General features: G+C 40.1%; 2 protein-coding genes and 2 long non-coding RNA genes across 9 annotated transcripts in view; 2 read left to right on the top strand and 2 right to left on the bottom strand.

The window, feature by feature from the left end:
* Window positions 1–16,244, bottom strand: part of ZNF286A (zinc finger protein 286A) — an 18,471-nt gene extending 2,227 nt beyond the window's left edge. Inside the window, exons 1-7 of one of the 2 annotated variants that reach the window (XM_070563519.1) lie at window positions 16,150–16,244; window positions 15,512–15,734; window positions 14,472–14,560; window positions 10,589–10,703; window positions 9,422–9,514; window positions 1,071–2,325; window positions 1–216 (exon numbers count right to left, since the gene is read on the bottom strand). The exon at window positions 1–216 is cut by the window's left edge and continues 2,227 nt beyond it. In XM_070563519.1, the coding sequence (XP_070419620.1) occupies window positions 1,094–2,325; window positions 9,422–9,514; window positions 10,589–10,703; window positions 14,472–14,560; window positions 15,512–15,548 (1,566 nt within the window). In that variant the 5' untranslated portion in view covers window positions 15,549–15,734; window positions 16,150–16,244 and the 3' untranslated portion in view covers window positions 1–216; window positions 1,071–1,093. Of the gene's footprint in view, window positions 2,326–9,421; window positions 9,515–10,588; window positions 10,704–14,471; window positions 14,561–15,511; window positions 15,735–16,149 lie in introns of both variants that reach the window. The other variant, XM_070563518.1, reaches the window with a different exon arrangement.
* Window positions 16,245–16,387: 143 nt separating this feature from the next.
* Window positions 16,388–19,739, top strand: LOC139074163 (uncharacterized). The gene is made up of 3 exons (XR_011523685.1): window positions 16,388–16,519; window positions 17,402–17,522; window positions 18,594–19,739. It is a non-coding gene; the product is annotated as an uncharacterized lncRNA (long non-coding RNA).
* A 16,312-nt stretch (window positions 19,740–36,051) lies between these two features.
* LOC103544867 (zinc finger protein 184-like) lies at window positions 36,052–43,200 on the top strand. Of its 5 annotated transcripts, XM_070563457.1 has the most exons (6): window positions 36,052–36,163; window positions 36,311–36,338; window positions 37,961–38,002; window positions 38,477–38,584; window positions 38,889–38,984; window positions 41,353–43,200. In XM_070563457.1, the coding sequence occupies exons 4-6, from the start codon at window positions 38,551–38,553 to the stop codon at window positions 42,981–42,983; spliced, it is 1,761 nt and encodes a 586-aa protein (XP_070419558.1). In that variant the 5' UTR covers window positions 36,052–36,163; window positions 36,311–36,338; window positions 37,961–38,002; window positions 38,477–38,550; the 3' UTR covers window positions 42,984–43,200. The 5 variants fall into 5 exon arrangements, with proteins under 5 accessions (XP_070419558.1, XP_070419555.1, XP_070419554.1 ...); XM_070563454.1 differs by lacking the exon at window positions 36,052–36,163 and having other exon boundaries at window positions 36,307–36,338; window positions 37,961–38,121; XM_070563453.1 differs by lacking the exon at window positions 36,052–36,163 and having other exon boundaries at window positions 36,307–36,338; window positions 37,961–38,121; window positions 38,446–38,584.
* LOC139074160 (uncharacterized) lies at window positions 43,052–57,404 on the bottom strand. Its single transcript, XR_011523680.1, has 2 exons — window positions 47,859–57,404; window positions 43,052–44,721 (listed from the first exon to the last, which is right to left on the bottom strand). It is a non-coding gene; the product is annotated as an uncharacterized lncRNA (long non-coding RNA).
* Window positions 57,405–58,588: the final 1,184 nt, after the last annotated feature.

Below are 58,588 nucleotides of genomic sequence, written 5' to 3'. Positions count from 1 at the left end.
GATATAGCAAAGACCGGCCAACATATAGGGAGAACAAGAACAACAACAAAAAAACGTAGGTAAACATGAAGGCCAGAGAAAGGGCAACTTCTTCTTCATGGAGGAAAGCTGCTTATCCTCAAGTGATCACTGTCCTGTGAGCTATTTTCCATATCTGACAGGAAGGTATGTCCTTGTGTCTCACAGTTGCTTCAGTTCTTCTTCTTGACTGGGACCCTAAATATAACAACATATTCAACCCATCAACTTTTCAGACCCTCAACATCCCAGGAGATGAAGCACAGTTTACAGAAAGAAGAATGATGTAAAGAAATGAAATTTCCCTAACACTGATTATAGAAAACCAAGGATTCATTCAATGCCAAGGATAAGAGGGACTTGATCAAAAACTACAGTTAAGATTTTGACCCATTCTCTACTTCAGGGTAACTTCCAGAGAGGTAGCAATTATCTAAATCTATGACCAGCATAATCTATGTGAACGCAACTTAGAACCTGCTGTAAATACATTCTATTTACGTTCATCAAATTAGACAGTAGCTTCTGGGAGGAGGGAGAGAATCTGAAGCATATTTTAACTCAACTTTTAAGTTTTTATAGCTAATGTAAAAGAAATGACACTCTCTGGAGAAATGTCACTATCTGTATACCTGGATCTCTACTTTGGGTTAAAAAAGAAATGACTGTCTTCCCGATGATAAGGATATGAACCCTCTGCCTACCGTACCAAATAAGAACTTCCCTACAAAGTGAGAAGCTGTAACAGGGTTTTGATGAGACAGAGACGGAGGAACTGGATTTCACAATGATTATATTGCTACCCATGCTCAAGAATTTCTTGAATTTCCATAAAACGGTATTAGCGGGGGTTACAGATCAAAATTTGAGATCTCTGGCCAGAAGCTTTCATAATGATCAACACAAGAGATATAAGGAATATTCCTCTACAGCTCAAAACTATGTTATTATGCCAGTAAAATCAGAACCATACAGAATTGGTCCTCAAGCACCATTTTATGGGTTTTCCACCTAAATACTCAGGTATTTAACAGTGATAAAAACCAACTTACATTTCTTCACATTCAGTAATTTTTCAGGGTTGCTCTTCAGTATGAATTCTTTGATGTCTGATGAGGGATGAGCTGCATTTAAAGCTTTTCCCACAGTCATTACATCTATAAGGTTTCTCTCCAGTATGAGTTCTCTGGTGTTGAATAAGAGCTGATGAATGAATGAAGGCTTTTCCACATTCATTACATTTGTATGGTTTCTTTCCAATGTGAATTCTTTGATGTTTAGCAAAATTTGAGCTCCGGCTGAAGGTTTTCCCACATTCATTACACTCATAGGGCTTCTCTCCAGTATGAATTCTCTGATGCTGAACAAGATGTGTGCTCTGGCTAAAGGTTTTTCCACATTCACTACATTCATATGGCTTTTCTCCAGTATGAACTCTCTGATGTTTAGTAAGGGATGAGCAATGGCTAAAGGCTTTCCCACATTCCTGACACTTATAGGGTTTCTCTCCAGTATGAGTTCTTTGATGTTTAATAAGTGCTGATGAATGAATGAAAGCTTTATCACATTCATTACATTCATAAGGCTTCACTCCAGTATGAATCAACTGATGCTGCACAAGATGCGTACTTCGATTAAAACCTTTCCCACATTCACCGCATTCATAAGGTCTCTCTCCAATGTGAATTCTCTGATGTATTGCGAGGGATGAGCTTTCTGTGAAGGCTTTCTTGCATTCACTGCACTCAAAGAGAATTCTAGTATGAGTTCTCTGATGTTTAGTTAAATTAGCTCTGTGGCTAAAAGACTTCCCACATTCACTGCAGCTATAGGGTTTCTCTCCAGTATGGACCCTCTGGTGTCGAATAAGCACTGAATGGTACGTAAAGAGCTCACCACAATCATTACATTTATGAGGCTTTTTCTCTTTATAGGTTCTCTGCTTTTTCATTAAGTTTGATTTCTGTTTCAATCTTTTTTCAAGTGTATGAAAGGCATAGGAGCCTTTGGGAACTCTGTCCTGAGTGAGAAGGACAGATTTCTGACTACAGTTTTTCCAATATACATCATGCTCATGAGCTCTTTCTTCAGAGAGTGAATTCATGTGAGTGAACATTTCTCTCAAGTGTCTTTCCTGATTTCCTTGCTGATCCTCTAACCAATTTTCACATTCAAGAGTTGTTTCCAAGTTGGAGTCATAGACACTATTTCTTGTCAGTCTGTCTATAATTGCAACCTGGCATGATTCCTCTTTAGAAAAATCTTGCACTGAAGTTGCATCTTTGCTCTCGGGGCTAGTCTCCAAGTCTGAAAGAAATCGGAAATGCAAATTTCCTTTGTTTTCTGAAAGTGCTCAACAAAAGGCAGTTCTGTAATAGGTTAGAAGTTAATGAAGGTGAAAAGCATGCCTTCAACAAGGAAGTGGATTTGAGTCTTATAAGATGATTTGCAAAGAGAAGTAAATGGAGGGAAATAAATGAACAGTATATGCAGAGAAAATGAGTAGATCCTATCCAGGAGAGTCAGAATGGGGGAAAGATGACCAGAAATACAGGAGAAGAAGAAGGGATGCAGATGAAGCAATATATCACAGAATAAGCTGGAAATCAGCATACTAGATCAGGATGAGGGAGAAACAACTTCGTACAGAACACCTACTCCAGGCAGTAATCACCTTAGTGCAGAGTACAGTTATGACTTCTAAGTTTCCAGTCACCCAATCCGATTCACATCCAAATAAGCATTCCATTTCCAGTTTAATCTTCCATATCAATGATTTTATAATATATCCCTGATACAAAATCTCCTTTGATCTCCCAGAGATATAATAGTAAACATATGAAATTATATTCACACAAGGCTATTCATTACAACACTAACTGAGGTAGCAAAAGACTGGTAACATCTCAAATATCCTACTATAGAGAATTGATTAAATGAACTATGGTGTATACATACAATGGAGGATTATGTGACTTTTTAAAAAATGAGAACTATCTCTACATATTGCTATAAAGTGATCTTCAGGATATATTAAATAAATTTAAAAACGCAGCAAGCTGTAAATGAGTGTGTATAGTTTGCTACCTTTTGTGTAGAAAAAAAAGGGAAGATACACATATATAGACATATTTGGTAATATTTTCCAAAACCCAGGAGAGATAAATGAAACACTAACAGAAGTGGTTATCTGTAGGGAAAGTATCAGAACAGAGAGAGGGCAGGGATGGAAGCTAGACCTCTTTAAGTATATCTGATACAAATATATTAGAATTTTTATATCCAATACAAAACTACTTTATAAAGCTAAAATAATTTAAATAGTGTGGTCCAAAGGAATAAATAGACAGATCAATAAAACAGAAGAGCAAGTTCAGAAATAAAGTCAAGTATAAACAGGAATTAAGGACAATACAAAGGTGATATTTCAATCAATGAACTAAAGATAATTTGTTTTTCCAATAAATGGTGCTATGACTAATTAAACATAGATCTGTCCCTCATTCCACACAACCAAATGACTTACTCATTCTTCTATCTACTCTACCATACACTAAGCTCTGGTCTAGGCACTAGGGAAAAACACACAAAGTCCCTATGCACGTGAAGGGAGAGAGAACTTAGTCTAACATTCACAAATACATATAAAAATGCATCTGTAGTAGGTACTAAGAAATAAAAGTCCAATGATGCTCTGAAAGAATATAAGAGGGGAAATCTAGGGAGATGAGGGGAGGCTTCACTGAGGAAGTAAATCACTGAGCTGAAGTGAAAGTGGGGTTGGGGTTGGGGTGAGTGTTTCAGGTAATAGGTACAAAAGCGCTGAGATGAGCACTCCAGGTAGAGGGAATGACAGTACAAAAGCCCCGTGGTGACAGGGACATCCAAGAAAAGCACGGTGGTAGAGAGCATGAACTCCGGAATCAGAAGGAGTGACTTTAATCCCAGCTCTGCCACTTACTAGCTGTGTGACCTGGGGCACGTTACTTAACCTCTCTACTTCCACCTCGTTGTCTGTAAAATGGGGCAATAACTAACTACTTTATGGAATAAAGGAATAATAACAATTACTACCTTAAGGAGCACTAAATGAGAATATTTATAAAGCACTTGAAACTCTGACACAGCATAAGTGTATATAAGTGTTTGTTAAATAAATAAAACATAAATTGATATAAGGCTAGGATAGGTAGAGATCTCAAAGTGGACCCCAGGTGGACCCCTGGGAGTCTGTAAGTTCAAAACTATTTTCAAAATAATGCTTAGATGTTATTTGCCTTTTTTATTGTCTTGACATTTGCACTGATGTTGCAAATATGATGGTGGTAAAACTGCTCATGACTTAGCATGAATCAGGACAATGACGCCACACACTGGTAGTTATAACATTCTTCCCCATCATGTACTCTCAGTTAAAAAAAAGAGAGCCAGTTTCACTTAAAAATGTCTGAGGAAACAGTAAACATACTTAATTCTATTAAACTTCAAACCTTGAACACATGCTTTTTAAATATTCTGGATTGCTGAAACGGGAAATATTCATGAAGCAATTCTGTTCATACCAAAGTCTGATGGTTGTCTTAAAGAAAACCACCTACGAGACAGTCTGAGTTGTGATTTGAACTAGCCACTTTATGCATGGACCACCATTTTTACTTGAAAGAATGACTGACAGACAAACTATGTTACCCATGTTGGGTGTTCGGCAAATATTTTCTCAAAAATGAACAAAGTGAGCCTGTCACTTTAAGGAAAACAACTGAAGTATTTGATAAAACTGAAGCTTTCAGGCAGAAATTAGAATTTTGGAAAACTTTTATCTACCACTGATAGCTTGATAGTTTCCTAATACTTAAAAGACTTTTCTGAGGAGGTCAGTGGTGATTTTAAAAATTGTGATTTTTAAAACATTGCATAATGTAATGTGTCAATATTTGGAAGATCTACATAACTCAGTGAACTGGTATTTTCCAAAAGATTAATAGATTTTAATGTAAGAGTATGAAAAATTCACGGGGGTGGTTTCAGATGCCATATTGTATATAATCTTTAAGAAACTACTGCTTGCCCAGTTTTGGTGTAGTATCAGAATAGCCACAATGATTTGAAAAAGCTATAAGATACTCCTCCCTTTTCCAACTATATATTGGTGTGAGGCTGGGTTTTCTTAATACAGGTCAACCCAAACAACACATCCACAACAAAAGGCATTCAGAAGAAGGTGCAAGAATACAGCTGTCTTCTGTTAAGCCATACATCAAACAGATCTGCCAAATATAAAACAATGCCATTCTTTTCAAGAATATTTTTTGTTGCAGAAGAGTTGTTTTCACAAAAATTGTTATTTGTGTTAACATGTAATGGGTTTATAATTGTTATTTTTAAATGAATTATCTAATAGTTGAAAATCTTTCTCAGTTTTTAAACTCTAATACACTAAGTATTGGTAGATGTAACCCACACAAACAAAAGCTCTTAAGGGTCCTCAATGACTTTTGCAGTTAAGTTAGGTTTTATGAGGCCAAAACATTTAAGAGCTGCTAAGACAGAGTACAGAAATGGAGGGAGAGTAATTGTAAGATAAGACTGGAATAATGAGTAAAAGACAGATTTTGCAAGACTTTCTTGGCCTCAAGGATTCTGGTTGTAATCCTAACAGCAATGGAAAGCCATTGAAATGTTTTAAGCAAAAGGGTGGCACCATCAGATCTGTATTTTGAAAACATCACTCTCACTAAGAATGTAAAGAATGGAGCATATGAGGACAAAGGTGGAATCAGGTGGAACAGATTATCACAGTAGTCCAGGCAAACAAAATGGAGATGGAGGGATATTAACAATGAAGAAATAATCAGAATATAATTAGATAAACACAATGATCAACTGGATAAAGGAGAGAGAGGGGAAGTATAAAGACTGTTCATAGATTTCTGTTCAATTTGCTAAGACACTGAGTGTCAGTAAGACAATTATTGGAAAAGGATCCTATCGGGGGGGAGGGATGGAGAATTTGGGGATATATCAGGCATTCGGTTTTAAACACGTTGTATTGAGGTGAGTCTGACGTAAGCAAATGGCAACACCAAATAGTTACACAAACATTCAGACCAGCAGCTCCAAGGAGAGGTCTAGGATGGAAACACAGATTTGGGATTAGTCTAGAAGGAGACGATAATTTGCTTGTGGGAATGGATGAGACTGCCAAAGGAGAAGGCAGAGGCTGCAAACAGGTGACCAGCTGGACAAACCTGACCCTCAGACAAGTTTTGTTTGGCCCAAATTGTTTCTATAAATTTTTGAGATTAGTTACCAACATTTAAAAATAGGAAGATTTCACAGAGAAATTCAAATTTTAAGTTTCTCTCAGAAAAAACTGGAAGCACAATGAATGACAACCACCAATTAGAGCAAAGTTGGCAACTACAGCCCACTGCCTGCTTTTCTAAATAAAGCTTTACTGGAACGCAACCATGTCCATTCTTTCACAGATTGCCTATGGCTGCTTTCAGACTACCACGCCAGACTGAGTAGTTGCAGCAGGGACTATATGTCCCACAACGCCTGATTTACTCATTATCTGACCCTTGACATAAGTTTGTCAGCCCTTGAGCTAGAGCTAACGGACTAATGGCTACTCCCTTTTGGTCGAGGCACGTGCTCTTCCAGTTCACCAGGCCCCACCCTGTTTGCTTCACTCAGTTATATCATCCTGGCCCAGGCAGGCACTCACATTTATGATTGCAGGTACACAGAGGGAAGGGAGATTCAAAGCAAACCTTGAGCAACTCAAACACTTAGTTGTTCAGAAAAGAAAGCTAAGAAGATACAACCAGAGAGGTAGGAGGCAATTCCAAATGGATTAAGGATTTAAAGGGAAAATGAAAGGACAAATATATCAGAAGAGAACAGAAGCAAATAGTTCTGTAATCTTGGGGTAAGAAAGGACTTTCTCTACGCTAACCAAAAGACAGAAAATAAAAGATTGTAATTCATTAAATTTGTATAATAAAAAGAATAGCAAAACCGAAAGGCAAAAAACTATAAAAAAGTCTATAATATAGTAAAGAATAAATAGCTCATATACGAAGAGTTCTAATAGATCACTATGAAAATGGCAATATTTCCCACAAAAAAGGGAGAAGGATGGTGAACAGGCATGTCACAAAAACAGACAGGCCTACGAGGGGAAAAAGACATAGCCACAAACACAAAGGACAATTTTAAAACTCTCTCAGTATTCAAAAGAATAAAAAGATAAAAAAAAATAGAATATTAAGGGAAAATTTTCTTTATGAGATATACACACTGTCACATATAGTCATTAAAACAGTAAGTTATTGGAGCACAGATAGACAAGTAAACCAGAGAGCCTAGAAACAGACCCAAGTATATATGGGACCTGGTTTACCACAGAGTTGGCATTACAAATCAGGGACAAAAGATAGATTTTTCAATAAATGATGCTGGACTATTGACTTTAAGTATGGGCAAAGATAGAATTAGTTCCCTATTTCACACCATATATTAAAAAAAGCTACTTGTAAAACAAAACTTGAATATTTTAGAATAAAGTACAGATTATCTTCCTGACATTGGAATAAGGAAGACGAGTCACAAAAAGCACAAACCAAAAAAAAATTGATAAATATAACATTAAAATTTTAAAATTCTGTATGCATAAGATACCATAAAATAAAATAAACCACAAACTAAAAGAATCAATTTTTTTCTTACTGATTTGTGATGGTACCTCTGTCATACATACTAATGTATCTAAAATCTATAAAGAACTCCAACAATCCAAACAAAGATGTGAATGGTCCAATTTTTAAAAATAGGCAAAGGATATCAACAGGTAATTTACAAAAGAGGAAACCTGTAATAGCTAATAAACATAAGAAATACTCAAACTTACCTATAACCAGAGAAATGTAAATTAAAAAACATGAAATATTATTTCATATCCACCAGACTGACAAAAATTACTAAATCTAATAGCATCAACTGCTGGCCAGGGTGGTGGTGGGACATGGGCAATTCCTAATAAAGCTAACCATGTGATACCTTGAGACTCAGTAATTCTTATTCTGCTTATCTACCCTAAACCAACTTTTACGATGAACATAAGGAGTCAATAAAAGGATGGTCATTGCGATTTTCTTTCTAATAGCAAAGAAATAAAAATAAACTGTTCAGTTTATTCACACAATGGACTTACTCCACAGTAGTTAAAATGAATAAACATAATCCATATGTATTAACACAGATTAATATCAAAATACAAAGTGAAGTTTAAAAAAGTCGGATTACAAAGAAAAAGTATAATTGTTCATACTATATACACATATTGTTTTTTGTACATATGTAGAAACACTAGAATGATTCACATTGACTGTACCAACTTATTTCTAGCGAGAGAATGAAAGGCCTTTAAATCTGTGATATCTTTTATTTCTTAAAAAGTAAAAGATAGCACACACCTGTAAGAATGGCTAAAATGAAGACAGTCAATATTAAGTGTTGATGAGGATGCAGAGCAACCAGAACTCACATAGTCTGTTGGGAGGAATGTAACTAGTACAACGACTTTGGAAACCTTTTGGCAGTATCTACCAAAAGCGAACATGCACCTACCCTCTGACCCAACAATTCTACTTATATGTATATATCCAACAGAAATGCATCTATGTGTTCACCAAAAGACACATAAAAGAATGTACATAGCAGCACTATTCACATAGCCCCAAACTAGAAACTACCCAAATGCCCGTCTCAGGAAAAGGGATAAACTGGTACAACAACATGATGAAAGACTGTACAACAAAGAGAATGAATGAACTACAACTACATATAACAGCTTGACGTACCTCACAGGAATCCTCAGTGAAGGACGCCAGACACTAGAGTACATACAGTATGATTCTCTTTACATAAGATTCAAGAACAGTCAAAACTGATCTGTGGTGTTAGAAGTCAGGATAAGGTTACCCTTACAAGGAAGGCGGTGACTCAAAGAGGGCACAGGGGTGCTTCTGGGATGCTGGTAAGGCTGTTTCTTGATCCGGGTACTAGTTACATGAATGTGTTCAATTTGTGAAAATTCACAGAACTGTATGATTTATATTTTTATCTATTTTATATCACAAATAAAGAAAGGAAGAAAAAGAAAGAAAAGAGGCAAATGAAGCAAAATATTAGCATGTGTTTGATTTTGGTAGTGGATACATGTGTTACTTTATTTTCTCAACTTTTGTATGTATTTAAAATGCTATGTAATTTAAAGTATTTTAAAAATCAAAGTATATAGGCACTTCTAATATTCTTTCTTAAGCACCGAAAAGTGCCACTAATCCACTGTCCTGCGGGGCCATTATTTCTGAAGACTCCTGTCTAGCTGACTCACCTGAATAGCCACTTTTAGGGGCTTTTCTCTCAAGCATCAATGGTTCTTTTGCATTCTCCAAATAGTAGTTCTCAGGCTTGGAAACTGGAAGCCCTGCTCATTAAAAAAAAGAAAGAAAGAAAGAAATGGGACTCAGTTATTTGTGATGGGCACAAAGATCTATCCTAGAGCAGAGTCCTAACTCCTTGATCTACAAAGAAGACAGGATATGACAGGGGGATCTGGAGTAAGGGAAGATGCAACTCTAACTGAAGCTGAAAATATCTGTAGCAAGAGTCTGGGCCTGGTAAGAGCTTATACGCATTTGAAACACAAATGTTTTTGCCTGTCAAAAAAGAAGACAATTTCTCTTTCTTTACTGAGGAAGTCCCAGAGAGATGCTGCAGATAAAAATTCTTAGCTCAGGGAAGAGGGGGAAGAAGCTGGAGAAAGCTGGACCTCAGGGGCAGCAGCACAAGGTTGTGACTGTGGCAACTAGAGTTTTTGTCTTCTAATGTTTTTCTTTTCTTCCTTCTTCAGTTACTAGAACCTGCTTTCTTAAGGAATTTATTACATGAGGTCTGGGAGGGGCTAACATAGTTCCTTCCACCCCTCATGAACACATACACACACACACACACACACACAGGCAGGCACAGGATCCAAACTGGCCAGAGTACCCTATCTCCCTGGCTCTAGTAATTATTCCACTGATGGACATGTGACCCCATTTGCTCAAACTCCCAGGATAGAATCATTATGTTTTTTTGCCAACTCTCTAACTGGAAGAATAATGTAATGCTAAAGCTGCCAATGGTCATTTTTGCTACATGGAGAGATCCTAAGAATAAAACCAATACAAGGCAAAGCAAGCCATGTGATAAAAATAAATAAATAAAAGAAATTCCTGACAATATATTTGATCCCTAATCAAGATTTTTTTCCCCTTTAAACTAGTGTGAATTAAGTTTCTGTCACTTGAATTCAAAGAATCCTGATAAAAAAACAAGCATAGACATTTCACCAAGAACCTAGAGCAGAAACAGATTTTTCTCGGGGCCCAAAGGGGTCAACATTTTATGATTCCTCAATGGAAAAGTGAAGGCTTCCTTACGCTATTTCACTTTCAATAAAGTAATGATATCCCCACAAGCAGATTCCAGAGTCACAATGAGAACCCATCCTTACAAAGCGAGACCAGGTTCCTATAGTTCTCCAGCATCACATCCCTTTGTGCAGGATCCAGTTTCCCCCACTCCTCTGGGGTAAAGTCCATGGCCACATCCTTGAATGTCACTGATGCCTAAGACACAAAACATACTTTTGTTCACCATCTTTCACTCGACAGTCTCCCTTTCACCATCTAGTTTCTGTTGGCCCTGAGGTAGGCACGTGAGATATATTCAACAGGGGAAATGACTAATAAATGACAAGCATTCTAATGTATTCACATTCTGAATATTCTATGTAAAGTCACAGGGTATCAATTATGTGCCAGGCACACTGTCCTAGATTCAAAATGAGAACCAAAAGAAATAAGACCATAGTTTCTCCACTGAGAGACTCTAATTCTTCTGGGGAATAAAGAGTTAAAATACGCACCAATGAGTCAACAACGTAGCTCAGCAAAGTAAACAAAATACAGGCAGAGAATAAAAGGCAAGTCTGCATAACTCTCCTTGTGAGTCCTCAATAAAAACTTGAATCAATCTAGCCAATCAGAAGATGAACTGAAATACAGAATTTGTGAATAGAGAACTCACAGGCAGTGAGCACCAAATCCAGTTAATCATGGAATTAAGTCAACGCAAAAAGCATTAAATTAGAAAATGACAGCAACAAATTAAGAGTACTGATAAAACGGATAAATGTTTATGGGTAAATATCATAGGATTAAGTTAATATAAGACCAAAAATACAAAAACTATATGGAGATAAATGCATTATCAGTATCGAACATTTCTCTTTAAGTAAAGCCATAAAGAATGGAAATAATATCCCAAGGTTGTTGAAATAAACATATAGTAAATGCTACAACTGGATAGAAAAATTTCTATTTAAACATTCATACAGCATTTGTAAAAAGTAGCAAAGTAAATCTTAATAAATTCCAAAACAGAAAGAAGAGAGCAATACCAGATGATAACTTAAAAAAAATTCAAAATAATAACAAAATAAAACGCAAAAAGCAATGCCAAATGGCTAAAAATGTCCTCACAGGAAATTTCATGGCTTGAAACACTTCCATTTCATTAAAAACATAACGGAAATAAATGGACAAAGCATACAAGTCAAATTAGAGAAAGAACAGCAACAAACTAAGGAAAACAGAAAGAATTACAGGACAAAAGCAGAAATTAAGGGGGAAAAAATGGGAAAAATAGGACAGCTGGGGAAGCTGAAAAGTTAGTAGGTTACAGTATTATACCAATGTTAACTTTCTGATTTTGGAAAAAGAATAATAAAGCAAGGTAAATGTTAACATTCGGAGAATCTGAATGGAGAGTATATGAGATATCTTTCTACTATTTGCAACATTTCTTTAAATCTAAAATTATTTCAAACTAAAGTTTCCAAAAACGGAAATAATCTGAGACTTAAAAAATACAAGAATCCATCTTTGGAAAATAAAATAAAATGTAAAAATCATTAAGTAGCCACTATACAGACGAAATATTACAAGGAAAAATGATCTTGATCTTACAATCTGACTATCTATGGCTAAACTGACAGTAGTGGGAATTAACTAACAAACCTTTAAAAGGAAAACATCAGAACAATGAAAATGCAAACTGTTGCCTAAAAGACAGAAAAAATACAAAAGAAACAAAGAAAGCATAGTAAACAGAATTATACAAATCACGTGGCAAGAAAAATTTGAAACATACAAGTAATGGTATTAATGGGAATGAGTTAATTTCCCTTATAAAAAGGTTTTTCAAAAAAGTCACATCCTGTTTACAGAAAGGACACCAAACAAAAACCCAAAAGTTGGGCGTGGGGGGTAAAGGGAAGGAAATATGTATACGACATGTCCCAAGACAGTAGTTCAAGCTCAACTAAAACATATGGAAAAATATACATCAAACTGTTATCCTCAGTAGGGAGAGATGGGGGACTGCATTTGGGGAGGTAAGTAATATTATCTTTATATATATCTAAACACATCTCTGTCGTTCATCTGGTAACAATGAGCAAGAATTAAAACTTCAATGTTTTTAAAAATCTACTAAGTAAAGGATAAAAAAAATAGCCCAGACAAATTATAGTAAGAAAGACAGTTGCAATACTGGCACCAAACAGAATCTAACGTAATGCAAAAAGGACAAAGAGAGTCTCTAAAATTTCCATGAAAGGTTTAACTCACTCTAATGCTGTCAAAGTCTTGAATCTAATATCAAAGTGTTAAAATATATAAAGCATTCACCCTTCTTCTGGTAGCTGTATCCTGATGTTTCTCTGGCTACTACACCTGGCCACTTTTAGTCCGTGTAGTTTAGGTAGTACTAATTCCATCTCTGACCCATGGGTGGGATGTGTTTGTACGTGCGCATGCAGGTATATTCTCTAGGTGGGACCAACTAGACAATCACACTTAGATCTGGCCAATAATGGTGCAAGAACGGGCCTAATACCTGTTAAAGAGTTAACCCCAGGACTTCTGTGGGAATGACTAGGAGAGAAGATGCCCTTTCTCTCTGATCTTCAACATGGGAAGATGTAAGCCTAAATTTCTCAGGGGCCGGCACTAGGAAAAAAGCCTGCTTGAGAGCAAAACCCACAGAAAAGAAAAGGTCACTGAAATGGAGAGAATAGGTTCTAACACTCCTGCTTGAGCTCTATTTCTAGCCAGACCTGGAGTTTTCAGTTATGTTGGTCAATACAAACCTGTTTTTGCTTAAGCCAGTTCGAGCTGACTTTTCATCAACTGCAACTTAAAGCTTCTTGACTAATAAAGTCTTCCACACTAATGTAAGGAAGTTGAGAAATCAATGGAGACAAGCAAGTATATAAGGATCCTGAGAAGTCACTTTTACAAATAGCACCAAGGTGCAACATCTACTTTTTACACTTTGGACTACAGTAGCAAAGAGAAAGGCTAACCGAGGAATCTTTGGGTTGTGGCATGCCACACACATCATGGAGAGCTCCTTTCTCCTATCGAACTTCTTGTAATAAAAATTTTCAAACATACAAAAAGTTGAAAGACTAATACACTAATTACTCGTGTAGTATGACCACCACTTAATTCAACAATTCTTAATATTTGCCCTTGCAGTGGGGACTGGAATAAGTTACACACCTGATAACACTTCACCTCTAAAACGCCTCAGCATCCATCATCCATCCTTCCATAGGCCTTCTCCTCCCAGCATGCCTTTGAACTATTTGAGTACTTATTGTTCATAGTTCATTCCGGCACTTTAGGTGCCTTCTTAAATTTCTACTTAGCAGTCCCATGTATGTTGTTTCCACTAGAGAACCATCAATGTTAAGAGGTATGCACCACATTTGTCTTTTAAAATGGTTTCCTAAGTTACCATGCACATAAATTAGCATAAGAGGCTAAAGAAAAGTAATGTTCCTTACACAGCCTGTTGAGTGACAACCAATTACGGGATGGAGAAGATACCATGGGTAAGTAGAAAACATCTTCTGAGTCTATTAGTCACCCCAGTGGTCTCTTAGAATTAGAACTCAGCTCTCCAGATGGGCTCTAGTGGACAAACTCCACATCAAAAAGAAGGGAGTGGGGCTGGCCTGGTGGCACAGCGGTTAAGTGCGTACTTTCCGCTTCGGTGGCCCGGGGTTCGCCGGTTTGAATCCCGGGTGCAGACATGGCACCACTTGGCAAGTCATGCTGTGGTGGGCACCCCACATATAAAGTAGAGGAATATGGGCACGGATGTTAGCTCAGGGCCAGTCTTCCTCAGCAAAAAGAGGAGGACTGGCAGCAGATGTTAGCTTAGGGCTAATCTTCCTCAAAAAAAAAAAAGAAAAAAGAAGGGAGTGCAGCTGTACTTTGAGAAATAAGACGAGCTTTCAATAATTGGTGGACACTCACACTCACCTGGGATCTGGCTGTGAGGCGCAGTGCTGCCACTTCTCCCTCTTCTGTGCTCTTCTCTTGGGAAAAGGACGAATCCTGGGAAGACAGAACTAAGGGCAAGAAGGCAGTAATGATGAGGCCTAGATCTATCTTGTGGCTCAGATTTACAAGTCTAAAAAATCCCTCCACCATACTAATGATGCTCCCTGCAAACACGGGAACTGAAGGGAGCCCCAAACAACCCAGGATCCCAAGGTCACGAAGAATGTCCAGGAATGTTGCTACTTGGGGCTTAAATTCATTCAGTCGCTATAATCACAACACATACCGGAAGACGGCACTCTCTGATCTAGAAATTAGAATAAGTCAGTTTATTTCCAAGCTTAAGCTACATTAAATTAATATCAGAAAAATAGGCTCAATGGTTCCCACAAATCACTCCACAAGCTTAAAACGTAGATTGCTGGATCCCACCTCCAAATAATTATCATTAGCTGAGTCTGGGGTACAATTATAAATCTAACAAGTACCCCGGGGGTAATACTGATTATAGAAGATCATAGACCAAACTTTAAGAAAGACCAGCCTAGTGGAACTGGAAGACAGTCAACTTCTTTGCCTGTTTTCTACTATGTAAAACAAAAGAATTTGCTCTACTGAAATCAGAGGATATTGTGAAAAGAGGGATAACAGGTGTGGGAAAATATTTTTGCCAACCAAAAAGCTAAATTTTCAGACTCACTAATCGAGGCTAGGATGGCATAACCATTTGGGAGGAAGAACGTGTCAGAAAAAGTAATTGAGGCTGTGCTCACGCCGTAGAAGCTAACATTTCGCTCACATTTTGGGGGTGGCTTTGAAGGGTTCATTGTTCACCCAGCTGAAAGAGGGGTGATCCCATACCAAGCCCTCCATTCTTAAAGAGCCCATCCATCTCCCAGACAAAGGAGACGGACAGCGCGCTCTGCCAAGAGCCACTTCCCCTGACGCCACTTACTTCCCATCAGGAGGAAGAATTTCGCCCTTCCACAATACAAGTTCAACACTTCAGCAATTCTCACCTCTCTTCTCGGGCATTTCGGCCAAATCTGTGTCCATGATCACCACTTCCTTCTGGTTCTGAAGATTCTGACCTTCCCCCCAGTTCAGACCTCTGGACAGAAAAGTGAGAAGCCCCCGAGGCCTCGCGGTCCTCCTTCCTGCCTTTCCTCTAGGAGCTCTGCTGAAAGGCTTCGGTCAGGTAGGGTCACTCTCGAGCCTGGCTCGATCCTACGAGCCTGGAACCTGGAAAGCCGGGAACAGCATCCCTGAGGCTGGGTCCTCAGATGCCTGTGCCCGCTGCTCGGAGCTGTCCCTGGGGGGAACTGAGCGGCTGGAAGAGGTGGCGCCGGGGCTGCCGCCGAGGTACAAGGCGCGGAGATACCTCCCGCCGCGCTGGGGGCTCTTCCCCAAGCCCCACGACAGTCCTGCACCCCGCCCGTCGCGCACCCGCCGGCACCGCGCTCGCACCCGCGTCCCCAGGAGGCGGCAGCCGCGGGAGAGATTCAGGCCACAGCGTGAGGGGATGGGAGCTCATGGTCTGCCCTCTAGGCCCCTTTCACAAACGCGCCCTCTAGCCCTGACTCGGCACAGATTGATCCCCCGGGGGCCACAACCGACGCGGAGCGCAGAAGAGCGGCATCTTAAACGACCAACTCACCTCCCATCCCGGGCCTGACAAAGGCTACGAACTTCTTAGGCAAGCTCCCAGTCGCGCATGCGTAACAAGGAGCGGGGCAAGGCTGCCGGCCTCATCCAGCCCCGGAACTACGATTCCCAGAAGCCCCTGAGAACTGCCAGACGCAGATTCTCAGCAGGTGGGAGCACACGTGGCGCAGTTGGGAGTATTGAAGGACTAGTGGTCTCTTGCCCTCTCGCGAGATCGCTTGTGTCGGATCCTTTGGATAACGGAGAGCGCCATAGCTAGGGAGCCGGAGGCGAGTCAGTCTTTGTCCGTGCGCGTTGACTTCAAGTGGGATTACAGCACAGTGCTTAGGGTTGCTGAGGACTTCAACCCCAATAACTGTAATGTAAGATATATTAGTAGTATATAGATTTTTCCATATTTTTTCCTCCCCAAACACATCCTTTCATCCAAACAATGTGAAAGGTGGCTTTTTGTTTGTTTTTTAGGAACAGCAGGTTGTATACTCAATCCGAGGTTCATGCATCCATGGACTACCTGTAATAATGAAAATTCACGTGTGTGAGATAGATGAGTTGAAAAGATTTAGTCAGTTTCAACAAATTTGAGCAACAGATTCTTTGCAGGCATAAAAATTAGTTAAAGCTGATCAAAAGAGGTTATTCTCTCTAGGGAGCATGGTTAGTCTTTCTAATTCTGTTATTGGACTGACCTACCCACCTCAAACTCAAAATGTCCAGACTGCCTCCCTTAGTGAATGATATCACTGCCGACAGACTCATTTGCAAAAGCCAGAACCAGAGTATCCTCAACCCTTATCTCGATTTATCACCAAGTCCTATTCATTATATGTCTTAAATAACTCTCCAGTTTGTCCATTTCTCTATTCCCACTAGCATTACCCTAGTTCTGGCCAAGATCATTTCACTAGGGTTACAGTCACAACCTCCTAACTCAAGTTTTCTTTCCCACCAGTCTATTCTCCACTCTTTCCTGGCCAGTGATGGTTCTAAAGCAAGAATATAGTGTTATTTTACTACTTAAAACTTGTCAATGGCTTTCAAAAACTGGGGAAAGATGATTTTTAGTTCCGACGAGAAGGCACCCCTTTTCCAGCTCCCTTTATCCGATGCAGCTCCCACTATTGGAGCCTCCTGGTATTCACACCTTTATGTAATACCCTCCCCTTGAATGTAGATGGGACCTGTGATTCACTTTGAACCAATAGAACAAAGGTGACATAAGATTCTAATGCTTGTTTTGCTAGGAGACTGCCTCCTTAGTGGCTTTGATGAAGCAAGCAGTGATGTTGACTCACATGACGAGGGACTGTGGGTGGCCTTGAGCCAACAGCCAGCAAGAACCTAAACCCTGTCTACAACCCCCAGGTACTTGAAAGTGGATCATTTCTAGTAGAGTCTTCACATGAGAACTCAGTCCTGGCTGACTCCTTGATAGCTGGCTGCAGAGGACCCAGTTAAGCTGTACCCAGACCATCCACAGAAACTGTGAGATAATAAATGTGTGCTGTTTGGAGTCACTAAGCATGCAGAAGAAGATAGCTAATACAGCATCCTAACATAAATGGCTAGCTCCTTTCCCCAAACCCAACCTGGAGATCCTCTGGAAGGAGGGAGGTTGTTGGATTGAGAAACTATTGAAAAATTGATTGGAACCCCTTTGGAAGACAGATGGCTACAGTTGGTCCTAGGGTATGTGGGTGGGGTGGGAATGGCAGCAGCAATGGAAGACTCCTAGATGCCACAAGAGGACTTGGAGGAGGTGCTGTAGGGTGTGGGGGTGCTTTTTAGTGTTTTGTTGTGCTCCTTTCTGTCCACTTCCCACGTTGGGTTAATCTTTGCCCACTCTTTCACCATTGCACAGGGTAGCCTTAGAGCTGGGCTGGAAGAGGAGTGAATACTAGCAGAGAGAAGTAGATCCACCTCAAAGGGTTTTATTCATCTTCCTCCCACCCTGATCACACACACACACACACATGCACACACACACGAGCCAGGTGATTACTGCAAAAAAGAGGTAGAGACAGGTTCTTTGAGGGATAAGATCACTTGGTGGGAAGAGGGTGGTAAATGGGGAGTGGTCCTGCCCAAATTTTAACACCGTAGATTCTCTGCTTTGGAAATGACTCAAATCCCCCTAAGTGCCCCCTGCCCACATACATACATATGCTTCATCTACAGTGTGTGCCCTTCCTAGTGAGTTGAACGTGGTATAGGAAACACCCCAGGGTTTTGGTTCCCTTCCCTCCCTGTATTACCACCTTATAACCTGGCCTCAGGAATATGGGCTCACAGGGAAAAAAATAAGCCATCTGAATAATTCTGTTGCTATAAAAGAAAAGCAATAAACTGAACAATCTATAACAGATAAAACAGAATTACTGGATGTAGCATAAGCCCTGACAGTTGGGTTTTTTTTTCCCTTTTTTGTAATGCAAGTGCCTGACTTAAGCTTTGATTGCCGACGCATCCACTTCAAAGAGGCATCCACTTTAAAGAGGGCTATCTCAAGTAAACACCCTGCCAGCCACCCGACTAGATGAAGAGCTTCCCTTCACTGAGGCTCCTTTGTTTTAGAGATCTTGCTTGGTTTCAATAACTGACCATTTGAGCTGCTTGTTTTCTCTCTTGCTGTGCTTTAAATTCCTGCTCTTATGTTTTAAATTCACCAATAAAGAGGGAGCCTATGAAACCCAAGACCCCACCATCGACCCCAATAAAAGCAGAACCTCAGGCCCTTGCACTTGCTCTCTCTTGCTTGCTCCCTCCACACAACCTCACTGTGTGGCCCCAGGTGTGCTGTGTAATTTCCAGGTCCTGTGAATAATAAGCCTTTATTATTTCAAACTTTCCTGATGGTTATTGCTGGAGGGCACCTTGCAGTCATAATAAGAACTACAAGAGCCAGTCCAACCACAACGTTGATTATTGATAGGCTGGACAAAATGCTGGACGATTTCAAATAAATTATATGTTGTGTGTTTTTGTGTGTGTGAGGAAGATTGGCCCTGAGCTAACATCTGTTCCAATCTTCCTCTATTTTATGTGAGATGCCACCACAGCATGGCTTGAGCGGTGCTAGGTCTGTGCCCAGGATTAAAACCTGCGAACCCAGGACTGCCAGAGCAGAGCACATGAACTTAACCACTATGCCACCGGGCTGGTCCCAAAATATATGTATTTTTAAAAAGCTATCCTAAAAGAGATCCAGGAGGACACAAGAAATGTTAACAAGAACTTGTCATAAAAAGAAAATTATGTGTGAAAAATATAGTGGTTGAAATAAAGTATTCAATACTTTATTGAATAGCAGAATATGTAAAACTGGTGAGTGTGTTCAAAAGCTGGACTATCACTTCAAGGAACTCTGCTCTTCCTTAAGACATCAGGAAGGGATAAAAAGTTGAAAAACATGAAAGAAATGTTAAGCATATGGAGACTGACTAGATATTTATATATTGAGAGTCCTGGAAGGAAAGAAAGAATAGGAGAAAATATTTTAAGAAGTAATAACCAAGAATTATGGAGAAATAAAGAGAAGTTAAAAGAACTTACATTGAAAGTGCTCATAGAAAGGCAAACAGGAAAAAATATGAAAAGACACCACATATTATAATAAGATCTAACAACATAAATAACAAAGAAGAAATTCTAAAACGTTCCAGAGACAAAACACAGATAACCTACAAAATGCTGTTTTTTGTTTTGTTCAATGCTAAATCCCCAGTGTCAAAAACAGTGCCTGGCATTTCATGGCCTGTCAGTAAATAATAATTGAATAAATAAATCTGGTTTGTCAGGGCCAGCCCAGTGGTATAGTGGTTAAGTTGGTGCGCTTTGCTTTGGTGGCCCGGGGTTTGCAGTCGGATCCAGGGTGCGGACCTACACACTGCTCATCAAGCCATGCTGTGGTGTCCCATAAAAAAAATAGAGGAAGATTGCCACAGATGTTAGCTCAGGGACAATCTTCTTCAGACGCAAAAAAACTGATTTGTCAATAGTAGTACTGACTGCAAGAAGAAAAGGTATGGATATTTTTAAACTGTAAAAGATAAAACTTTGAATCTAGAATTTTATACAGGCATCCCTCAGAGATATTGCACACCACAATAAAGTGAATATCACAATAAAGCAAGCCACATGAAATTTTTGGTTTCCCAGTGCATGTAAAAGTTATATTTATACTATACTGTATTCTATTGAGTGTGCAATATCATTGTGTCTAAAAGAACAATGTACCTACCTTAATTAAAAAATACTTTATTGCTAAAAAATGCTAGTCATAATCTTTTTGCTGGTGGAGGGTCCTGCCTCAATGTTGATAGCTGCTGTCTGATCAGGGTGGTGGCTGCTGAAGTTGGGGTGACTCTGGCAATTTCTTAAAAAAAGACAACAATGAGGTCTGCCACATTGATTGACTCTTCTTTTCATGAACAATCTTCTGTATCATGTGATGCTGTTTGATAGCATTTTGCCCACAGTAGAACTTCTTTCAAAATTGGAGTCAGTCCTCTCAAACCCTGCCCCTGCTTTATCAACTAAGTTTATGTTGTATTCTAAATCCTTGGTTGTCATTTCAACTATCTTCACAGCATCTTCACCAGGAGTAGATGCCGTCTCAAGAAACCACTTTCTTTGCTCATCCATAAGAAACAATTTCTCACCTGTTAGAGTTTTATCATGAGATTGCAACAATTCAGTCACATCTTCAGGCTCCACTTCTAGCTCTTGCTGTTTCCACCACATCTGCAGTTACTTCCTCCACTGAAGTCTTAAATCCCTCAAAGTCATCCATGAGGGTTGGAATCAGCTTTTCCAAAACTCCTGCTTATGTTGATATTTTGACCTCCTCCCATGAATCACAAATGTTCATAATGGCATGTAGAATGGTGAGTCCTTCCAGGAAGGTTGTCAATTAACTTTTCCCAGATCCATCAGAGGAATCACTATCTATGGCAGCCATAGCCTTATGAAATGTATTTCTTAAATAGTAAGACTTGAAAGTCAAAATTACTCCTTGATCCATGGGCTTAAGAATGGATGTTGTGTTAGCAGCATGAAGACATCATTTTTCTCATTGTATGTCTCCATCAGAGCTCTTGGGTGACCAGGAGCATTGTCAATGAGTGGTAATATTTTGAAAGGAATCTTTTTTTCTGAGCAGTAAGTCTCAACAGTGGGCTTTAAATGTTCATTAAACCATGTTGTAAACAGATGTACTCTCATCCAGGCTTTGTTGTTTCATTTCCAGAGGACAGGCAGAGTAGATTTAGTATAATTCTTAAGGGCCCTAGGATTTTTGGAATGGTAAATAGCAATGACTTCAATTTAAAGTCACCAGCTGCATTAGCCCATAACAGGAGAGTCAGCTTGTCCTTTGAAGCTTTGAAGCCAGGCATTGACTTCTCCTCTCTAGCTATGAACGTCCTGGATGGCATCTTCTTATAATAGAAGGCTGTTTCGTCTACACTGAAAATCTGTTGTTCAGTGTAGCCACCTTCATTAATGATCTTAGCCAGATCTTCTGGATAACTTGCCGCAGCTTTTACGTTATCACTTGCTACTTCACCTTTTACTTTTATGTTACCTAGAAGGCTTCTTTCCTTAAACCTCATGAACCAACCTCTGCTGGCTTCAAACTTTTCTTCTGCAGCCTCCTCCCCTCTCTCAGCTTTCACAGAGTTGAAGAGAATTAGGGCCTTGCTCTGGATTGGGCCTTGGCTTCAGGGAATGTTGTGGTTGGTTTGTTCTTCTATGCAGACCACTAAACACTAAACTTTCTCCATGCCAGCAATAAGGCTGTTTTGCTTTCTTATCATTCGTGTGTTCTCTGGAGTAGCACTTTTAATTTCCTTCAGGAACTTTTCTTTTGCATTCACCACTTGGCTAACTGGTGCAAGAGGCCTAGCTTTTGGCCTGTTTTGACTTTCGACATGCCTTCCTCACTAAGCTTAGTCTTTTCTAGCTTTTCATTTAAAGCGAGAGACATGCGAATCTTCCTCTCACTTGAACACTTAGAGGTCACTGTAGGGTTATTAATTGGCCTAACTTCAATATTGTTGTGTGTCAGGGAATAGGGAGGCCTGAGAAGAGGGAGAGAAGTGGGGGAATGGCTGGTCAAGGGAGCAGTCAGAACACAGACAACATTTATCAGTTTAAGTTCACTGTCTTAGGTTAGCATGGTTTGTGGCACCCCAAAACAATTACAAGAGTAACATTAAAGACCACCGATCATAGATCACCATAACAAATATAATGAAAAAGTTTGAAATATTGCAAGAATTACTACAATGTGACACAGAAATATGAAGTGAGCAAATGCTGGTGGAAAAACGGCACTGATAGACTTGATTGATGCAGGGTTGCCACAAAACTTAAATTAGTAAAACATGCAGTATTTATGAAGCGCAATAAAGTGAAGCACAATAAAATGAGATATGCCTGTATTTTACTTAAGTATCATATAAATAAGGCAAAATAAAGGTACTCTGATTCAAACAAGACCTTGGAAATATTCTTGGAGGAAATATTTCAGCAAGAAGGAAAAAAATTCAGGAAGATGCTTCAATATATAAAGAAATTAAAGGTAAGAATAATTAAGTAAAGAGTTTATTATCATTTTAGTAATCAAGGAGCAGAGGTAGTGAGACAGGATAACAACTACATGGACATAACAATCCAAAACTAAAATTTTAATGATACCATTGGGGATGAGGGTGGGAAGTAGATATGAGAAAGTAAGAGTAGCTGGGTTACTTGTCTTCATTAGGGGGAGGATATACATATTCACAAGCTTAAAGAATGGTTGGGGACGTGGAGAAGAAACATAGGTATGAATTTTAATAAGTTAGGTACAAGTACCAGGAGAATAAAAGTAGGATGAATGACATTCAAACCAGAAGAAAAGAGTTGATTATTCAATGAAAACCCAGACAAGAGGAAAACCAGAAACAAAAAAGTATGGTAAAAAGAAAACACAGAATAAGGTCTGTTATATAATTTATCACAATAAATGTAAATGGGTCAAGCCCCCCCATCAAAAGGCAGAAATCTCAGTTTGAATTAAAAACAAACCAACCAACCAAAAAACAAAACAAAACCCCAAGATGCAGCAACATGTTCTTTACAGAAGATACACTGGAAACCAAACAACACAGAAAGATTAAAAACAAACAGATGGCAAAAGATATACCAGGCAAATATGAACTAAAAGAATACTCAGATAATATTATTAATAAAATTAAATTCAAAAGAAAAACATCATAATGGACAAAAGAGGGACGTTATATACTTGTAAAACTCATGGGGAGAAGTATAGTCAATTGTATTTACCCGTATTTCTGTTCTTTCCATTGTTCTTTCTTCTTTCACGATTCTTCGTGAGTCCTTCCTTTGTTATTTCTTTTTTGTTTCAAGAACTTCTTAGCCATTCTTGAAGGATAGGTCTGCTGAGCAACAAATTCTTTTAGTTTCCATTTGTCTGAGAATATCTGGAGTTCCTTTTCATTAATGAAGGATGGTTTCACATCCAGTGAATATATCCAATTCAATTCATGGTTGACAGGTCTTTTCTTTCAAGTTGGCAGCATTTGAAAATGTGCCATTTCCTTCTGGCCTTTCCTTTCAAGTGAGAAACATGCTGTCATTTAAATTGGTGTTCCCCTATCAGTAAGGTGACATTTCTCTCTGCTGCTTTCAAGATTTTTTCTTTGTCTTTAGTTTGCAGAATTTTAATTATGATGTGTCTCGGTAGGGATTTCTTTGAGTTTATTTTATTTGGCGTTTGAATCCATAAGTTTATGTCTTTCACCAAATTTGGGAACTTATCTGCTATTATTTCTTTGAATACTCTTTCATCTCCACTCTCTTTTTCTTCTCCTTTTGGGACTCTGATGTTAAGATTGCTGGACCTTTTGTCATTGTTCCAACAGGTTCCTGAGGCTCTTTTCATTTATTTTCAGTCTATTTTCTCTCGGTTGTTCAGATTGGGTAAATTCTATTGATCTATCCTCAAGTTCATTGATTCTATTATCTGTCATATCCACTCTACAATTGAGCCCATCCAGTGAGTTTTGTATTTCAGTATTTTTATTTTTGTAATGTTCCTTTAGTTCTTTTTTATAACTTCTATTTCTTTGCAAAGATTTTCTATATTTTTATTTGTTTTGAGAGAATTTGTAATTTCTTATTGAGACTTTTTTTCAAATGATGGCTACTTTAAATCTTTGTCAAATGATTGCAACATTTGATTCTTCTCAGTATCGGCATTAGTTGATTGCCTTTTTTCCTGGGTTTTGGTATGACTGGTGATTTTGGATTGATTCATGGATATTTTGGCTATTATGTTAGGAGACTCTGAGTCCTATTTAAATCTTTTATTTTAGAAGGCAGTCACCCTGTTTAGGTTTAGCATGGAGGTCTTGTCCTACTTTTGTGAGCTGTGCTTTCAGTGATAGTTTAAATTTCAGAGCCTTTGTGGTACTATTTTGGTCTGCTTGGTTTATCTGGTGCTGCTGGGGCTCCCACTGGACCCTGCTGGTGCCACCTGAATGGGTGGAAGGAACTTCCTCAGGCTGGGCCAAAGTGGGGAAAGAGATCTCCAGGCCATAAGGGAGAAGAGTGCTTCCTGGGTCAGGCCCTCTATGTGGCAGCATTCCCTCCACCAGTTCTATCCAGCCACCTGGTGTCTCTAGGTGTGGGGGTCTGTGGGGATTCTTAGGTCTGGCTGGGACAGAGAGCACTTCCTGGGTTAGGCAATTGTGGCGGGATTCCCCTGCTGGTGCCATCTGGAGCCTGGTTTCCTTCTGTGGGTAAGAGGGGTCTCAGCCCTGGGGGGACAAAGAGGCTTCTCAAGCAGGTTGATTGTAGAGGCACGATCCTCCTTATCAGTGCCACTTCACCCTTCCCTCAACTCTAGGTAGGGGAGGGGAGTCTCAGGTCCAAGGGACAAAGAGGCTTCCTGGCTGGGTGATTATTGTGGCAGAATCCCCCTTGCAGGTGCTGCCCATCCACCTGGTGTTCTGGATAGGGGAGGAGAGACTCAGGTTGGTGGGGAAGGAGAACACTTCCCTGGCTTATTTTCAGCAGGACTTCCAATCAGTGTTGCCCACCCCCCCACCATGCCACCAGACTCACCTGGTGTTATTGGTGGGGCCCCTATTCAATCTGGGGGAGGAATGAGCCTATCTGGGCCACCTTCTAATGCTAGGTTTGGGTCATAAGATGCCCTGCCACCATGATGTTCCTCCAGTCCTGAGGTCTCTCTCTACCCAGTCTACCTTCCTTTTCTGACCTGTCAGTTCTCATTTGTTATTTCTAGCATTTACAGTGTACTCAGCAGGAAGGAACAGGGAGAAATAAGTCTATATCCTCTTGTCTGGACCCAGTAGATACTTATAAAAGAAATGAGAGATCAAGAAGATATAAGGACTGACAGACAAACCAGTAATTGTAGTAGGAAAGTTTTACATAACCCATGAGAAATTGATGCATCAAGGAGACAGAGGCAGGAGAGCTACAGAAGTTTTTAATGATACGATCAAGAGCTCAAGATAATACATTTACATGCAGCTTTACACGCAACAGAGATATGCATTATTTTCTAGCACATGTGCATTATTCAAACTGACCATATGTTACAAGACTGAAGATGCTTCAACAAATTTAAAATAATTAATATCCTATGTCTATGCCACTAGATATATTATAGATTATTCAAATATAATGCAAGCCACATATAATTTTAAATTTCCTAGTAGCCATATTTTAAAAACTTTTTAAAAAGAGGTGAAATTCATTAATTATATTTATTTAACCCAAATTTCTAACATATTTTCAACTTGTAATCAATATCAAACTTATTAATAACATTTTTGCACTAAGTGTTCAAAATTTGTTGTGTATTTTACACTGAGATCACATCTCAAATCAGATGAGGCACATTTCAAGTGTTCAGTCTCCACATATGGCTATTGGCTACCATATCGGACAGCATAGATCTATGCTCTTTAACCATATACAATAAAATAGAAAAAATAAAAAGAGAGCTAAAAATTCTCTATTTTTGAATATTAAATGCAAAAGAAAATATAGTACTAAATCAATTTTGGGTTAGAAAATCATGAAAGAAATGAGGCAATAGAACTGAATCACGATGAAAAACTTCATTCAAAATTTGTGGGACACAGTTAGAAGAGTACTTGGGGATAAATATATCATTTTAAATACATTTTAGCAAAAGTTGAAACAAATTAACTAAGCAGTCCATTCACTGAGCTAAAAAGAGGAAAAGATTAAGCCAAAGGAATAAGAAATATAGAAATAATAAAGGGTTAAAATCAATGAACTAGTGCACACAAAACCCGATAAATTATCAAAACCAAAATCTAGTTCAATGAATAGATTAATAAGATCCACAAATCTTGAGTGAGAAGGATGAATTTAAAAAAGAGAGCAGATGAAGATATATAAAATACAGATTGAATAAGCAGAAAAAATAGAGACACAAAAGAGATTAATAAACAATAGATTTGAAAACATAGATGAAGTAGATAAACTTAGCAAAATATAAAATAAAAAAAGGTGCAAAACGAAATTGAAAACTTCAATAGATCGATTATCATAACAAAATTGAAATAAGAGACTACAGTCCAAATTTTATGAAACTTTCAAGGAACAAATCTTCTCTAAGGTGTTCTAAAAACAGGAGAATAAAAAGAGATCAAGCTGCCAAAATCATTTTAGCAATTTAGTATAATCTTGGTTCTTAAAACGGATAAAGACATTACACAGAACCAGAAAATTACAGACCAATTTTACTTATAGACATAGGTACAAAAATCCTAAATGAAATATTAGCTAACTGAATTTAACTGAAATCATGATTAAATAGAGTTTAACATCAGAAAATCTAGCTATGAAATCTGCAACATTAATGGACTCTAAAAGATAAAATGATTAAATCAATAGAAACAGAAAAATCTTTTGATAAAGCTCAATACCTGTTAATGATTAGGTTAAAAAACTCAGGTAACTTTCTTTTTTTTTAATTAATTTATTTTTTTTAATTTTTTCCTTTTTCTCCCCAAAGCCCCCTGGTACATAGTTGTGTATTCTTCGTTGTGGGTTCCTCTAGTTGTGGCATGTGGGACGCTGCCTCAGCGTGGTCTGACTAGCAGTGCCATGTCCGCGCCCAGGATTCGAACCGACGAAACACTGGGCCGCCTGCAGCGGAGCGCGCGAACGTAACCACTCGGCCACGGGGCCAGCCCCTCAGGTAACTTTCTTAACTTGATAAAATCTATATACCAAAAACCTAGAGCAAATGTGAATTTAACAGAGGAGCATGGGAGTATTCTCTTTAAAACTGAGAATGGGACAAGAATGTTATCATTGCTGATGTTCAATATAGTGGAGGAGGGCCTATCAAATATACAGTAATAAGGAAAAGAAAAAACGAGAGAGAGAGAGGGGTGGGGTTAGAATGCTGGAGGAGACACACCTTGAACGGCAGTTACCTGAGAGGCTGTAGAAGTGGTGGTTAAGAGCATAGACCCTAGAGCCAGACTGCCAGTTTTGAAACTTAAAATCTTCGTTCTGAGGCTTGTTGTAGGACCTCAGGCACGTGACCTCACCTCTCCCTACCTCAGTTCTCCTATCTGTACAGCAAGGGCAATGAATGAATGAAATTCCTACCTCATAGGATGGTTGTGAAGACTAAATAAACTATATATGGGAGGATTAAATGAGCTTATATTAAATGCATTTATATGTATTTTATTTACTTATTTGCTGATGATATAGGATGATAAGATCATCTACATAGAAAACCTAAAAGAATAAAAAAATCACTAAAACTATAAAAATTAGGTTTAGCAAGGTTTCTAGAGTCAAGGTCAGTTTACTAATGTCAGAAACATTCTTCTAAATCCAACTGTAACAGAAAGTAATGTACCATTCACAATATGTCTTAAGCTGGGTAGTGGCTTTTGTTTTATTATTATTTTAAGTAGTATGTGTTCCTTTGCATGGGTGATATTTATATCTCAACAACTTTTTTTTTTTAAGATTTTATTTTTCCTTTTTTGCCCCAAAGCCCCCTGGTACATAGCTGTGTATTTTTAGTTGTGGGTCCTTCTAGTTGTGGCATGTGGGACGCCACCTCAGCATGGCTTGATGAGTGGTGCCACATCCGCGCCCAGGATCCGAACCAGCGAAACCCTGGGCTGCTGAAGCTGAGTGTGCGAACTTAACCACTCGGCCACAGGGCCAGCCCTTCAATAATATTTTTTAAGGATTTATTTTTTCTTTTTATTTCTAACAACATAAAAATAATTTGTGGAAGTCAACAGTTCTGTCATTTAGATAAGTCTTTGCTTGACAAAATTTACTTTTCCAACAAATTATACACTCCATTTATTTTGGGGGGTAGGGCTAATTAATGAATATGCAGAATAAAGAGATCATGATCCAAATATATCCATCTATATAAGTGTGTGCATATAATATAAATATTAAAATCTATCAAATAGTTTTAGATCCTCCCAGTCTGAAGGTACAATATCATACCATGTTAGAGCTGACAGTATGAAATTCCTGCTCTTGCCTTCTGTTTATGCGCTCCTCCTTGCAAGGTCGCCCCAGGCATTTTGGGAGAATGCAGGGAGGCTCTTGAAGCTACACAGGCATAAACCAGACTTTGGGGTCCACCTCGTCCTTCTGTTCTGCTCTGGCTCCACTAGACTGTGTCCGTGGCCTGCTCACATCTTGAAGGCGCCTCCCCACTGCCACTGCTAAAGAAAGCCACTCACTGTTCTGCCTCTTGGTACCATCAAGCTGCCCATCTTCCTAGTGTTAGAAGGTTCTAGGTTCACATACAGGCAGGAAGGATGGCTTTATCCTAGCCTCTGTCAGCTGTATATAGAGGAGATTTCCTGCTGATTTTACATAGTCTCTCAACAAAACAGCTTTCTAACTGCTAACTTTCACCATCTAATCACTAAATTCCAGGGACCCTTCTATCCCACTGTATTTGATTCAGGCTCTTCTCTCCCCAAAGCTCTTTTCTTCCCTCTGCTCTTACAAAATAAAATTTTCTATGAAAGTCAATTAGCTGTTATTTATTGATCATTTACTATATGCCAGGAGTTGTTCCAAGAACTTTATATGATCCCGTTCATTCCTAGTAACAAACTCCTAAAGTAGGTACTATTATTATCTCCATTTTACAGAAGAGAAAACCAAGACATAAAAAGATTTAAAAGATTAATTAATAGTAGAGCCCAGATTCAAATTCAGGCTTTCGGATCCTAGAACCCTTGCTCTTAAGGACTCTCGATAGTCTTTCATTACCAACAACATCTCTAGGAGGGAGGCAGTCTGAAGGGTGCTCTCTACAGGAGTTGGAGCTCAACCCCACTAAGTGGCTTGATACATTAAGAGTATGTATATTTCCATCCAGCAAATGATAATCCCTTCTCAATTAGGCAGAATATAGCAAACATATCATGGGATTTGTGAATTAAATGGTACTTGGCTCTTGGCTTGAACATCATTTTTCCTTTGGTGTGACTTCAGGCTATTTACTGTAACTTCCTGAGCCTCCATTTCTTTGTCTTTAAAAAGGGATGATAATGCCTATCTTTAAAATAGGCATATTCTTCTCTGAGTAAATAAGACACTGTATATGAAGCAACAGCATGGTGCACAGAGCACTTGGAAGGCAGCCACTAAGTATTAGTGTCTTTCTTCTTTCCCATCCAGAAAATAAGAAGAGCAAACCATCAGATACTGTGCTTCACTATACTGCTTCTAGGTTGATTCTTTTTGTAATATAGAGCTTAAGATGATAAAGATGATCCCACTCAAGATTCTAAATGCTAGAGCCAGCTGTGATGGCCTACTGGTTAAAGTTCAGTGCTCTCACCACTTCAGTGGCCCGGGTTCATTTCCTGGTCAAGGAACCACACCACTTGTCTGTCAGTTGCCATGCTGTGGCAGTGGCTCACATGGAAGAACTAGAAGGACTTACAACTAGGATATACAACCATGCACTGGAGCTTTGGGGAGAAAAAAAAAGATTCTAGATGCACATAATAAAACAATTTTCTGCTGTAAGTTACCAGTGAAAATTAAAACTCAATTCCATACTATGCTAGTTACAATACTGTCTGTTTTTTCTTCTGGGTTGCGTATGCACAGGTGATCTGTAGAACACAAAAAGAATCTACAATAAAATGTAATACCTCTTTGGTAAAATACTACAGAGCTTTGGTAAAATACTGCTGCTTCTAAGGGCTTTATAATTTATATAATCATTTTTGTATAGCTATATTAAAATATATTGTATTTACTTAATAATATTAGTACCATGATTATATTTTAAGTTCAGAAGTACAAATATAATTTTTAAATGGTTGATATAATGCCTAATTCTTAAACTCCAAGAATAAAAAGAAACATGTCTTAGTCTGTTTGAACTACTATAACAAAATGCTTATGAACAACAGAAATTTATTTCTCACAGTTCTGGAGGCTGGAAGTCCATAATCAGGGTGCCAGTATGGTCAGGTTCTTGTGATGACCCTTTTCTGGGTTGCAGACTGCTGACTTCTTGGTGTGTCCTCACATAGTAAAATGGCAAAAATTTTAAGACTATCAGCCACAAGCTCAAGAAAAAGCAGCTAGTAGTTAACCTAATAAAGAATGCACAGGACAATACAAATATTTATTAAGTGCTTACTTCAGATACAACATTGGTGAAATTAGAGGTGCTTACATTGGAGTGGAGATAGGGAGACAGTAAACAAATAAACACATAGATACATAATATGTCAAGTGGAGATAAGTGTCCTTAAGAAATTATAAAGCTGAATAAGGGAGATAGTGAATGATGTTACAAGGTCCCCTATTTTTTATCAAATGTTGAGGGAGAACACTGGTGTTAAAGATGACATTCAAACAGAGATTTGAAAAAGATGAGGGGGTGAGCTATGTGGATATCTGGGGATTGAACCTGGCATGTTGAATAGCCAGGAGGCTGGAGTCAACTGAAGGATGGAGGGCAGGGTAAACTAGTGCCAGGGGATACCGTAAAGAGAGATGAGGTTGGTGACCACGCACTATAGCAATAATTTTCAAACTCCTTTGACTGTGACCCACAGAAAACACACACACATTTTACATTGTAACCAAGTATACATATCCAAAGAACAGAAACAAAAGTTCCTTGAAACAATCATTTTCTTACACATGCTAGTGTTTCTTCTTCTTTTCTGTTCTATTTCATTTTTTAAAAATGCTGGTTGTGTGGGGGCTGGCCCCCTGGCCGAGTGGTTAAGTTCGCGCGCTCCGCTGCAGGCGGCCCAGTGTTTTGTTGGTTCGAATCCTGGGCGCGGACATGACACTGCTCATCAAACCACGCTGAGGCAGCGTCCCACATGCCACAACTAGAAGGACCCACAACAAAGAATATACAACTATGTACCGGGGGGCTTTGGGGAGAAAAAGGAAAAAAAAATAAATAAATAAAAATCTTAAAAAAAAAAAAATGCTGGTTGTGTGGCACTAAATTGATTATCTGAACCCTTAAGAGAATAAACTTTGGATTTTACTCTGCAATGGGAAGCCAACCAAAAATTCTGAATATATGAGAGGCTTTATTTTTTAACTTAATTTTTATTGTTAAAACTTACTTTATGAAGTTTCAAACATACACAAAAGTAGAGGACATAGAATAATGAACCCTCATTGATTTATCGCCTGCTGTCAACAATTTGCCATTCCTGTTGCGCCTATCACTCCATGCATTTATTTTATTTTATTTTTTTTAATTTTTTTTATTAGTGTTATGATAGATTACAACCTTGTGAGATCACTCCATGCATTTTTAATAAACCACTAGATGACCGAGGGCTTTGGGATTTTTTTCGCGGGGAGGAGGAAGTCCAGTTGATAAGAGTGTTCCATGGGTTTTCCCTCCTGGTTACCCAATGCAAAATTGTAGAGGCCTCAGCATTTCTTCAAAAATCCTGGCACAAGTGCTGCTGACACCAGATAGGCAGCCAGCCGAAGGGGCGGATGGAATTAATAGACAGAACACAATCTATATTATTCAATGGGACAGGGGACCATCAGCCTCAAGGACTGAGGTGAGGTCCCTCGGATCGCCACATATTTATTTGCGGGTAAAGAACCTCAAGCATGTACAATAGCAGAAACTCATGCCTGCAGGGACACACAAGCCAAAGTCCAAAGGTTCTATTCTTCATCCCCCTGACGCACACCAGCCTGTCCCACGTCATTCCCTTGGGGAGTATTTTAAGAACAATCAGCAAGGTATGCGTTCCGTTCCTGCAAGGGCCCTGCCTTCCTAAGCCCCTTGCCTTCATGCTCGATAAGATATTTTCTTCCAGCCTTTGATTCCAAGGCACAAACAATCTGGTATCAGATCACATATCTCCCAGTCACCCATCTGGAATTTATTTTTCCTAGGCTTAAAGCCTAGCAAGGATGCTGCTATGATTTCCCGCAGCACAAAAGGATCTCATGGTTGAGGTTTTGCTTTCTTTACAGTAGCATCTTTGTGGATGCCCAGAGAATTCTAGCCAGAAAAGTGCTTAGAGAGACAGGATCTAGAGCACAAGTGTAGGCTGGATTTATGTAGAGGTTCTCCTCCTCAGGGGTGCTGCGGGGGTGGAGGGGCTGTCCTAGAAGATGGAGATGGAGTATGCACCCTGCACAGAGTGAAACAAAATGGGGTCACTTATGTCCAAGGCTTTAAAATGGAGCTGGGAGGCCATTAAGGAAACCGGCCTTATGCATGTCCTCATGGGGCAGAACATGAACTTTTGAACTGAGTCGAGACAAATATTCTGAGAATGCCCCAAAGAACACCTGCAACTTATCACAGTGATGGACTTTTGCCTCCCTCTAGGAACAGCCTTAACAATCAATTATATTTAGCCAATATTACCACCCCGCCCGCCGACAACTCCAGTTAACATTCTTGGTAATACAAACCTCCCTTTTTTGCCTTTAAAAGCCCCAGCCTCTTACTCCGTAGCGGGACACTATTTGGGCTGCCACCTGAATCTGTCTGTGTACCCTGGATGGCAGGCCTCTCTGACCTGTTATTTTAGCTCTTTATTTTCAGGTTAACAACCCTCTTGACACCTCCTGCTTCTGGATGTGATAAAGAAGACACCAACAACTCAACTGCCTTCACTCTTGTCCCAGCAGAATCAGTTGAACTACATTCTGACAGGCCCATCACGGAGAGTTAACCAGAATGTACTTTTAGGGGGCTAAATTACCTGAACTTGGATACATACGAAATCAATCACCAAGGGATCTGGAGGGATGTCGTGGATTTGGAAAGTGGCTAGCAAACGGAATAGCAACTAGAAATAACGCGAAACTTTTCTGGGCAGAGACATGTAAACATTGTGGTGCTAAAAACCGTCTTATATATTGGCGAGGGAGGGCCCCACCTGTCCGCGTGTCAGAACGGTCCACTTGGGTTATAGGAACCCAAACGGCCGTCTAAGGACCACGTGCTCTGAGCTGAGGTTGCAGGGGCGTGGGAACCACTGAAGAACCGGCCACAGAACGTGAGAGTGCAGGGCATCTGCCAGGATTCCCGGAGAGCTGCAGAACCTCCGGCGCGGGACTGCTGTGTCGGGCTCTCTGAAGCAGCGCTGCAGCTCTGCTTACGATGCGGAGAGCGACCAAAGGTAAAGCCTCTGCTCTCCACACTCCCACCTCCCTCCCAAAAAACTCTCAACCAGTCCTTGATGGTTTATGACACGCCCCCAGTGGCTCCCGTGCACCTTCGCCCGGGCAGCCAACATCAAGCTCTCTTTTCAGGACCGCGCCAGGTGTTGTTTCTGCCCGCAGAACAAGCAGGTGTCTCGGAGGTCTGGGTCGACTATCAGCTCAGCTCGGTCGCCGCATTTTCCAGTTCAGGCACCAGGGTGGGCCGGACTGCATTTCCCAGGGGCCTTGGCGCGCACTTCCGCTTCCGGCCCCTTTGTCTGGACCCGCTCTGCGCACGGCGAGCGTGTGCCCTCGCGGTCAACCTTTGCTGTGACCTGACCCACGTCTGGTCTGGGGAGGAGCAGACGCTGGACAGGGGTTTGTGTCCAGCAGGGGATTGTCAGACTTGGGGGCCTGGTCGCGTCCCACTGGGTTTCTCCCCGGGCCTGCTGATCTGACCGTAATCCTCTCTGCTGGAGTGCCCTTTTGCGTTCAGCCCCCTTGATCCTGCCCTTCTGCTCTGGGTTTTGTGTGTACCTGACAGTGGTGTGTGCGCGGGATTAATATCTGAGACACCGGGTCCTTTCCTCGGAAACAGGGTGAGGGTCCGCACAGCCTGAAGCGCTTGGCTGGAAGGTGAGGCAGTTTGGGCGCAAGGCTCCCAGTGCTTGGGTCAGGTTAGAGACCCACGCGTGTGCGCCCCTGTGTTCCTGCAACCCACAGTGTGATGAACCATTGTATAGACTCAGTGAACGTGGGAGGGCGTGGATGCAAGAGATCAGTCCGTCTACGTTGCCAGAAAGTGATACTGCTCGGGAATGTGACCCTAGGCAAGTCACTGGACTCGGTGCCTCCTGTTCCTTATTTGTCAAATGAGGTTTACTGTTCCTACCGTAAGTGGTGGTTGTGAGGATTAAGTGGAATTCTGATATAAAACAGTTGACACAGTGCCAGGCACCAACTAAGGGCTCAGTCAATAGCAGTACAGGGAGGGGGCAGCCATCTTGGGGAAGGGGCGTGCCTGGGAGTATGATCAAACATTGATTATACCTTTTGTTTGCATAAAACAAAGGATAGAAGGAAAACCCATTAAAATCTTGGGTGGTGTTGATGTGTCGAAAATAGTGAGAATGCTAATTAACTGATAATTGAATGACCTTTACTGAGTGCTTATTCTGTACCAGGTATTGATTTGGGCCCTTTATATGCATTGATTTGGGTCCTTTATATGCATTAATGCACAATGCTGGAGGTAGGTATGTCTATTATCCTATTTTTCAAACGAGAAAACTGAAGCACAGAAGAAACTGGCCTGTGGTCATGCGGAGCCATGTTAAAAGCAGGCAGGAGGACTCTGGAGGCAATGTTCAGTGAGAAAGCGGTGCAGGTGGCATAGATTTTTAAAAATTGTGAAACCCTGTACTGCTTATAATGACTGAGGACGTGAAATACCTACTTCTTCCCCAAACAAATCCATAAGAGGCTGTAAGTATTGCTTTTGGGAGTGGGGGAGGGGGAGAATTAAAGAAATAATAAACTATAGAATATTGGGAAAACACAGAACTATACATGGAATAAAATAAATAGCATGTAACTCTAACACCCAGAGACAAGCTCAAAGAAGTACTCAAAGTTAATATATCAGCATTTTCTTCCTAGAGGCAAAAAATCAAAATGGGAAAGTAAATTGTGAGCAGAAGTTTGCTTGATGGGTGTGGAATCAGACAAAGGGAGGTAGGTGGATTGTTCATTAATTCGCTTACAACACCTTGAGCTTATTGCCTGCCAGGCACACTCTGCTGAGTGCTGAGGGTACGGGGGGAATGACATGACACACTGCAATTTAGTGGATCAGGTGTGTGGTGGAACCAACCTGGGAAGGCTGCAGACTTACTGTGGGCCTGGAATGCTCGTGATCTGGTGGCCGAAGGTCCCTGTGCCCTTGATTGCTGGGAAGGGCACTGCCTCCGTGGCTCCTTTTTCTTGTTCTGTGAAGTTGTACAGTTTCTCCATTTGTGAATCAAGGATTTGAGGCTAGAATTCTTTGTTTTCTTCCAATCCTGACAGTCTGTGCCTTTTCTTTGGTCACGGGGATCCTCATTCTCAGAGCACAGGCTCAGGCATATCCTGAAACCACTTAATGGTCATTTCTTTCCCTGAGTTTACATTCAGTCTCCTCTGAAGTTATCTTTGAAGCCTCATTACTTAGATGTCTGTGGAATCCTTCAAACCATAGGACAACCAAGGCTAGAGGCACATTTTGTCCTAAGTGGCTGTTTCTAATCTAATAGGCCTGAGATACATAACAATAAACTGGATTCCTTTATTACTCTTTCCTTCCAGCTCTGTCATCCAGGCACTCTGCCTTTTCCCAAAAGGGTATCTTGAGGGGAGAATATGGCTGCTCTTCTCCAGACAGCAAAGTCCCAGGTGAGTTGGGGCTTTTCCTCTTGTCCCTAAAACCTCGTTTTAATTCCTGAAGCAAATAAATTTCTTTCTCTTAGCGTGAAGCTAGTCAGCCTTATAGCATCAGCAGTTTTAAAAGATAAGATCAAGTGGGTGGGATGGACTGCCAGTGAAATGGTAACTGGGTGTTCCTCAGGTGTGTGAAGTAGCAGTGGGGATCAGGGGGCTTGGCGGGCTTGGCGGCCTTTCCTGTCAATTGGCAGCAGAGGAGGTGGGGAAGATGAGGCCTCTTTAGCAGATAATTGAGGAGGAGGACTGACAGAGCACGGTTGGATGAGAACGAAGCTCCCGTTTTTTCATTTGAGACATTTGGCTTAAACGTGCAAGGGCACATGAAACATCTCTTCTGTCTGCTTAGAATCCCATGTACACAGGACCTGTACACAAATCTGTGTGGTACAAATCAGCAGATTTATTGAGGGCTTGCTCAATAATAAAGAGCTTTGGAGAAAATGTATGAATTCAGAGGAGATTGAGTAAATGTGTTTTACTGAGAAAGATTTGGTAAGGCTTTATTCATTCAACCAACATTTTTAAGCCCTTTTAAGGAGCTCCCGGGCTAATGGCAGCAGCGAGATTTGAAGTGGGCCCTGAAGGATGAGTAGATTTTTGAGAAGTCAGTGACATAAATGGCTTAGAATTGAGGAGAGATACTGCTTTCTTTGAAATGGGAAAAAAGGAAGTACGTTGAAATCATGGATATATTGTCCTACAAAAACTTCTGATAGATTTGCCATATAGTAATAATGGCACACTAAGTTCTTCCTAGATATGATTCTCAAGCTTGGTATATTTCTTAGTTTCTTATTTATCATGTCTCTTTCTTAACTTAATGAAAATAACCTTAAGGCCAGCTGAATAATAGGCTTGGATGGGAAGGCCATATCCTTAACCTGATCTTTTTTACAGAGCTAAGTCACTTTGTTTAGCTGAGACGTTTTTATGGACCTTTGTTCCTCAAAGCCTTTTTCAGACTTATTTTCTAGTGTATGAGACCTAGAAACAGTTTGCTTTTCCAACTATGTTTGCAACCAAATTTCTAGGCTCTGTATTCCATTTTGTTTTAGCTTGAAAATTGGCAAATTCTTTCCTGAGCTCAACTCTTTCTTTCTTTGCCGAATACATCCAGGAGTACCCTACACAAACCAGCATTCTGGCTCTTTCCAACCTATTCCCCTAGAGCTGCAGGCTCAGTGAGCATTTGGTCTGCCTTCACAGTTACTAATTATTTTGTCAGTGTATATCAAGCGTCTGCATCATTCTAGCCTTAAATATCCATTTCCTCGAAACCTGCCACCCGATTGTCAAGCCAATGCCACCTGTATATTTTAGGGTTTTATGATGATACCTTCCACTTCTAGGTGTTAATTTATGAATCAGGGTTGGATAACTTACAAGTGGTGTAACCAGCACACCCAAAATGTGTAATGGCCCCAATACAATAGAAGTTTATTTCTTGTTCTCATAACCATATGACTGTGTCAGCAGCTTGATAGGGTGGCCATTCAGGGCCTTGAGCTAGCTGAAGCTCTAGTATCTTTATCACATGGCTCTCAAACTCACTTTTGGGGTCATCTCCACACCAGCCATCCAGAAGGAGAAAGAGAAAACAACATGGAGGAATGTATGTGAGTCAGGCATGGAAATGGCACGCCTCACTTCTGCTTGCATTCCGTTGGCTAGAACTCAGTCACGTGGCCACATCTAACTGCAAAGGAGCTTGGGAAATGTTTGCCTACCTAGAAAGGTGAGGAGGAAGTGTACTTTAGTGAGCAGTTATCAGTTTCTGCCACTCTCCTCAAACTTCTAGGTTGTTTAGAACTATTTTGCTATTGTAAGTTATAAATAGATAAGAATCTTTGTATATAATTCATTTTCCTTATCTCTGACCATTTTCTTATAAATGACTTCTAGATATAAAATAGCTGTGTCAAAAGGGTATACACATTTTAAACTCTTATAACATACAAGTCAATAAAATCTTGCCTTTGATACTATGAACATGGTTGGATCTATTTCCTCCCGTCCCATCAGTCTCCTCTAATTCTGCCTCATTCCACCTTTTCTTCAGAGGGTGTTTCAGGGCTTTGTGTCGTTCAAAGGTGTGGCTGTGAACTTCACTGAGGAAGAATGGAGAGAACTGGACCCTGCGCAGAGAGTCCTGTACAGGGATGTGATGCTAGAGAACTATAGGAACCTGGTCTCCTTGGGTAAGGTTGAGTCCTCCCACTCAGGTTGGCCTTTCAGGATGCCTTTGCTTTCTAAAGATTCCCTTGCTCCTATTAGGGGGAAATAACAAATGAGGTTTTGGTTATTCTTTTTTCCTCCAGAATCTAGAGTAGATCCTTAAACTGCTTCTCACCCTACTTACCCCGGGTAGAAAATATTCACTTAATTTTGACAATTAGGTATCTTGTTTTCTGCTCTCAAAAACGCAACCGAGTGGGACTGACAATGGGGTGGTCCTTTGTCCTTTGAACTTAAGATCACATTGTGTTTCTTTCCCTTGAGTAGGATTTCCATTTTCTAAACCTGGTATCATCTCCCGATTGGAACAAGTGGTAAACCCATGGATGCAGGAGGGAGAAGTGCTAAGCAGCAGCTGTACATGTAGTGAGAACAAGGCAGATAACCTCTTTCAAAATATGAGTCAGAGGTTCTTCTCCAGATCCTCCAGGCCCATAGAAAATGGTGAGGCCCCCTCTACTCTCATCTTCACTTGGACGTATCAGAGTCCTGATAGCCTGCCTGTCTCCTTCTTCCTAGACTCAAGGAAGGGGTACTTCCTCCTTAATGTTGTAACCCTAACACTTGATCCAGAGATCCCTGTTGTGTCCTGCCCCAGGCATTTTATGCAGTCATTTCCTTCTCCTATCTAGTAGCTGGAGTCTCTCCTTCATGTACTTTGTCTTCATTGTACCTAGTTTGTTCCTATCTAAAAAATATGAAGAGAATGAAGCAATTTGCATGTTATTTTACATCCAATTTTAAGGATGTAAAATTGACAGAATTTGCTGAGTATATGGGGAGGTAAGGGAGTAACAGACAAAAATAATTCCCAGGTTTCTGGCTTGGATGTGTAGGTGGATGGAAATTCCCTTCCCTGAGATGGAGAACACAGGAGAAGTAGCAAATTTGGAGGGCGAAAGATGAGTTCCGTTTATCCTAAGTTGGCTGAAGTGTCTATTGCAGGTCTAAACCAGTGGTTCTCAACGGGGTGCAGTTTTGCCCCCAGGGGAGATTTGGCAACGGCTAAAGATTTGGAGGGGCTATAGGCATCTAGTGGGTAGAAGCCAAGGATGCTGCTAAACACCCTGCGATGCGCAAGACAGCCCTTTACACAAAGGCTTGCTGGCCAAAATTTCAGTTGTGCTGCAGTTGAGAAACTAGTCTTCATGGAGACGTCTGGAAGGTAGATGAATATAAGGACGATATGTCAAATGGATCTTGATGAAGGAAAGAGATCTTAACTGGTGGTACAGATGAGAATCATCTGAAAAATATGGTAATTGAAATCATAGGAGTGGATGAGATCACCTATAGAGCATGAAATGAGTTGCAGGAGAGGCTAGATACCTAGTGAACATACACATTTAAGTATCTGTCATATGTATATATATATATATCACTGGTGTACTTTTTCAAAAGTAAACACATAGGGAAAAAAACTGGTGCCAAAAATAATAAAATGGTAATAATTTTTAATAATGGGTGATGGCATTAGATGTTAAATTTTTGTACTTTAAAAATTTACTAATATAAATAAATGAAAGAGCATTCAAAGGGGATAATAAGAAGGAGTGCTACAATGAGGAGGAAACCAGGTCAGATTAATTGTCACAGAAGTCAATAGAAAAGAGCATTTCAGAAGGAGGCGAGGGGCTCATAGTGTTATATGCTAGAGAGGTCAAGTGAAAAAGACCTGAAAAGTGTCCATTGGACTTAACATTAATAGGTTATTCCTTCTTTTTGGCTAACCTAATAGTGTATTAGTCCTCCTGCTACCATTTTTGTCCTCTGCTTAAACTTCCATTGCTGTCTTTTAACTTTTCTTTTCCTACCTTATATAAGGTTGTCAAATCCATATACTAAGATTACTTTGAAAATAGTCCTCAACATACAAAGAGATATATGCCATGTTTGTTTTACCCATAATAAAGTTGAAAGAGTACTTACAAGATCCCCAATTATAAAGTCCCAACTTTACAACAATTAAAAAGTATGTCTTGTGTAGTTTACCCATAATAAACCTGAACTAATGTTAGTAGTAGGCCTAATCCTCTGATCCTTCTAACATTTCTACATTCTCCTGAACTTTGACTTCTGGAAGCCTTTGGTGGGTGAGGGTGTGTGTTCATGTGTGTTTTGGGAGGCTCAGAGAGAAGGAAAAAAGTGGAGGCTGAAGGAAATCTCTGGCAAATGGTGAACATTCATGGTAACAAAGGAATTTTTGGGAAATGATCTTTTTGAATCTGATAGCAACCTCATTGGTAATCATGGAGAGTTTCAGGAGGACTGTGCCATTGGGAGTGGAAGATGTAGGCACTGAAGGATGACCCGGGCTGGGGTGAACTCCAGACAAGAGGTGAGGGAGGGGGTGTATCAAAAGCCAAGGAAGATTTCAGTGGTTCAGAGTCTGGGGCATTTATCATTCCTGTGTACAGTACTGATCATTTCCCAATTGAGATCTCTCTAACACCTTGTTTTATAGTATTCATCATGCTTGAAGTTATTTAATTAATACCTTTCTTCCCCAATAGACTATACATTTCACAAGAGCTGGTATGGTATCTGCTTTGTTTATCATTGAATCTTAGCACATAACAGTGCTGAGCCTATAATAGGTATCCAGTGAATTATTTGTTGACTGCTCAATTTACATTTGTGACTAATGGTGTTTATGTAATTATTATTTCATTCCTGCTTTAGCCATTTCTTTCTTTTAGTGCAGAGAACATTTTTACTTTTCCTCCCCCAGACTTGGAGACCAGAAAGTCAAAACCAAAGAAAGTGTTTTCTGAAAAGGAATCATACCAGAGGATAAATATGGAGAGAAGCACAGAGGCTGATGCAAGGACCTCCAGTCTGAAAGAGGCCTGGGGATGTACACAGATCAAAGAGGGTGCTCAAGATAGACTCTGCAAAGAAGCAACAGTTATCTGCAAGAAAAGAACTTCAATAGCAGATAGTAGCCCCAAATATATTGAATTTGCCAGACATGTTAGTCTGAAGTCAGACTTTGTTATACAACCAAGACATTCTAAAGAAGAGAGACCTTATACATATGATGCTCAGGGAAAGAGCTTCAAACAGAATTCAAAATTAGCCAGACATCAGAAAGACAGCACAAATGAAAAAGCTCTTCAGTGTAATGAATGTGGTAAAATCTTCAGTGATTACTCAGTTTATATTCAACATTGTATAGTGCATACTGGAGAGAAAGATTTGGAATGTAATCAGTATGAGAAGGCCTTTGGTCATGGTGTACACCACACTGAACATCAGAAAACTAATATTGGAGAGAAGTCTTATGAAGCTAGGAAAGCCTATAAGTGGAACTCCTATCTTATCAAACATCATCAGAGTGTTCATAGTGGGAAGGAATATAATGTGCATGAAAGAGCCTCAATTCAGAATACACCATTTATTCAACATCAGAGAATCCAGAATAGAGAGAAACCTTATGAATGTAGTGAATGTAGAAAAACTTTCAGTAATTATTCAGCCCTTACAGTACATCAGAGAATTCATACTGGAGAGAAACCATATGAATGCAATGAATGTGGGAAAGCCTTTAATCACACGTCATCTCTTATTCAACACCAGAGAATCCATATAGGAGAGAAACCCCACAAATGTAATGAATGTGGGAAGGCTTTTATTCAGATAATGCACTTTATTCAACACCAGTGGATTCATACTGGAGAGAAACCCTATGAATGTAATGAATGTGGTAAAGCCTTCAGTCACAATTCATTCCGTATTGAACATCAGTTTATTCATACTGGAGAGAAGCCCTATGAATGCAATGAATGTGGGAAAGCCTTTAGTCACAACTCTTCCCTTATTGTCCATCAGTTTATTCACACTGGAGAGAAACCCTATGAATGTAATGAATGTGGCAAGGTCTTCAGTCAGAGCTCACACCTCTATCAACATCAGAGAACTCACACTGGAGAGAAACCTTATACCTGTAATGACTGTGGGAAAGCCTTTAGTGATCAATCAGCCCTTATTCGACATGACAGGACTCATACTGGAGAAAAACCCCACAAGTGTGAAGAATGTGGTAAAGCCTTCAGTCAGAGCTCAACTCTCATAAAACATACAAAAATCCACACTGGAGAGAAACCCTACACCTGTAAAGATTGTGGGAAAGCCTTCAGCCAGAGTTCATCCCTTACTCAGCATCAGAGGGTTCATACTGGAGAGAAACCATTTGAATGTCATGAGTGTGGGAAAGCTTTCAGTAGAAGTGCCCATCTTACTCAGCATCAGAGGATTCACACGGGAGAGAAACCTTGTGAGTGTAATGAATGTGGCAGGGCTTTCAGGTGTAGTTCAGCTTTCATTAGGCATCAGAGACTTCACAGTGGAGAGTCACTCTGAATATGTGGACATATTCATTCAGACACTTCACTTTGTTAAATACCAAAGAATCATACTTTCACAGGTTGTTACAATTGTGATACTTTTTTATTTTGAGGGATGAAAATGCCCTCCCCCCATTTTCTCCTGAAAAGTATCAGCTGCCAGAATACCACAAATCCAAGTGAAGAAACACTGATCTGAAATCTGAAATAGCCCAAGATACTCTAAACATCAATCTTTGTGTGTGTATGTGTGTATTTTTATCCATACCTGAAAATGGCTATTGTCACTGGGAAGTGATTTCTTTTTTTCTTGGCCACAGGAATAAGCTGTTCCAACACGTGAAGCAATTCCAATTGTTCAGAATTGAGCTTATTGACCCTTTTTGTACAAATTGGAATAGTGCCATGTCCAAACTAAACAGAGAAACTCATGGTTGATTATATATCATAATACTACCTTCCTATAAATCTTTGCTCTTATATACAGTCACTCCTACCCTCAGCATCTACCCTCCTGTAGATAGCTATTGTCTGTTTTACCTTGTCCCAATTTTTTGTGATCACCCCACAGAGGCAAGATGGACTCCCTCCCAATGAATAGGCCAGTTGTTGAGACTGATGACACTTCACGCACCAAGAGAATTTGAAAGAAAGTATTACTCATATGAAGGACTTTTGAGGAGAGCAGGGTAGGCACAGGCCAGTCTGGAATGGCAAGTGCAAAGAGCAGGTTGGGCCTTTTCAGTGGCTAGGGGCTAGGGCTAGAGAAGTTTCCATGCACGGCAGTGGTATTCAAGCTTGCAGGAGTCAAGCTCCAGTGCCAAGAGCTAAGGAGGTACACACAGGCTTCCTTATCTAAAGTACGAGATGTCTGGTGGTGGGGAAGCAAGGTGGAAGCTCAAATGCTGTCAATGGCCAGACATCAGAAATGGAGTCAGACTCTATTACAACCACTTCCTCAGAAAATCTTTGTTCACTTATCTCAAAATAACTCTTTAATGGTACTGCGTTTTTTCTTGATGAAGAATCTATTTTGCTTTGATCATCTTCCCCTTCCGAGAATCTTTTTTCTTTACCCTTTCCCCAAGGCTTAAATTATAACTATCACTTCTCAGAAAGTCAACCTTATTTACCCTGGAAACTGACAGCCTTCCATGGTAACTGCTGTTTCATACAATCCGGACGGAAGAGTTGGGGGAAGGTTTGAGCTTACGTTTTTAGAAAACATTTCAGGAAAAAAATAACCTACGAATTTGTATCAGACTATCACTGGATTAAATTACTTGGCTTTTCTGATGAAAATTCCTGTATATGGCCCTAAGAAATTTTAGGTGTACTTAGTGAAGCCAGGTATTACTTTTTGGTCACACTGTGAGTTCTTTTCTTTCAAGTCATCCTAAGCTTAAATTAATCTTATGGTCCTTTTTTAGGTTTACATGAATTATTTCCTCTTCCTTTTTTCTTTGTTCTAGGCATTTTTCAGTTACCGAAGAGGATTCTTATCTAGGATTAGAGTCTCAACTTTCTCTCCTTCCTGATTTACTAGTCAGAACCTGAGATGTCCATGCTTTGTATTTTTCTCTCTAAAAGGGCTGCTCTGAACTTGCCCTTCTCACCAGCTTTCCTACCCTTCTCTTCTGTTTAAAGCACTTACATGGTGTCAGCTACAGCTTGAAGTTCAACAGGGCTTGAGTTTTAGGGCTGAGGAGCACAACTGCAGGTAAAGAAGAAAGGATTTTTGTTCTGAAAATTAGCTGTAAGACAAAATAAAGGAATGGTGACATCTGGAAATAACTTTTGAAATACCTGAAATCTTTAGTAACTTTTAGAAATTGAAAAGGGGAAAAAAGAGTCATCTATAAGTGTCCATCATTAGAATCAGACCTCTTAAAATAATGTTTGTTAACAACTTAGATAGCAAAGCCCTCTCATAACCAATTGTTCCCTGGAGCCAGTTAGCTTTGGTTGTGGGTAAACCTTTGCCATTCCTTCAGAGGCATCGGGTATGATAACTTGGTTTAGAACTAAAAACTCAGGACAGGTGTCCTTGAACAAGAGGACTGTCCTTGGACGGGTGGATTGCATAAATTGGTGGATTGCACTGTAGTGAATTGGTTTAATTCTATTTGTAGTCAAAATATAGTTTGGATACTGAAATATTAAAATTTATAGGGCATGATGGTAACAAGATAGTTGAAATCAGAACATTTCCAGAAATGTTATGACTGTTTTGTTTTAATCTGTGCCATTAATAGTAGGATCTATGCTTTTACTCTTTTCTTGGATCTTTCTTACAGGATCCTCTTAAATGCTATCCATACTTCCCCTCTTGTTAGAGACTATAATCCCTCTCCTTTTATTACTTAAGCTAAAGCTCTGTGTGTGTGTTTGGTTAAGGCAAGATCTTGGGGTGGTGATGGTGAATTTTGGAGTTTGATTTAAAGGTTTAGATAATACTTTTTTTTTTTTTTTGATATTTTGATCTCTTTTTGGTAGGTAATCTGGATTCTTCAGTTTTTAAGTCATGCAAATCAAAATTTCTAATTTATATGGTTAAAACTGCTTATGCTTGACTGACCTGGGTTCAGTGAAGGGAAAATTAATTTACATGTCACATCTGAAATCCCTCCAGGCAGCTTGGGTGTTTTTCACTGTTGAGATGAGCTCATGTTATGGTGGCCCTGGCTTGATTTGAGGATGGCAGGAGGAGATCTTTGTTACTCAAGCAGGGCTTTCTGCCTTTTCGCGGGGGTGGGGGGTTGGGTGGGGGGGTTAATACTTTTAAGGGTTTGTGTTTATTTGTTTTTTTAAATCAAGAGGCAGCTGTCACATTATCAGTCTTTTCTATTTGCAAGTTAGTCTCCTCTTTAGGACCCAACTCAAGTGTCACCTCCTCCCTGACCTTTTCCTTCATCACCATAGTTGAAAATAATCTCCTTTTCTGAAAACCTGTGCCACTCATTATATCCCTCATCTATGCTGCTAAGACATTTTTAGTTTGATCTTAATTTCTGGCTTTGTCCCCAACTTTAACATAGTTCTCCCCATGAGGAAAGTATCTTGTTTAGGTCTTTTGTTGTTGTTGATTTTAAACAAAATAGTACTTGCATATGGTTTTAAAAATTCATATAAAATAGAGTTTTCTAGTGAAAAAATCATCCCTTTAGTGCTTTTGATAACACATCATATATTAGATGGTTTCTGGATATGTTTTGCCAAGAGTCACGCTAGAAAATATAGTGGCTTTTCTTGGGAAAATCATATCATACATACCTTTGACATAATAAGAATTCAACCACATGCATTAAGACCCCTTCCCCCCAAAAAACCAACAGATAAATAAATTAGTGAAATTAAAAATACTGTAAAATTATATTTTTCATATCTGCATAACATTCTTTTGTTTACTTATAAATTTGTACATACAAATACATAATAGCATGTGTTGGGAGAGTTATACACAAAATTATGTAGCTGTATTTTATGGACAAATTAAAAAATGTATAAGGGCAATCTTGACAATACCCTGTTTTCACCTAATCTGCTGACTGTGGAAGCTAACTGTGTGGAAGAGTTTGACTCCGAAGAACCCAGAGGCACAGCCAGTACATTCGTGTACTACTTTTACTTATAATACTTATTCCTCTCCTTGAATGTTTTTGCTTGGTTTGTCAAAGTTGATTATATCAGAAGATAGGCCAATTCATCCTAGTAGGAAGGTTGCTGTGATACAGCAATGTGGAGAATTGAGAAACATTTCCGGTTAATCCAGGTCAAAAAAATCCATTTCCCAAAATAAACCTGGCTTTAGGTATCTGGATAATTGCCTCAGTTAATAAGGCAGACTTAGTTTGAATCTCTCCTTTAGTAAGAAAGAAAAGCTACCTGATTTTTGTCCTTATATTAGAAATGCAACTGGAGAAGTAGACATTGATATTCCATTTCTTTCATTTTTTTTTTTTTTTTTTTAGATTTTTTTATTTTTTCCTTTTTCTCCCCAAAGCCCCCCAGTACATAGTTGTATATTCTTCGTTGTGGGTCCTTCTAGTTGTGGCATATGGGACGCTGCCTCAGCGTGGTTTGATGAGCAGTGCCATGTCCGCGCCCAGGATTCGAACCAACGAAACACTGGGCCGCCTGCAGCAGAGCGCGCGAACTTAACCACTCGGCCACGGGGCCAGCCCCTCCATTTCTTTCATTTTTATCAGCATGAGGTAAGGCAGAATTCAATGTACAGACATTTTTTTTTTTTTAGCTCTATCCAAATCCTTTTCAGATGATTTCCCTGACGATAATAATAGCTAATACTTATAAAGCATTTATTATGTGCTAGTCACTGTTCAGGCACTTTTATATGCATGAACTTACTCATTGCTCCCAACAATGCTCTCTTATTATCTCTCTTTTCTAGATGAGGCAACGAGGCTCAGAAAGGCTAAGTCACTGGCCTGCTGGTAAGCAGTGTGGAGCTGAGATTTAAACCCAGGTAGTCCAGCTGGAGAATCCTTGTTCTTAACCTTTTTGCTGTACTGCTTTGCACGTGTGTGTGGCCCTGAGCTAAGCATTGCGGAAGCATGCCAATCACCAGGGCATGTGGGAGCTTAATGGAGCTACCTGCTAGGGATGATGGAAGCATAAGTGACGATGGGGTCTACAGATGTCAAGCTTCTTCCCTTCATGCTACACAACCTGATAAGCCTTGGGCCAGACTATGCTAAGAGTAGAGGGATTCTGCATTGACTCGGAGGCAAAGCTCTGAGGTAGAGCACTCTTCACATTCCCCATGTTAATGCCTACCTAGGGAACTGCTAAAGTGTAATAAGGTACTAAATATTATACTGGAAAGTCAGAGAGTAGTTTTATCTGGGTAGAATAGCCCAAATTTACCTACCAGTCCCTTTTAGGCCAGCATTTTCAGCAGCTCCCACAAAGTCCTTAAGGTTCATGACTGTGACAAGATCAGGGGCCTCTCAGAGCAGAGGGCAGCTTTGGGGCTGATTGCCCGTCCTGAAGGGGAGTTTCTGAAGCATGCCCTTCCCCCTCTTTTGTATTTGACGATTGACATAGTAATAAGCACACATCAAAGGGAGTCAGAGGCTTCTCTTTGGAGTAAAGTTAACAGGCGGGAGGAGAGTTAGAGGAAATTAGGAAAAGAAAGAGCAAGTTCTGGGGATTTAAAAAAAAAATTCTCGTCATTTTAGGAGTGTGGAGTGTGCTGCTTGTGATGCTTGGAAATTATTCCTCCTAATCCAGTATTGTGTGGATTTATGTCATTCTCTCCTGTTTACGAGGGGAAGGAAGTCTCCAAAAGAGGAGAGCGGGCTTGAAAATCACAGTGGAGTTAGGGGATTTGGCTGATCCGATGGCAGCTGTAGGTAGTCCTTTAATGCCTTGGTTCGCTCCCTCGTCGTGAGCACACGTGCCTTTTCCCTCATAAAAGGCTGTTTGCTTTATAAGTTGGCAACAAGGTTGTCCAACCTCTCTGCTGCTTTGGGAGAATGATTCTTTTTTCTTTTCTTTTCTTTTTTTTTTTTTTTTACATCCTTAGCCCGCTATCCACTCACTAGACTCCAAAAGAATTGCCGGCGGTTATTTTTCACATTAAAACTGTGTCCCCTGGTTTTTCTACTAGACAACTCTCACATTCACCTAGTTCATCGCGCCTGGTCCCTGGTTCCGGGCTGTAACCTCTTGTTCATGAATCATATGGGGGACGTGACAGCCCTTCCTGCTTAGATGATAAAGACGCAGAAGTGAATCCCCTTCCTCCTGCCTTTGGTCGTTGGCTCAGGCCCTCCGGGATTGGCCGGACGGCAGGAGGGACGCTCAGGAGTTGTCACGGAGACCAAACGCGGGCGCGGGGGGAGGAAACGCCCGGCTGCTGATTGGCTAGGAGGCTACCCCGTTGCTTCTTGGGTAACCGCCGCCGCGCGCGTGCGAGGGGCGGGGCGAAGGAGGGAGCGAGAGAGACAAAGAGGGGGCCGGAGGGAGGGTGGTTGTCCTGTGCGGCTTCCCGGCCCGGCGCTCCGCCCCCGGTGTTTGTCGGCGGGTGTGCTTTGGATGGATGCGGGTGTGTGGTCAGCTAATCTCCAGGCCGCACTACCAGTGGTCGTCGTCCGCAGGGCCGGAAGCGATTCCCGCGCAGCCCGGCGCCGGGCTCTGCCGCCCGCTCCGGCAGAAGGGCAGGCCCGAGGCTCCGCGGCCTCGGGAAGTTCGCTCCTGCCGAAGCTACTGGTGGCTCGGACCGCAGCGCGGCGACTCCAGGCGCGGGACGGCGTGTGTCCCGCCCGCTGCAGTGGCGCGGCGAGCCCTGCCGTGTCCACTCTGCCGTGCACCGCGGGCGCCGGCCGAGGCGAGGGTCCGGCCGCGTGCAGCGCTTTCCAGGAGTGAAGTGGCCAAGGCCTGACCCACCGGCCTTTGGTCCGGCGGGGACCCATTCCTCCTGGGAGGGAGGAAGATGGAGCGCGTTTTCCTTATTAAATAAGCGCGGGAGAGGTGGACTGCAGACAGGTGGCAATTTAGGATTCATAGCCTGGGGCACGATAGAGTGCCCGGCCCTTAGTCCAGAGCTCTTTCCTTTGGAGTCGGCACAGGAACAGATCCCAAACGATGTTGTCCCTGGCCACGGAGCCTCTCTGAATGGTGGCTTAAATCGATGTCTGGGAATTTCTAACAAGGTGGTCTGGGTGCTGGAAGGCGATGCTGTTCGCCATCTCCTTTTCCCGTCTCAGGACTCCTTACTGTATGGAGGAGCACAGTTCCCCAAATATGGGTGCAATTCTCCCCCAATTTTGCGTATTCTTTGCCTAGCTAGGTGCTGTAGAGTAAGACGACATTTCATCCCTCTCCACCAAGGCATTTAACTTATCAGAAAGAATAAAGATAGGAACCTTTTTGTCCCCTCCCCTGACTTTTATTTTTGAGAAATATATAGGATGGTTCTTTTAATGACTATAGGAATATGATGTAATAGGGCAGGAAAATATTTCCAGATGTTTTTGTTATGCAAAATAATTGTCAAATATTTTAGTCGTTAGTATGAATTAATGTTTTCTAAATTTTTATTTTAAACCTTCCCTTTCATAATCAACTTCCTCCTTGAATGGACTAATATGATGTATAAAACCATTAGGAATTTTTTAATAGAAACATTGAAGTAGACTTAAGGAATTAATTTCAAAAGAAAAAGTGCTCACTGTGAACTGCAAGACTAATCTATTAATTGTCCAACGTTACAAAACAGTTTGCATTTGAGGAAGTCATACTCCATGGGGGAGTTATTATTTTAGAAAATGGCCCTCATTTTTTTCTTCTTTATTTTTTTCCTGGAAGTGTGTGTGATGATGAGAAGGGTAAATCAATATGAGAATCTATGACTAACTTACTGGTTTAGGTTTAAACACCCACATGCACTCTCTCTGTTAGCATGGGCTTCCCCGAAAGCAGACTTTGAGGCAAAAGTTTGGGTGCAAGTAGTTAATCTGGAGTTGACCCCAGGAAGCATGGTGAGGGGATGGGGAAGTGATACAGAGGAAAGTCAATAAAGAGCAGATAATGAACAGGTGAACACTGAGGCTCAGTGCCTCTGGGGACCCCTGAGAGATTGTGTGGTATGCATCTCAGACCTGACTAATCATTGAATGGCAAGGAAACCGGATATTTATTCACCAACTCCCATTCCTCATTGAGGTTTGCTTTGGGAGCATTAACTGTCTGGTACTTTTGTACATCTTTGCATTATGATTGATTATATCATAAAAATATAAAAGAATGTTAGATGTAGATATCTTAACATCAAAACTTTCTAGAGAGAAACGATATAATGCAGTGAGTATACAAGAGCCTTCAGTAATCGCAGAAAACTAATTTGATATAAAATAATCCATATTGGAGAGAAACCCTGTGAATATCTTAAATGTGGGAGAACCTTGGCCGTGGCATACATCTCACTCCTCACTATAACACTCGCACCAGAGAGAAGTATGTGAATGCAGCAAATGTGACAAAGCGTTTGATCACAGCTTTCCCCTCATCAGAGAGTTCACACTGAAAAGAAACTTAGAAGTGCTGTGCATTGGCGAGTACCTACCACCACTGTTACTGAAAGTTGGGTCTCTGATGCTGATGCCAATCCAAATAATGAGAACAGTCTTGAGGAAAGCTTTACTTTGCCAGGCAGAGGGAGCAAAGCAAGGGCTAGTGCTCCAAAAGTTGCTTGCTCCCCATTAAGAAATGGGTAGGGGCTTTTTATTTGGGGTTTCAGGTAGAGGAGGGGGACCATGGACTTCTTGGTCAGCATTTTCCCATCAGCCTGTGTCTGGGGCTGCTTCCAGGGAGGAGACAAAGGACTCTCAGATGAGTGTCCTTAGCTGTTTATCTCCATGGTGGAAGGTAGACTCTGATGTCAGGAAGCTGAGGGGTTGGGCCTGGGAAGCTTCTGTTTCTTGATATTCTCTGGACATTCGTTTCTCTGCGAAAGAACTTCAAGTTCCTGGGATCAGCCACAACTTTAGTGGGAGCCCAGTTTGAGGCCATCTGGACTTTACCAATTTGTAACTTCTATTTGGTTGTAAAGCTCAGGGAGTCAGAGGTTAAAGAAACAAACATTTACATGTGAGTGGAACTAAAGACCCAGGGAACTAGGAATGCAGGTTTTTAGTTTTAACCCCATATGTGCCAGGTTCACTGTAGGGGAACCAATATCAGGGCTGATATTGACTAAGAGCCGGTAACACCACTGAGCTTTTATTCTGCATCTGAGCATTCACCCTGGAGAGACCGTATAAACACAGCAAAGTCTTCTGTCTCCACTTAGCCTTCATCAGCATCAGATAATGCACATATTATGCATGTAATAAATATTATGACTAAATGAAAGTGAGAAGACATTAGACAATATTTAATCATATATTATTGACATCAGATAATGCACATTGAGGACAACAAAACTAAACCCTAGAAATTCAATAAATGTATTGTGGAGCCATGGCTTAGAATTCTATGCTTATTCAGCATCACTGTTGTTATCGGACCGCAAATCTTGGAATTTAAATAAATGCGTAAATAAGAAGACTCTAGTAACACCAATCTAATTATACACAGGATAATCCTTAACTGGAGAAAATACTTATATTGCAATAGGTATGGCCAAGCCTGAAGTGGATCATTTCTAATGACCTCTAATAGATTTTAGAACTGAAAGTGAACTTCAGATATCTAGTGTAGGCCTTTTATTTTACAAACAAGGAGACTGAGCTCTGGAGAGGTTAAATGATATCCCCAAACCAGTAAAAATTTTTTTCTTTTGGTAGTCACCAGCAGAGTTGAATTTCCATGGACTTTCTTCCCAAAGGTACCACTCAACAACATGTAGACTATAGAGGAGTAGTGGTGGGAGTGCAGTGAACATAGCAATGCTTTCAAATAGGGAGAATCAGAAGGCTGAATGAAGGACAGCAGGGGACTGGCTCACTCCTTAGTGGCAGTTATTGACTGGAGCACTGTGATGAGGCCACAACAGAGAGTGCCATGAATTCCTCCCTTAGGCCTGGGAGTGGAGTGTGGGGCACTGTGCCGGGATTTACCATCCTTGTTGTTTCTGCCTGAGGCAATTTGGGATTCACTGGATAAGAATGGATTTTGTTATTACTGAATTCAAACCTCAGGCTATCCCAAAGCTGTGAAAAGAATTTAGTGTGAGAGTAACCAGGGGTTGGCGATCACTCATTCCAACTGAATTAGAGACTTATAAAGATTTTGCCTAGTGTAGTATTTTTGTGAGTGAACGAATGAACATGTTTTGTGTATTTACTTTGCACTCACAAGACTTTCCTTCTCTTACATTGCAGTTCTCAACCAGGGGCATTTTTGCCCCCCAGGGGACAATTGCCAATGTCTGGCGACATTTTTGGTTGTCACAACTTAGGGAGAGAGTGTCACTGGCATGTAAGGATAGAGGCAAGGGATGCTGCTAAACTTCCTACAACTCACTGGACGAGCCCCCACAACAAAATTATCTCGTCCCAGATGGCAGGAGTGCTGAGATTGGGAAACCCTTATTAGGCAATTTACTACCACCAGGTGGCAGTCGTGCTGAGATGTTACGATGAAAGGAGTTCACCAGGAGCACAGTTGATTGTAGCAGTTAATCACTCTGTTCTCTCAAAATACACACACATACACCACACACTTAAAGTGTTTTTAAATTACAATAGTGAAATATTCTTTGCAAAAGATTCAAATGGTATAGAAGTGCATAAAGTAAAAAATAAGGGTTCCTCTGTTCCTTCAAGTCCTACCCTTTAGGATTAAATTTGATGTGTATCTGTCCAGATTCTTTTCCTATATATGAGTGTATTTGCATGTGTGTATACATTTATATGTGTGTGGACACACGCACATAACTAGTATCTTACTGTTCTTTTGTTTTACAACTCGCTTTTAACTCTCAACGTTATACTAGGGCATCAAGTAATTTTGAACTATCTCATTTTTAAATGAATACATAATGTTCTGTTGTATAGATGTACTATAATTTATTTATATGTATTCTTATTGATGGGTATTTGAGTTGTTTCCAGTTTTTTGCTCATACAAGCAATTCTGTAGTCATGTTGTTATTTCTGTAGAATAGTTTCCTGGAAATGTTAGAACTGGGTCGGAGTGTATGTACATTTAAAATCTTGATGCATTGGTGTACTGGTTTGTACTCTTAACAGTGTGGGAGAGGAACTGTTTCCTCACACTCTCGCCTACGTTAGATACTATCACTATTTTACTATTTTAAAATTTATATTGTATTTCATTCTTAATGAGGTTGAATATCTTTTCATATGTTTATCTATATTTCATATGTTTATCAGTCATTTGTTCTTCTTCCATGAATTGCCTGTTGATTTCCTTTTCCTGTTTTTATATTGGGTTTTCTTTTTACCAATTTGAAGTAGTTCTTATTATACATTTCGCTTATTAATGCTTTGTCTCAAGTTTGTTTTTGAGTAAGGGGTGAGTTAGGGATAAAACTTAATATTTTCTCAAGCTAGCTAATTGACCTAACAGCTTTTATTAAATAATTTCTTCCTTTCCCATTGTAATGAAATGCATATGTGCATGGGCCTGTTTTGGACTCTATTCTATCTAATCTTGTGCCAGTTTCACCGTGTTTTATTCATTGTAGCTTTATAGCTGGTGAAGAAGGATGGGAAGACTGGTAGGTTGGATACTCTGATGTGCAAAAGCCTAGTGGTAGAAAAAAACATGGCAGGTTTGGAAGCAGGCTAGAGGCTGAAGAAGGAATGAGGGCGAGAGGAGAAGGGAAATGACATTGGAGTTAGATGAGGCCATTTTAAAATTTGGATCTTTATCCTTGGAGCCAGGGGAAGATTTTAACCCGAGGAATAACATGATCACATTTATATTTTCTAAAGCTTACTCTCGACTTCTGTTTCCAGCCATGATGGCATAACTGGTATCAGACTGGCCCTCCCACCATAAACGACTATAAAACATGACAATACATATAAGATACTATTTTCAGGCAGTTAATGGCAGGCCACACAAAACTGATCCCTGACAGAAGGAAGAACTTATGAGGTGAGCCCTGTGGTCACCCACTTTCCTGTCTAGGAACAATTTCCTAACCATGACACGGAGAGCAGGAGTCCAAGAAGAGCACAGTGGTCCCACTAACATACGGAGGCAGAAATCAGGGTCCAGAGCAGCTGAAGCAGCTAGAAACTGTGGGGTGAGGTACAGAGAGGAGGGAGTTGTGTAAATAGTGGGCCCCAGCAGTACATGTACAGGTCCCCTGCAATTCTAAGGCTGAGAGGTGAACTGAACATGAACTGAGTGAGCTCATCCAAGATTTAAAAGATAGCAGCTACTAAGGGTTGGGAGTGGAACAGAGATACTAGCAGTTAAGTAGTGCTATAGGAAGAGTAGTTCTTGGTCACTGGAATTCTGGTTGTAACAGAGCAGAGTGGAAGTTATCACCTTATTAACACCCCTGGCATTCGATGGTCTCAGTATAAAGGGCACACCTTAGGAGGAAGAATCACCCTCTAGAATAAGACCTTCTCTGAACTCCCCATATCAAAGCCTAAAACCCAGCCCTGACAAGATCTGCATGGGAGGCAGCGTTTGGAGACTGACTTCTGTTTGGTTAGAAGGGGCTTGGGAAACAGACTTTCCATAGATCTACACTAACAAAGCATAAAACCAAACCTACAAGAGTTTAGGTTGACCAGCCAGTAATTATACTGCCTCCTAAAATAGGAATAGCATCCTTCAGAGGAAGGCAATAGAATCCAGAGTTTCTGCAGTGAACTATTCGTAAGATTTAGTGTTTAATTTTAAAAATCACTAGTCAAAGAAACAAAATTGTGATGCACAGCCAAGAGAAAAAGAAATCCTTAGAAAACCAAACCTGAGATTGTCCAGATGTTGAGCTTAGCAGACAAGACTGTAAAGCAGCTCTCACAAATATGTTTATACCATTAAAGAAGACTTATACAATTAAAAATTACAGGAAAATATGACCTTAATGAGTGAGCATATGGAGAACTTTGGCTGAGAAATGAAAACTATAATAAAGAACCAATTGAAAACTCTGAAATTGAAAACCAAATAAGTGAAATGAAAAATGTCTTGGAAGGGCCTAACAGCAGGTTGGAGATGACAAAAGAGCCAGTAAATTTGGAGACAGATCAATCTGAGAAACCAAGAGAAAAGAGGTTCAAGAAATTGAATAGAGCCTCAGAGATAGGGAGACAACATCCAACAGTCTCATGTACATGAAATTGAAGTCCCAGAGGAGAAGAGAGTGAAATCAGGGCAGAAATTTTTTTGATATTTAAATAAATAAATAAATAGTGGCTAGAAACATCCAAATTTGATGAAAAACACCAACTCACAGACCTAAGCTCAGTAAATCCCAATCAGATTTCTCTCTCCGTCTCTCTCCCACCTATCTATAGAACTATACTTACATACATAATAATCGAACCTCTGAAAACCAAAGATAAAGACCTTCAGAGTAGCCAGAGGGAAAAAAGATCTATTCAGGGGACAAGGAAAAGGACCATCCACTCTCTTCTCACCAGTGAGTGGGGAGGCCAGAAGAAAAAGGGAAAATAGCTTTAAGGTTCTGAAAAAGAACTAGAATTCCATATCCATCAAAAATATTCTTTGAGATGAGGATAAAATAAAGACTTTTTCATTAAAGGAAAGCTGAGAGAATTTGTTGCTAAACAAACTGCACAATAAAAAATAAAAGATATCCTTCAGGCTAAAGGGAAATGATGCCAAGTGGAAACTCAGAACTACAAGAAGGAAAAAAGAATACTAGAAATGATTAAAAAAAAAAGTGAGTAAATATAAAAGACTATATTTTCTTTTTAAAAAAACTGTTTAAAGCAAAATGATGACACTGTAAGGAAGGGGCTTATATTCAAATACAGAAGTAAAAGAGATAACAATTGCACAAATGATAAAGTATGGCTAAATGGAATTAAATATTTGCTAGATTATTACATTTGTGAAATGTCAGAAATCAGCTGTGAAGTGTGTGGTGTGTGTAATGAAGGTAATGTGGAATGTCATATGTGCAGTGTCAAGTGTAAAGAGGAAAGAGGTACAATACTGACTCTAAACAGACCCTGATACATTAAGGACGCACATTGTTAACCTTAGAGCAACCACTAAAAACATAATAACAAGAAATATAACTAAGGAAGCAATAGATTAAATAAAATTGAACACTAAAAATATTAAATGAACTCAAAGGAAAGCAGAAAAGTGGAAACAAAGGGACAAAAAGCAGAAAGGACAAAGGGAAAACAAATAGCAAGAAGGTAGCGTTAAACTCAACCATATCAATAATTATATTAGGTGTAGATGGATTAAGCATCTCAATTAAAAGGGAGATCATTCAACAAATAGTGCTGGAACAGTTGGAGGGCCATATGCAAAAAAAAAAAAAAAAAAGAGCCTAGACACAGACCTTATACAAAAAAATAACTCAAAATGGATCATAGACCTAAATGTAAATGCAAAACTATAAAACTCTGAGAAGAAAACATAGGGAAAAAGTCTGTGTGACCTTGGGTTTGGTGATGGTTTTAGACATAATACCAAAAGCAAAATTTGTGAAGGGAAACATTGATAAGTTGGGCTTTATTCAAATTAAAAACTTTTGGGGGGCTGGTCTTGTGACATAGTGGTTAAGTTCGTGTGCTGTGCTTCAGTGACCTGTGGTTTGCTGGTTCGGATCCTGGGCACGCATCTGGCACCTTTCATCAAGCCACGCTGTGGTGGCAACCCACAGAGAAGCACTAGAAAGAGGATATACAACTATGTCCTGGGGCTTTAGGGAGAAAAGGAAAAGAAAAGAGGAAGATTGGCAACAAATGTTAGCTCAGGGCCAAGCTTCCTCACCAAAAAACCCCCCCAAAACAAAAAAACCCTTTTGGTATGTAAGACAATGTTAGGAGAATGAAAGGAAAACTCACAGACTTGAAGAAAGTATTTGCAAATATGTATCTGATACAAAACTTGTATCCAAAATATAAGATCAAAGAACTCTTAAAATCCAACAATAGGAAAACAATGCAATTTTAAAATGGCCAAAAATCTGAGCAAACGCTTTACCAAAAAGATATACAGATGGGAAATAAACACATGAAAAGATGCTCAGCATCATTTTTCATTAGAGAAATGCAAATGAAAACCATGAGACACCGTTGCACATCTATTAGAATGGCTAAAATCCAAAAAACTGACAATACTATTTGCTGATGAGAATGTGGAACAACAGGAACTCTTATTCATTGCTTGTGGATATGCAAAATGAAATAGTTGAGAAGACAGTTTAACAGTTTTTTTCTTTTTGGAGGAAGATTAGCCCTCAGCTAACTACTGCCAGTCCTCCTCTTTTTGCTGAGGAAGCCTGGCTCTGAGCTAACATCCGTGCCCATCTTCCTCTAGTTTATACGTGGGACGCCTACCACAGCATGGCTGCCAAGCAGTGCCATGTCCGCACCCGGGATCCGAACCAGCGAACCCCGGGCTGCCGAGAAGCGGAACGTGCGAACTTAACCGCTGCGCCACCGGGCCAGCCCCTGGTTTAACAGTTTCTTACAAAGCTAAACACAGTCTTACCATGTGGCCTAGAAATTGTGTTCCTAGGTATTTACCTAGGAACTGATTTGAAAACTTATATCCACACAAAACTCTGAAAGTTTATAGGACTTTTATTCATATTTATTTAATTATTGCAAAAAATTGGAAGAGACCAAGATGTCTTTCAATAGTGAATTGTGAATGGTTGAACAGCTGCAGTACAATGGAACACTACTCAGTGATTAAAAGGAATGAGTGATCAAGCCACACAGAGACATAATGAATCTTAAATACATATTGCTAAGTGAAATAAGCCAGTCTGAAAAGGCTACATTCTGTATGATTCCATTTATATGATGTTATGGAAAAGATAAAACTAGAGACAGTAAACATCAGTGCTTCAGCAGGTTGAGGAAGGGAAAAGGTGGTTCAAAGTGAAGCATAGGGCATATTTAGGATGGTGACACTATTCTGCATAACACTGTAATGATGGATACCTGACAC

This window comes from Equus przewalskii, chromosome 10 (genome assembly GCF_037783145.1).
Source record: "Equus przewalskii isolate Varuska chromosome 10, EquPr2, whole genome shotgun sequence".
Lineage (NCBI taxonomy): Eukaryota > Metazoa > Chordata > Mammalia > Perissodactyla > Equidae > Equus > Equus przewalskii.
Note: the sequence above shows the minus strand (reverse complement) of the source record. Positions and strands in the feature narration are given on the sequence as shown.

Excerpts from the sequence above, each read along its gene's own strand:
- LOC103544867 (XM_070563457.1), top strand. The coding sequence starts at position 38,551 with ATGCTAGAGAACTATAGGAACCTGGTCTCCTTGG. Across the intron at positions 38,585-38,888 it reads TAGGAACCTGGTCTCCTTGG|GATTTCCATTTTCTAAACCT; the intron begins GTAAGGTTGAGT and ends TCCCTTGAGTAG. Across the intron at positions 38,985-41,352 it reads GCTAAGCAGCAGCTGTACAT|ACTTGGAGACCAGAAAGTCA; the intron begins GTAGTGAGAACA and ends TTCCTCCCCCAG.